This window comes from Candoia aspera, chromosome 12 (assembly GCF_035149785.1).
Source record: "Candoia aspera isolate rCanAsp1 chromosome 12, rCanAsp1.hap2, whole genome shotgun sequence".
Taxonomy (NCBI): domain Eukaryota; kingdom Metazoa; phylum Chordata; class Lepidosauria; order Squamata; family Boidae; genus Candoia; species Candoia aspera.
In genome coordinates this window covers 13973209-14030110 of record NC_086164.1, presented here as the reverse complement: position 1 = coordinate 14030110, position 56902 = coordinate 13973209, and the positions used below count along the sequence as shown (strand labels likewise).

Here is a 56902-nt window from a genome sequence, read left to right as displayed (position 1 = left end):
CATACCTCTCCAGACTACTTATACTTACTTGGTAGACCACAGGCTGGGGACCATCAGCATAATTTACAAAAGCTGAAAAACACTATCTGAGTAGCCACTATTACATCTCAAGACAATGAATTCCAGAAGAGGAATACAGAAACTCTGATCGATGGGCTGAATAAGGCAGAAGCTCCACGTCCTGTTTCCAGGCTCTAGCTGTTTTTGAATGGAAAAATTTGACTCCAATCAATAGCCAGTGATTTTTTTAACTGCTGATCATTTTAAAACCTAATTGCTATCTGGGTAGTGTTTTCAGAAGGTTGCTGCTGCTGGGAGGAACCATATCAACTGTTTTTTTTTTTTAAATACATATAACTTTAGTGAGAATTGCAATTAAATGAAATGCAAGATTTTTCCTTCTTTCATCTTTTTTTCATGATGCAGCCCTGCTAAGAGCACTCAAAGGTTAAGGATGTATAATGGAATGTGAAAATGACCTTGGAAGATGGGGGTGGGCAGGGGGAGAGAAGAGAGATGCTGCCTAGGAAGATGGGTGGTGGTGGGGAGAGATGCTGCCTCAGGAACAATTTGATAAAAGAGGGAGAATCCCGCAACAGAGTAAAGGCCAGAGAAAGAAACTTGGAAAGGACCCCTCTAACTTGGCAGGCAGTAAATAGGGATGGTGGGAGATTTGTTCTTTCAGGCTTGCAAGATTCTGTTAATGTAGCCTTACAATAAAACAGAAGTAGCTCATCTGGTCATGTTTCCTGTCTGTTTTACCTGGGAGGGCTGAGAGGAAGATAGGGATGGATGGATGGATGGATGGATGGATGGGATAGATAGATAGATAGATAGATAGATAGATAGATAGATAGATAGATAGATAGATAGATAGATAGATAGATATGGTAGCAAAAATGGTCATCCACTAATCCAGATTTCTGGAATATCATGTTGTCTACTGATTGTCCAGGATCTGCCATCTTTGGACAGCTGTCAGAATTCCAACACTGACCCCGTTTCTGGTGGGGACTTGATTTTCTTGCAACACATGAGTAAGAGGTAGAGCTTCTACTTACATTCCAGTTTCCACCAGTGCTCCAAATGATCACTAAGGCCATACAACATGAAAAATTGAAGTATGTTCCACCAGAGTCCTTTAATAGGATCTGGAGTGTTGGAGGGTGTGATCAAAAAAGTCAAGATGGTGGCCTTGATGGTGTAGTTGAAGCTCTGCCTGTTTTTTAATCTGTGTTTTTATAGTTAGCAGTTTGATCTGTGGGTTGGTATTTTGCATTGTATGGCTAAGCTTGAAAATAGAGTTGGATCAATAAAAGCATGCCCATGCCCACCCCCACCTCCATGAATTTTGGGTCAAGTAATAAGCTCAATTCATCTTTCCAATATTATTTTAAATACCAATTGGGCCTTATTAGAACCTTTTTCAGAGGGGCTTAACCTACCTCACAAAAACATGGTGGGGAGGAGGACAGATTTAATCTCAACATAATCATCAGAGTTTTTTACTTTGAGTAAGAGAGATTTAGAGCCCTGAAGGTATTTGCCTACAGAAGGGCAGGGAAGGTTTAAAAAAGTCAAGATGGTGGTTGTAGTTGCACAATCAAACTGTGCTCCTTGTGACATAAGGAAAAAGGGAGAGTGGCTTCAATCATACCCTCACAACTGGCACCTTGACTATTTTCACTCCCCACGGATGCCCCTGTCATGAGATGACCTTGCTCATGACTCAATATTCATTGAGGATCAGCGTACACAAGATTCAGTACGTGTCCAGTCTCAATGGTTCATTGAGTGACTTCCAAAGGAATAATTGGAAAGCTGGCCATTTTTAGCTGAAAAGTAGCACTGGAATGTTAATCTATTTTATGCCATTTGTTTTACTGAAATTCTCTTGGTCCCCTGTAAATATTAACTGTGTAGCAGTGTAAAACACACACACACACACACACACACACCTGGTTATCTCATCTGATGGCCTTGCAGAACTCCTTTAGGTAAAATAGGGAAACACTTTGATGATCTCATGATGGCCTTCCTGGAGCCTGAGGTTCTTTGACCCTCCAGCTACATCAGATATTGTAAAAATGTTCACCGTGTGTGTGTGTGTGTTTGCCAAGACTTAGATTAACCCATGGAATCTCAAAATTAAACTTTTGACTGATCCACAGAATATCAAAATCAAATTGGAAAAAAGGCAAAGAACTGGCAGAACTGGCACACAACTGCCAGCTGTCACAAGATTTCTGCATTTTCAAACAACTTGGCAGGGAAGGAAGGAAACTGAAATATTGTGAGATCCGATGGTTTCATGAGATTTGGGATTGAGTGCTTGTTTGTTTGTGCTCAGATTGGGGAAAAGACTGTTTGCATCATGGTCCCTGGTGACTTCAGCAAAAGCTTCCGATCCCTGAAATACAAACTTGTGTTGAAGTAAATATTCCCCAGTTAAGCATTTGGATGAAAATAGGCTTGGTTTTTTGCTATATTCAATAAACTTCATTTCTGCACCCCTATCCTCAGAGCACAGGGTGGGACTGGCATGGCTGGGGAGTGCCCAGTTTGAGAATATGGTCTACTTTACAGCTTGTGGCTTCTGACTTAATTGCCAGTCTCTGAACTGGAACCGTCTACCTGAAGAACATATGCTCTCCTCTTAAGAAACAAACTCAGAAGAAAGTGTTTCCTGAATCACTCCATCGTTTTAAGTCCTTGAGGACTAGAAGTTTGCCTGTTTTCAAGACATAGTGTCTGTCTCCCCCTCTTTTTTCTGTACCTGTACAGCACAAGTGTATCAAAATAAAAACACAATAATAGCATAGTTGTACAAATAGAAAGATCACACCAGAGCATGATCGCCCACTCTATTCCCTCCTCCAAACAGCAGAATCACCTCCGATTTACCTGCAGAATTCACCCATCGCAATTTCTTAGAAAGGTACCACGTAATAAATATTCTAACTTTGCCCAGAATAAGTCAATCTTAAGAGGGTTTTTTTTAAACCTCCCCCCACCCTGTCTGTCTTGGAATGTCTGCTTACATTTATAGAACTGGGTGAATGGATTTGACAGTATTTAAAGTACTGTGATTTTACGACCCCTTTGAAATGCATTACGTTTTGATCCTCCATGAGTCCAAATTAAATCATGCGCTGGTATCCAAGTTCAGTTTCCCAGCTGGTTTCACCAGAATGCTGTCGTGTTTACGGTAAAAATTTAAAAGAAACTGAATGCATGCTTGTAATTGTGGTGGTTTTACTTTGATATGTATTCCTCCGTAGATTCTCTTCCAGTTAGGCCTGCAATTAGATGATAATTTGGATTGGAATTATATAAACAAACCTGGATTGGATGACAATATGAAACAGGCAAAAAGGTACATATGTTCCTTGAAACCTGTCCAGTATTAAAGCTATTTACATATGTGGTTCAGCCACCATGGACATACTGTTCCAATAAAAGGAGAAAGCTGGTATTATTTTCTCCCCAAGTTTCAAATGTACATGTTTACAAATTTGTCCTGCACACTAATACATAAACAGATATCATTGGAAACAGATGCCTATACATACAATATTGATCTGTTCCTTTTGTTATCGCAGAGGTATAGACTTAAACTCTTATATATACACACGCTGCATCGCTTGCTTGCCTATTGCAATCGGTGAGGTAGATATTCGTATGGAGCACATTATGCTAATTTTGTGACAGCTCTACCAGCTACCAATCAGTTTCAAGAATACAGTAAGTGTTGTGCTTGGTTTTACAATAGGGCTGATTTTATACCACAAGACCATGTGTGTTTATTTGAAGTCATTCCCACCGCAGTCAATAGGTTTACTCCCTAGCAAATGTGTTTTGGAGTGCAGTCTACCAAATCCTAAATGGCTTGGGACCAGGGCAGCTAAACAGTGTCTGCTGTCACTGGAGTTAGAGGAGCTGTTGAGATGGAAAGTGAATAGACTAGCTGTTGGATGAGAGCTGGGTGGAGAAATTCTTCTGCCTTCTACCAGTTGAGAGAAATCCATCTGAATTCGTTGTCCACAAAGCTGGTGGTGAATTTTGAAAAGCCATGGGTGTCCAGCTATGAGCTAAACCTTAGTGTAAATTTGATATGCTATTTATTATTCACATTTCTATCACCGCCCATCTCCCCCTAAAAGGGGGACTCTGGGCGGTTTGCAATAAAATTCACCTTAAAACCTAACATCATAAAATCACCAATATTAAAATAATAAAAATATAAATATAAAATCCAAGTGGGAGATTTCCATTCCATCAGGAGAACTCTACATCACCAGCCACCCCCAGGAAGAGCTATTGCCCTTCCCATCCCAGGCAAGGTGGCAAAACCAGGTCTTCAAGCCCCTCCGGAAGGTCGGGAGCGAAGGGGCCTGCCTCACCTCGGGGGGTAGAATGTTCCACAGGGCGGGCGCCACTGCAGAGAAGGCCCGACTCCTGGACCCCACCAGATGAAATTCTCTCACAGACGGGGTCCGCAACATGCCCTCTCTGCATGATCGGGTGGGACGGGTTGATGTTATAGGGATGAGACAGTCCCTCAGGTAGCCTGGCCCCATGCCATGTAGGGCTTTACAGGTGATAACCAACACCTTGAATTGGACCTGGAAGCAAACTGGAACCCAGTGCAGCTCACACAGTAGAGGTGTTACATGTGCTGATCTTGGAGCACTCATCACTGTTTGTGCAGCTGCATTTTGGATCAACTGAAGCTTCCGGGTACTCTTCAAGGGTAGCCCCATGTAGAGCGCATTGCAGTAGTCTATATGGGAGATGACCAGGGCATGAGTGACTGTCCGGAGGGCATCTCGATCCAGGAAAGGGCATAACTGGCACATAACCTGAAGTTGTGCGAAGGCCCTCCTAGCCACGACTGCCACCTGCTCTTCAAGCAGGAGTCGTGAGTCCAGGAGGACCCCCAAGTTACGCACGGGTTCTGTCTGGGGCAGTGCAACCCCATCCAGAACTAAAAATGACAACTTCCCGGATACCAAGGAGCCATCAATCCACAGCCACTCCATCTTACCAGGGTTCAGCTGAAGCCTGTTGTTCCCCATCCAGGTCCCCACAGCCCCCAGGCACTGGGTGGGGGCACTGACCGCATCACTTACTTCACCCAGGATGGAGATATATATCTGAGTATCATCAGCATACTGATGGTACCTCATCCCGTGGTGATGGATGACCTCACCCAGCGGATTCATGTAGATGTTAAATAGGAGAGGGGAGAGAACCGAACCCTGCAGCACCCCGCAAAGGAGGGGTCGAGGGCTGGATCTCTCCTCTCCTATCACCACCGACTGGGACCGGCCCTGGAGGAAGGAGGTGAACCAGCGCAGAACCACGCCGCCCACCCCCAACTCCCTGAGTTGTCCCAGAAGGATACCATGGTCGATGGTATCGAAAGCCACTGAGAGATCAAGGAGAGCGAGGATGGATGCACTCCCTCCATCCCGCTCCCGCCAGAGATCATCCATAAGCGCGACCAATGCAGTTTTTGTCCCATATCCCGGCCTGAAACCTGACTGAAAGGGGTCTAGATAATCCATTTCATCCAGAATCCTCTGAAGTTGTAACGCCACCACTTTCTCAACCACCTTCCCCAAAAAGGGGAGGTGGGAGACTGGACGAAAGTTGTCCAGGACAGTAGGGTCCAGCGATGGCTTTTTGAGGAGGGGGTGTATGTCAAGTTCACTGATTCAATGCAGCTTATACATCGTAACGTTTCACATGCCATGGCGCTGATGCGTGTTTCTGTTTGGGAGGGAGCTGCTGTGAGACCTTGTACCAAGCTCTGTATGTGAAATCAGTACAATGGAATGTGTTTGGGTTATGTTCTCTGTTCAAGGCCTTTTCCCGCAGACCATCAGAAACCGTTAGGAGCACCTGGGATTGTGAACTTGAGAAGATTCCACGGGGGGAGGGATTTCATTTGCACCGAGGGTTTTTAGTTTGAATTTGGTGCGCTTTCATCATTCTCAGCTTTCTCTGTGATCCTGCATACTATTCTTTAATAAATCAGATATCTTTGAATTCCTGCTCATGAGTCTGATGGTGTTTTAGAATAGGCAACCATTACAGTATACCAGTGCCTCTTTAAAGGCAACCAGAACCACTCCCTCCCTCAAAGATGCATTAACCATCGCCTGGACCCAACCACATGTCACCTCCCGGGCTGCTTTCACAAGCCAGGAAGGGCATGGGTCTAGATGCCACGTGGTGGCATTTACAATCCGGAGGATCCTGTCCACTTCCTCAGGCCCAACAGGATCAAACTGTTCCCAGATAACCGGGTAAGTACGTTCCCTCAGCATCTCCGCAGACTCTGCCCCACACTTAGAGTCCAAGTTGGACCAAATCTGAGCGATTTTACCCTGCAGATGCTCAGTAAATTCCTCCGCATGGCCCTGTAGGTGGGAGACAGAGCCCCCCCTACCCTAGAACAAGGCAATGCCTGTGCCATTCTTGCAAAAGGCTATAACTCATGGATATAGTATTTCCTTTGCACACAAGGAATGCTGGATTCAAACTTCCGCCTCTTCAGGTAGAACTGAGAAGGACACAACCTTCTGGCTACCACATCTGGGCTACAAAATCCAGAAACCACCAGATGGCAGCAAAGAGATATTTTTTGTATAGTCTCTTCACTGCCTTCTAATGGTCATCTTTATTTTTGCAGCTAAAATCTGGTAGATGTACTCATCCTGAAACCTTGGAGAGCTATTGCATTGTCCATTAGTGTGGACAATGCTGTACTAAGTAGATTAAAGGTATAAAAGATGTTTCCTGGATTTCTAGGAAAGTACAGAAGAGACCAGGAAAATTAGATGCCATCACTGGAAGATGGAAGAGACATCCATTCTTTCTTGATGATGATGAATTGGAATAACAAAAAAACAAGCCCATTTGAAACTTTTGAAAGACACATTTGCGACAAATAACAGTTGAGCCAAATGGAGCCCATTCAGTTCAGTTTTTCACCCAATATGAAATGAGTGCACAACCCTGCTGATGGCAACATTGGAGATCCTAGGGAACATTGCTCAAAGTTTACTCTGAAAAGGTGTACGTCTGGAAAGGATAGCACACATACAACCCAAAGTATGGATCCGGTATGTAGATGACACTTTTGTCATAATACAAAAGAAACAACTGGAAGAAACCCAGAAAACCATCAATAACATCTTTAATGGAATAAAATTTACAAGGGAAGAAGAAAACAACAACTCACTACCATTCCTGGACATCCTCATCAGTAGAGGAAATGATGGTAAGTTAGAAACACAAGTCTACAGGAAAGCTACCCACACCAACCAAAGTAACTTCACTACCAAAGTAACAATCCAACCTCCCACAAGAGAAGCTGTGTAAGAACATTATTCAGACAAGCACTTACACACTGCAACAACCCAGAACACCAGAAAAAAGAAAAAGAACATCTGCACAGCATCTTCCAACAAAATGGATACCCACTCAACTTTATCAAGAAGTGCCTCACTACACAACCCACTACAACCCAACCAATGGTAACTATGAAAAGGATAACACTGCCATACATCAGAAACATCTCAGAAACCACCAACAGACTGTTACAACCACACGGCATCACCGTAGCACATAAACCAACTAAAACTCTTCAAAACACCTTAAGCAAACCAAAAGACCCAATAGCCCAAGAAGAAGAAACAGGAGTCATCTACAACATACAATGCAAGGTCTGTAACAGCCGCTATGCAGGAGACACAGGCAGAAGACTAGCAGAGCGCATCCATGAACACCAACTAGCAGTCAGAAGACACGATGAGAACTCCTTAATCTCACAACACATGGACAGACTCAACCGCAGTTTCAACTGGGAAACTGTGAGCATTCTAGACCAAGCCAAATCCAAAAATGCCAGAGAATTCCTGGAAGCCTGGCACTCAGACCAAGCAGCTATCAACAGACACATAGAGGTAAACAACATTTACATACCATTCAAAAGAGACAATAGAAAAGCCAAAAGACCAGTAAACTCCCTTGCCAGCAATCAACACCCAGATAGGCAAAAATCAACACTAGGATTAACACCAGATGAACCATCAAACAGCACAATGCACCCTAATCAAGGAACTATTAACTCAGGCAATCCACCAAGCAGCAAACTACAGCCCAATCAAAGGACTCCTAAGGAGAGAACAACACACCTACCAACACAAGCAGGGCAAGCCATGGTATATAAACAGAGAGCAAGGCCCACTCCCTCTTCGCACTGAAGATGTTGCCTAGTCTGGCAATGAAACATCTGCAAGAAAACAACCAGGCTCAGAGAGCACCAAGGACTCCAAAGTTTACTCTGTCAACTCCGTCCTACAGCCATCCCTTCTTCTATTTCCAGGGTTCAGGAAGACAAGATATCACCAAGCCAAAAAACAAAACAAAACAGAGAAAGAGATGGTGAGAGGTCTTGGAAGAATGTCAAGATTTTCAGAAGTGCAAATTCACTCTGCTTCTTTGTACTAAGAAAACCTTTCCATCCATCCTTTTGTAGATGGACTAAATATAACCATTAAGAAGACAGCCACAAATGTCATCTGTTGTCCATTCAGTATATTTTCCATAGGTCTTTTGACTGAATTGCTTCCCCAGTAAGTTTCTGTTTCTCTTCCTCGTGTTTTGTTTCCAATCTCATCTTTAAGTGAGCTGTGATCTCTGCAACAATTTCCTTGTCTGTTTAACCCAACGGCTGTTAACATTTAGCAACTAGTCAGTTCAATTTGATTCACCTGTATGAGTGATCTTTGACAGGTCCATCTGCTTTAAGTCATGTTTGTGCATGAGACAGATCTAAGATCCAAAATATTTCTCCATGTTAAACGCAATGAATAAAGGAAGTTTCTCTCCATTCTTCCACTCCTGCAGGATGTAGATCTTTTGTAGGACTTCAAGCTAATTTCTGCCATTCTTACTGTAAACATGAAAATTATGAAATCAAGAATTTTAATCCTCCATACCTCCCTCCCTCCCTCCCTTCCTTCCGGAAAGAGGACTAAGAGGTTCCTAATCTGTATTAGGATCCCAACCAGTAAGATCTATATAAACCTACTCAATAAAGAATATGCTGTCAGTATCAAGACAACAGAGAGGAAAATCCGGCCCTGCACGGTCATGGAGATTCATCGCCCAAATTAAATTACGTTGAGATATTCCACCCACCTCCCACCCTCCCAGACACAATGAATAGAAGACTTTGAACCATAATGATTCATTTTCTAATCACAGGAAACACTTTGGGGGCACCTGCTACTTTTTAGAACAGAGTTTGAAAGTGCAGATGCATTTGGCAGGTGAAGAGACGAAAGGATGATTTTGAGTAATAACATTGTAAGAGCAAGGCTTCTCTTCCAGCTTCACTCCCAGTAATTGTAGCTGGTCAGACAGCCCTAATGGTTTCTAATTTGACAGCCATATGCCAGCAATAGACACCTGTCCCCATAGCTGAGTTATCTGTTCCTGCCTGAACAACACGCACCTGTATGTACTTTTCTAAGACACTTTCCGAAAAGACAGTCAGTCTGGGCTTTATTAAGCTGCTTTGAATTCTCTTCAGTTTTCTTTCTTTCTTTCTTTCTTTCTTTCTTTCTTTCTTTCTTTCTTTCTTTCTTTCTTTCTTTCTTTCTTTCTTTCAACAATTTGTTGCAGTAATTAAACAAAGCCATGTTTTACTGTATTCAATGTGCAAGATACATACATCTCGTTTATAGTGATCAAAGACATGTTTAGGGCAAGCATGAAAACGACTTCAAGAACTCCATGCTAACACTCTATTTTGTCCTTGCACTAGCTGTTTGGAGTATATTTATTTTATGTGGTGACAGAATAAATCCTGTGTCCACTGAGTTTGCCATCCCCCACCTGATACTGTCTAGTATTGAACTGAATAACTTTATTGATTAGTCAATTGACCATATCATGATACTGTCTAGTAATGTTGGGCTGTAATTCCCATTCTCCTCAGCCAGCATAGCCATTCTAGTTAATTACAATAAAATATAATTGCTTTTAATTAATCTCCACTCATGAGCAAATTTGATTGGTGGAATTGAAATCTATCAGGAATCTTGATTCTGACTTGCATAACACTTCACCAGGTCCATTCAAGACAAAGCAGCTGCATTTGCACATGGTAACATGGTTAATTTTAACCTTGGTTAGGGTTTTTGTGGTTGTTTTTGTAGCTCAGCATGCCATGAAAACCCAGCCTGTGCAGTTAATTTATAATTCAGTGTATTGTGCAAATGCCGAAAAATGTTTACTCCAGTCATGAGCTATACTGGGCAGAAGGAAAAACCTTGAGGAAGAGGAGGAAGAGCCACAACCAAGACAATGGTCAGATAAAAGAAACCTGAGTCTGGTCCAGACCTGTAACCTGAGAAAGCATCTCAGACAGGACCCTCCCTTGTTCTCTGGAAGATAAAGGGAGGGAGGGGGGAAGCGCATTCAGGCTTGCAAGTTTCTGCTACTGTAACCTTATAATAAAAGTGGTCTTAGCATGCATGACTTTGGTTTCGTAGTCTGGTGTACCTTGAAGGGCTGACATGAGCATCCATAGGAGAGGCAGAGCATAGTGAGGTCACGTGGATCATGATGTCATTGTAGAAAATGACATTGTAGAAAATGACATTGTAGAAAATGACAGAAATACGTAATTTTGTGTCATTTGCATGATGGCATCACATGTCATGCAACATCATTTTGACAACTTCATGGCTTCTACTGGACTTTTGTGTACTGTGGGAACCCAACTGATGTGCACAAAACTTTAGGCGTGGACTAGTCTGAACATCAGCTAGTCTTAATACATATTAGCCTTCCCCCAGGACATTAATTTCAAAGTCCAACAATAATTTCAACATTCAGTGTCTCCGTTTGCACATTATCCTTAAACTCAGCCCAACAAAAGGCAAGTGCTGTGTTCACATAACATACTATGTCTCCCACCCCCAATGAATCATTGACTGGTTTAGTGTGATGGCCTAGTTTCCATAACGGGCTGAGGCTGTGCTCACCCAATATAGTTAATATGGTTACCTAATGTTCCAGGTTCACATAATAAATGGAACCATAGGCTGACCTTTGTGGTTTAATACAAAATGACATACCTCAAAACAAAATAAAACTTAGCAATGTGGTGTAGTGCTGAAGGTGTTCGACTAGAAGCAGGGAGACCATGTTCTAGGCTACCATCTGCCATGGAGGCTCACTAGGTGACTTTGGGCCAATCACTTTCTCTGAGGATAGATAGATAGATGATAGATGATAGATAGATAGATAGATAGATAGATAGATAGATAGATAGATAGATAGATAGAGAGAGAGAGAGAGAGAATAAAGTTTGGGATGTTGTGCAAAGATAGCTGCTAGGGTTTCACCAACCAAGTTAAACATGTTGTATGGTGGCAGCCAACGAGTATTGAACAGGTAGGTAAAGGTTTCCCTTGACATTAAGTCCAGTCGTGTCTGACTCTAGGGGGCGGTGCTCATCTCCATTTCAAAGCCGAAGAGCCGGCGTTTGTCCGTAGACACTTCCGTGGTCGTGTGGCCGGCATGACTAAATGGACCGCCGTTACCTGCCCGCCGAAGCGGTACCTATTAATCTACTCACATTGGCATGTTTTCAAACTGCTAGGTTGGCAGGAGCTGGGACTAGCAACGGGAGCTCACCCCGTCACACGGATTTGAACTGCCGACCTTCCGATCAGCAAGTTCAGCAGCACAGCGGTCTAACCCACAGCGCCACCGCATAAGACAGTCCTAATAGATTCTTTTCCAGACTTCGCGTTTTCCAAATACATTGGCACTGTGCCCCCAGAATTTTCAAATACCATAGCCGAAAGTATTTGATAATCAATATCAGTCTCCCTTTATATAACTAAGAAGCTATTCTTTACAGGTAGAACAGATTTAATTGCATATGAATCAAACTTTATATTCAACTTTTTGGCAAGATTAGAATGGAAAACAATATTCCCCGACTCCAGATGCTTAACAGCCTAATTCTGTAGGTTACATTAAACGCACAGGCCACAGCTGTAGCCAATAAGGACCTTGTCTTTATGATTCTTCTATGATATGGATTCAAAATGAACTGGAAATGTTTATGCTATAAAAGGCATGCAGCATATTAAACAGATAACCAAGCTTTCTTCTCAAAGCAGAGGGTGTCTTGTCCAACCAATATGACCTGCTATACCCAGTTCAAATTATTTCCCAGTTGCTGGAATCATTCTCTGTTAGTAAGAGCAACCCAGGTGTGTATGCTTTTGTGGTGGAGTGGGTTGGAGTGGGTTGATCTCTTTGGGCCAGGCTCTCTCTCTCAGGCCTAGACCAGGAACTTGAAAAAAATCTAGATACCAACCTATGCGGGGCCAATTAGTAGCCTGTGGTCCGTAAATTTCAATGAAGAGGACTTCATTCTACAATTAATTGGTTTGGACTGATAATATATGTGTGTGTGCAATTGTTGCTGAAGAAGAAATGTTTTTTTTTCCCATTTTGATCTTCCCAGCTGGCCTTGAAGATAAAAGTTGGACCTCTTGGTTCCTCTGTTTGTATAGGTCCTTCATAAGCTGGTTCTCTTCCCCCCACCCCCATTTTACGAGGGAGAAAGGAAATCCCAAGGGTGTGTTTATAAGCAGCATATGAATTCATTGGTCATGCCGCTGATATTTTTTTACTGCATCGAGAGAAGAAAAAACAGTCCCCACCTTAGTTAATTATCTCAACTCAACATTCCATTAGCTTGTTTGCACCAGTCAATCAATTGAGCTAAATCAAATTATTTAAGCTTGTTAATTCTTCCAGGGTTGGGGGCCCTCCTTTTCCCTCAGCCTGTGCACCTGACATGTGTTTTCCTTGAAACAAGATACATCTCCCTCAACAGACAGATGCCAATCAACGGAGCCTTGCGAGGGAAAAATCACAATAGCATGAAGAGGACTTGCTGACATGTGCTCACAGATTGCTCCTCAAGATGTTTGAAAGCCTCCAGGGGGAAACAGGGGGGAGAAGGGAGAGATTGAGAGAGAGGGAAAGAGAAAGAACAAGGAAGAATGGCAGGAGCTAATGTTTGCTCAGTTGATTTGAAGCAATGCCTGGAGAGATGGAGGACACAGGCGATGTGTTTGTTTTAGGTTGATCAGCAATATTCCTCTATAACACAGAGCATTTCTGGTGAAGATGGGCTGATATTTCTCAGAAGAGCTAGGAGGTGGGAGAGGAGGTAGGGCTGCACTCTCCGAAAATTGTTTTTTCCTCCCATGCCTTTTCAGCCCTGTAGTAAAAGAGTCATTTTGAAAGTAAGTGCCGAGCATTCACCATGTTTCATTTGTGGGAGCCAAGGTTCTCCCCACCTTGTCCTAAATTTGTTGCAGAATAGCAACTGGTCTTCAGGCACAAAAGCTCTTGTGCTTCTATCTGTAGTGGCAGCAAATACTGAGAGAATAAAACAGATTATACAGTATACTGTATAATATCCTTTATATCAAGCCTTATACAAATATATCAGAGGAGCCATGCAGCTATTAATGCTTGGTTATACCTTGAGAAATGAAGTTCTGATGTTCTCAGAGAACATTCTATGAAGTGGGTTCCACTGTTTTTGCCACCTTCTTCATTGGTAGTAAAGTCTCCTTCAAATCAACCCCAAGTGAGATGACATAGCCTCAGGAGCATAGCCATGTTGTTTCCTTGATAACTATATGGAAGTAATTTACTACTATAACCTACAGCTTAGTAATTCTAGGTTGTCCATCCAAATATTAACCCAACCCAGCTCTGCTTAGCTTCCAGACAAGGTCAGTCAGATGTTAGTACCTATTAAGACAGCAACTGATAAGGAATAAAACTGATTTGGGAAGAGGACTGAGACCTAAACTTTGGGTTACTGGATTAAAATAATCTTTCAATAACTGCATGGAGGGGATGCAGTTATTGAAAGATTGTTGTTATGTCATGAACAAGTTTGATTGATAAAAACTAAATGAACATTTAGACATTAGAAACAGAGAAGGAAGGTCACCTTGAGCAATGCCTGGCTTGTCCCTTGTCCATGTAGGATCTGCAGGGCAAGGTTCATTTGATAGATGGTCATCCAGCTTCTGCTTAAACATCCAGCAAAGAGACACCACTGTCTGATGACTTCTTGAAATTTTGACCTTTTGTTTCAAAATAACTCTAGTTCTTAGTAAGCTAGATGGCTGCTGTTTGGTCACGGCTGATGCTTGATGATTGTACAGGTAAATACTCAATAACCAGACATGCCCTTTGTAATAATTAGTCATTGTTCAAAGGCTACTCACTAATCTCTTTCCATCCATCCACCTTATCCATTTTATTCCCTTTCTTCTATATTCCTCAACCATTGCCAGTTATAATCAAGACACAGGAATAAGAAGTCACGTATAAAGAAGGAACACCAAAGGCTATTGGCCGTGTTTGTGTGTGTGTGACATTTAAAAGCAAATATATACCATACATTAATGGAGCTAATATTAGAAACAGACTCACCATAGAAAATCAACTACATATTGCAATGTCCTAAATAATCAAGGAAAGGTAACCTATTCTTTTACAGACCTATTCATTTTCTGAATTTTTGTAGTCATGCATGATGTGTTAATTTAGGCATCATGGCACAATTGGTTAGTTTATTCTGTTTTTCTTAAATTGGTGTAATCTACTGAAATCTCCAGTATTTGGCATCCATGGGTGAGGGTATAGTATTTGCATTATGAGTAAAATAAAAAAGATCCTATATTTCTACATACACACTAACATTTGTATGAGTTATTAAGAATTTGAATTGCCCAAAATTTGAATTGCCAACTTCATGATGCCTCTGATTCATTTTCATTCAATATAAAAGGTGTTGACTAAAACATAACCAACTCTAAACGTCCATACCATCTGCTTCTGTTATTGCACCATCTGATGTTAAAATAAAACCCATCTTCAGTAATGGGAATTCCACCTGGACAGTTAAAAGTCAGATTTGAGGGCATAAAGAATTGCTTCAGAGTCAAGGAAGAAGTGGGGAAAAAGTTGCAGGAAGAGCTTTGGAAACAGCTGCATGCAAAGGATTTTTGAACATGTGGAGAGAAGAGGCAGAAAAATAGGTTACGTTTTCTGGCTGCTCTGTTTTTATGAAGAGTAATCCACACTAAAATACATTTCCTATTTCTGTCGGGGGAGCTGATTGTGGATTTCCACATTCTCTTTTGCAGAGAAACAGCACCATGAGTTTTATGTTCCTCGGGGGAAACTGGTCATCAGTGTGGGTGATTTTAAAGAAAATGGATTATCTACAAGGAATGCCCAAAACACTAGGATCAGATACAACTGAAAAGAAATCCAAGGAACATTCAGAGCTTTTTAAAGGGAAAAGTGGAGATGGTGAACAGCCCATCTGGGTTATGACTCAATGTATTTGCAAACTCAGAAAATGTATTACTGTAATTAAGTAACCATGCTAAATGCTTGATGAATGCAGTTATAATGACCTGCTCCTTGGAACTAGTTTAGTGGTATAGCTTTATCTGGTATTCTGCTTCAGACCACAAATGATTACATATGATTCCCCTGGTTTGCACATAGAAGACTGGTACACTGGTATACAATAAAGAGCAGTGTTTCTCAGCCTTGGCCACCTGAAGATGTGCGGACTTCAACTCCCAGAATTCCTCAGCCAGCATATGCTGGCTGGGGAATTCTGGGAGTTGCACATCTTCAGGTGGCCAAGGCTGAGAAACACTGAGAGAGGGAGGGAGGGAGGGAGGGAGAGAAAGAGAAAGAGAAAGAGAAAGAAAGAGAAATGGATGTAGATGCAGATGATGCAGATGGAGATTCAATATTTGGGGAGGTAGATGCACACAACTCTGAGGGAATTGAGGATTACCCTTCCCTTTGGGTGGTGAGTTGAGCATCACACTGCAAATTGTAGGCAGAGGAAGGTCAAAGAATACCATCATTTAACTGTAATTAAAGTTACCTTAAATATCATACTGTTAATATGATTCCCATATGTATTTAATTTCCCCCATTCAGTAAACATTAGGGTTCTACAAAGCTTCAAAGGCATATTTTGCTTTGAGTGAAGTACCTCTTTGGATGGGTGTTGTATTGCTTTGCATCACCCCAAGTCTCCTTTATTACTCCCAGTAGCTGGAAAAGGTACCCAAAGCTCAGCCATCTTAACAGCTGTTGACTTTCCCTTGGAATAGTAGTCATGGACAGAACCCACTTGGGATCAGTATCTCCTGCTTCATGCCATGCTGGATTTTTCTTGGTCAAAATTTCAAGGTGCTTTTAGAAGAGTGCTAGACCCATGTTCAGAAATAGTCTGGCAGGTCACAGGTGCAAAACATTTCTGTGCTTGTGACTTGTTATTTAACATCTTGACTGGGAGCTAAACCAGCCATTTTAAGCATCTATCTGCTCTCACCTTTCTTGCCTCACCACCCTTTCGAGAGCACAGAATCACGAGTGGAAAGAGACCCTGGAGGGCCTCTAGTCCAACATCCTGCCCCAGGCAGGAATCCTAAAGGGGAGAAGAGCATGACTATTATTTGTACCTTTTTTGCTGAGCTAGTGAAATCTAGTGATTTCCTGGATGTCTGCAGCCCAGAGCTGGTAATCCTACTTTATGTCTTCAGTGAGACATATGCCCACATATGCATGCATAAGCTGCAACTATGAAGTAAAGCAACTGGCAAACTAAGGCTCAGCTATTGGGGCAGCCCAGATTATTACAGCATATTTTTTCTGCCAGTTCAGAAATAGAGGACAGTCCTTTAGTGAGCAGTCTGGCTTAGCCTTCATTTGATGATGGGAATGTTGTTTTCTTCGATTTTACAGATGGCAGATGGGGGATTGGGCATCAGATATGAGAAAGCTGTGTGCATACAGATGCCTGGCCATGTTGGGTTTACTGGCTGTTCCTGATTTCAAGGCTTATTTACTGCTCCTAAATAGTGTTGATTTATTGAACTAAAGGACAAGGGGCTGATCTAGGATAAAACCCCAGGAGGAAGGAGGTAAGCAAGCTAACATCCAGCATCATGTGCAATTTTCCAATCTCATTTTTGCAAATTCTATCCTGTGGCTGAAATTTAGCAGCACACCACTGACTGAAGGTAGAACAATTTCCTGCTGGTTTATGGCAGGAAATGACAGGAAATACTGTAGGTGTGTTAAGTCTCTGACAAGCCTAACATACCTATTAGTATAACCAAAAAAGAAATTTAACAAATTAAAATGTCAAGCCCCGTCCAGAATGAATTCCAAACTCCCAAGTCCTTGAGTGAATCCTAGTATCACGTCAGCATCATGTTTTGTGAAGCCCTCAGCTAAATCACCACCACCACCACCTTTTTTTAAGAAAAAGATTCACGCTTACAAACAAAGAGAGCAAGAAAAAAGAAAAATGCCTTCCTATGGGCTGGGAGTAAAGATGCCCAACAGACCGATTGTGTTTGTTGTTCTTTAAGTTGGTATTGACATTTAAAGCAAGGGCTTTGTTTTCATGTGGGTTCCAATGGGCTTCCCACCTGCCTGCTTCATATTTAACTAAGTAATGAGTGTGAGTGTGTCTGTGCTTTTCTAGTGCTGCCCATTTGGAGGTCAGTGACCCACACTGAAAAAACTGCAATGCAGAAATGCCATTTGTCTGACTGTTGTTCCAGAAGCCAACAGATACACATAATATTTTTTTCCAAAAGGACATGTAAAGCAAGATGCCTGCTTTTCTAATTATTTTAGGACCAGGAAATTATTATTATTATTATTATTATTATTATCATTATTACTTTTTTTAAAAAAATTGAAAATAAGAGGCTATTTCACTCTGCGGGAAGTAAGTTTTTGTGTTGGCCTCTATGACTTAACTGGTGAGTAACAGGAGTGAAGACATCATCAAGAAAGAGAGCAAGGGGATGACCTTGCAGATGTAGCTTGGAAAAAGAAAAGAAAACAAAGGGAAATCCATTGTCTGCTGCCAGTGTTTTTACTAAGTTGTCTGGCCTGATCTGCAGTTTTGGGTGTACCACATGCTACTTTGGAGAGCTTAAAACTCAGCTCTGAGCCTGCAACCTGACTCTCTTTTTAACCACTCCTTCCTCTACTGCCTCATCTTCTCTGCTCCCTAGATTAGGTGTCAGGAGGGCAGCTTTCTGGCATGCACCATCCATTGCTTACACATGTTGGCCAACCCCATACTTAACCTCTTGGACCATTAATTTGCTAGTCAATTGTCAACAGACCTTACATGGACATCATTTGCTGTGATAAGCCGCAGCTTCAATGTGGATTCCATTTAAGACATGTGTTTGCTTCTACAGAGAGAGAGAGATGCACTCTGCTCAACTGGAATTCTGCGGGATATTACCTTCTTAGCCAAACAATGCTTCAGACTTTCCTAACAGCCTTAAGAGCAAACCCACGTCAGCAAGCAGTGCCGTTCTCATCACTGAGACCCATCTCAAAGAAATCAGGGTAAAAAGAAACAAGGCTGTTACAAACCTCTCCATGTAGGACTTCACAGTAAGACTTAAGGGTGACTTTGGTCAATTTGCAGAAAAATGTGAAAACAAGATAACCTGAGAAATTAGTGGAAATCTGGAACATGAAAAGCTTAGAACAGGGCTCCAAACTTTTGGGCCACTGGGAATTTTGAATGCAGTCTATGGCCCCCCTACCAAAATGAGCAAGTGAGCACCATTCCAAACAAAACTCCAATGAAAGTGTCTTATATCATTATTATTTTTAAGTATGTTTACTGAGATACAGACAAAGACTCAAAGCATTATTTAAAACAAAGATTGTGTTGAAGACTGGAATTTGGCTTTGCAGCATACTCTCTTTCTGATTATTGTTTTCTTTTTTAAAATTTCTCAGATAAATCAAGATATGAATAAATCAAGTGAAGCACCAGGAGAAGTATCCATACTGACATCCCCCATGGGTTCATGCTGTATTCCTACATGGTAGCCTTCAGATGTGTTGTGATGTAATATATGAGTAAACTCTAAAAAAGTGGTGGTGATGACCATTCTTGATGACCATTGTCATGATCATGATCATCAGCAGCAGCAGCAGCTAGAACCTTCATTCGCTGAGATTACATTAGCACCAACACGGTACCAACAGGCACCATTTTACTCCTTGGGGTAACCCAGAAATTGTTCCTTAGCTTCCCAAGATCAGTGATGCACCAGGAAGCCAAATGTAGGTTTATATGCTTCCTGGGAGACAAGGCTTATATGAGGCGTACCTAGAAGGCCTTCCTTTGATAATTTTGAGGTCTATTTTCCTCAATGATGTGTCTTCCCTTGTCCTTCCTCTCTCTGCCATTGATTCAATCCCCAGGGCCAACCCAAAAGTAAAATTGGGAGCATGAAGAAGCTGAAGTCTGACAAAGGCTTACCCGCCAAAAAGAACAATTTAAAAAGAAGTGGTAGATTCCAGACGGGTTGAAGGGTTTGCCTTGCAATTTTGGATGAGTCGTTTGCAAAGCCAAGTTTAATTAAACCTCCAAAACAGCAGCATAAATCTCAACTGTGTGCAAAGGAAGTGAACTGTAGAATAAGCTGTCAGCAGCTCCCTACGATTTGACAGCATCCTATAAATGCATTCCACATTCTGACCTCAGCCCGTCAATCAGGTCTTCTGGAGTAGCTGTATATCCCTGTGCAGCAATCATCTGTTTTGCAGACCTCGGCAATTGAAGATCTCATATATATATATATATATATATATATATATATATATATATATATATATATATATATTTATATTCATTCACACACACACTCATAAATGAGACACTGGAGCCTCCTTCAGAAGATTCAACATGGCCCTGCATTCTCAGTTTTGGCTTGAAGAGATTTATCAGAATGTTGAACAATTAGAAGGCAAGCTTTTTAAGGAAGGCGGGGGAGGGAACCTTATGTCTACAATGGCATTCTGGCATTCAGCCTCATGTCTCATCTCAGCTGCTGAGAAGTGGAGGAACAGTGTGACCGACATGGGACTTCCCACCAAGAAGATGCAGCAGTAACAGTGGAATAAGAAGTTATTGTCATGTAACGTTCAAATGCATCTCTGCGGGCCATGAGGATGAACAACATGGAGATTGTGGGTCTATTAACATAAAGTCCTAAGCCATGCTTCATTATTGGCTGGATTCACAGGATTAAAGACAAAAACTATGGCTTGCAACCAAAAGTTCAGCATTGGACTAGATCACAGACCATTATAGCTTAGCAGGAAGTACAAAGGTAACCCTTGAGTCTCTACTCTAGCCTGAGCATTTCCATTCATATGCTCAGCTCTGATTTATGGAATCAAAGATATCCAGAATTTTCATATGGCACAATACTCTGGGTTCACTGGACATGCTCACCTTAGTTAACTGAGCCATAGTTTGTTCAAGTACCCCTGTTTCCTAGGTTTGTAGTGCATATGGGTTGGGAGTACACCATCCATGTAATGTTTGGTCTACTCCTTAGGTGAGGCAGGAGATTACACCCCTGAAAAACATATGGCAGGAGATGGGGGGACGAGAATATCCACATACCCAGGATTGGCAATGCTTTAAAGAAATTGTTCCTTTGCTTTTCATTTTGCTACCATTTATTATCTCATTATTTCTTTGAAACAGTAGATCACTCTGTGGGCAGAAAAGCAATTTGCAAATATTTTGGAACTTTCAGTTGTGAACCTGTGTGTGGTTATAGTGTTAAACTGGGAAGATTCAGATTAAAGTCCCTCCTCAACCATGAACATTTCAAGGTAGTTTGGGGTCAGCCCATCTGTCTCAGCCCATCTTAGCTCACCAAGTTGGTAAAGAAACAGTCTTGTTTCACCAGGAGCTCCTGAAGGAAAGACAATAAATACATGATGCATTGGATTATTAATTTGATTAATTTGATTTTATATCAAAATGGTATCATAACTGGGTAAAATTTCTCTCTCTCTCTCTCTCTTCTCTCCCACAAGTTTTTTCTTTTTTACCCCATTCCCCTTTCCCTTCCTTCTTTCTTGCACATTTCCTTCCTTCTTCCCTTTCTCTTGCCCAAGTACACTGTTTATTTTATGGATTCCTGTAACCATTCAGACCAGCCAATTACACACCCACTTACAGCCTTCCCATCCCAAATGTGTGGCTGTAAGTAATTTTCTGTAAGTGGCTTTGGCATCGGATCTGGTCAGCTGGATTCATTCCTCTGCCATGAGAACAGGCAGTCCTTAAGTGCTGAAGGAATGCCCTCATTTGAAATGGGCCAGGGCCATGAAGAATTGATCAGGGAATATTATTCCACCTGTGGTACACCACATTATTTAATAAGCCCACCGCACCAGGAGACATATTCCCACTGAATTCTGGGGAAGCACCTTGATTCCATCTCCCACAAGAAGCCAAAGTAGCTTTGTGTCTCTTAAACAGCTTTTTACTGCTTTAAAAAAACAAACTGACATTTGCCACCAGTCAGACCTTAAATAAATGATCTGTAATTTTAAATCTTTAAGTCTTAAAATTTCTTCAGTAGAGATACCTGGTTTTTAAAACTGCTTTTAATCCCAGTATCGATTCACTGTTTCAGTTCAAAGTTGATTCATTTGAATCACTTCTTCGAAATGAATCTTCAGGAAGGGAGGAAGGGTCTACTTCTACTTTAATTAATTTAGCTCAAAGCAAAGCATTGGAAAAAATCAAAAGAAACTAAGAGAATGAAGTAGAACACCAGAAGGCTCTTTTTCAAAGAAAGGAAACCTTTGAGAACAACCTTCAGCTTAAAATTCAGCTGGCATTGCCCACCATTGGTTTATGGTTCAAGCAATCTCATTACCCGGTAGTACAGTGAAGATATGCAATTCATCGTCCTTGTTACCTAGGGTATCTAAAACTTCCTCAAGGCACCAGACCTTCATCTGTCCCTCAGAAGTCCTGCCTACCTGTCCTTTAAATAAAAAGGAGCAGATGTTACAGTTTATACTTGGACACGGAGCTTCTGACTTTGCTGTCTCTTCTTTTAATATACGGCCCAGCCTTAATCAGACTCTGTGAGTATCTCGCATGAACGGAGCCAAAACGGATCTCAAGTGACTTTCCATTCTAGCGTTTCGGCTCTTCTTGGGTTCCTGTTTTCCTTTCACGCTTGTAGAGCAGAGGTCAGTGTTGGCAGGAGATGCCTCCTTTCCTCTGGTCTCCCATTTGCTGCTGTCATTCCAGTTGGAGCCCCTACCAAGCAACAGGATGTATCCGTGCCCCCCTTCCAGAATCTTATATGCTAATTGATTTGGGGGAACCCATTCATCAGTTTTAGAGATCACCCACTAGGTTTGCTGTTCACTGTCAAAGGTAATTCAATTAAAACTCCAGAAGTGTGACTAACTGCCCCATGGTTAAATACGTTTAGCAGCTGCACCCAAGCATCCCACCCACCCCCCTCTCCTTGTCCCAATGTGTCAGTCAGGCAGCCTTACCATAATATGTGAGGGCATTGTGTAACATACCTGACTGATATCTACAACAGCTTTTGCAACAAGGAGGTAAAAGGCAAACACTGAACTCATGACATCAGAACTTTGATCCTTCTCAGACATCAGAGGGTCTGAAAACCTTGGGATATGATTTCGTGCAGTGACCGAATGGGCCGATGATCATGGAAACCTAAATGTCAGAAGGATGCTGTCTTTTTTAAAGAAATGTTTTGGAAATACACCTCTGTAGCAATGCTGCAAGGGATTGTCCTGAAAGCCTTGGGAAAAGTAAAGAAAGGCATGTTTGTACGTGGCCCTATTTCTTCATCAGTAAATACTGGAAATGCAGGGGTTTTATTCCTGAATAAAGTATCCTAATGAAAAATGATCATGGATCAATACAGTCCAACAGGTTTCTACTTAAAGGAAAGTCGCACTGTTCGTTTACTTCCAGTATAATTTATTTAGGCACTCTGTATGTCTGTAAAGAATGATTTTAAACCTAGAAAGACAACTTTACTCTTGGCGTAGTGGTTAAGGAGTTGTAGAAGAACTGAGCAGACCCAGTTTCAAATCTACCTTCTCCATGGAAGCTCCTTTTAAGTAGCAGGATGTACTTCTAAATCAGAGAAAATATACCTGGATAATCAGAGACTGATATATGGAGACTTAGCTTAGAAGGGTCCTCCTTTTTAAAACTTGCTCTGTCCCCTTTTTACCTCCTCCTCCTCCTCCTCACTGCCGCTTCATCCTCTGATGTAACATACATATTCCAGCTTGCTTGTGTGTGTGTGTGTGTGTGGACATGAACCCTTTCCATCTACTGCTGTACAAATCAGTTGAACTCTCCAACAATCGTTCCCCCTTCAGTGACAATCACCTGGGGAAGAAACAAGAGTTCTCCTCTATTTACACCCTTAAAAAAAATCCTACATGTCAGATTCACTGAACTGTTTTGGGGTCTCCCCCAGGCCCAACCTTCTGCTTTTTTCCCCCCCCAGATCACATTCATTTGTTACAGTATCCCCTGTAGACTGGAACTAATTTATAACACTCCCTGCATAAAAACCTGCACTTGCTAAGAGCTTCAAATCACACGACAGGGACTTTATTATTGTTATAAAGACTGAAACTGTTTGCTGCGGGGAAGTGGGGATATACTGGATCCAGGGTTTCAGGTTTAGAACTGGGTGGCGCTCAGCCAATTGTAGCTTATTGAATAGGTCATGGTTAAAGTACAGCAAGGGTGGGTGCAACCCCCAATCCACATCACCCTAAGCGATAGCTTGCTTAACTAGAGTTGGCTGGATCAGCAGCAAGTGTCTGACCACACTAAAAAAAAAACCATATTGGGACTGAGTGTGATGGCTTGGCAAGTCTCAACTTGACCGTCTGTATGGAGTTGTTTGTGATGCTAAAGTGAAGGAAGCTTGCCAGGAATGGTAACTGGGTTTGGCACCCAAAGTTCTCATCTGGGGTTTGAAATGAAACCCAACATTTCTAAAGAAGAAAGTCAAAGGGCTAAAGTAAAGGTATCATTGCTGGATGGCAGAATTTTTTCAGAAACACGTTTGTAGCTGTAGATCAGTGTTTTTCAGACTTGACAACTTTAAGATGGGTAGACTTCAACGCCCAGGATTCCCCAGCCAGCATGCTGGAGAGTCTGAGGGCGCACATGTTATGCTTTCCTTCCTGAATAAATGGCACACAGCCCACTCCTCTCTAAAATGTTGAGGCATCATAGGATGACCATATCCAGGCTGCAAAAATCCAGACAACCACTAGATGGCATCAGCAAAAAGATACCAACATCTCTGTCTCCTTGTTGGCATTTAGTGCCACAGCCTCCATGGGGAATATGGGGGAAGGCATCCAATATCTAGGATTTACTGCCCCTGGTGGCTGAGTTAGGTAGGGCAACCTAAATAGCAAATAATATATAAAAATAGACAAATAATAATTCACAATGACAATAACACTCTAATTAACCATTTTGTGAAAACAAGGTTAATAGTTTATTCTCATTTCTACAATTACTACATTATATTTGGGCATAAAATGTTTTTTTATTATACATTATTTATGAGGAGGAAGGAGTATTTGGTATGTTAGCCGCCTTGATAAAGGTGGGATAGAAAATAAATAAATAAATAAATAAATAAATAAATAAATAAATAACAAATGCCACTAGTGGCTGAGTTGGGTACTGCAAGCCCATAAAATAAGGGAAGGTAATCAAGATATAGCACATTACTACCCCCTCTCTTGCCAACTTGGGTACAGCAACCTCAGCAGGGATAAATATACTACAGGATCAGTGTTAACTCCTGGTAACTGCCTGAACTAGTCTCTGCAGTTTTCTAGGCCAAATTTTTTGAAGTGCATTTTTTTTTATTCCAATTTTTACAGCTGGTTTACCATTGCCTTCTTCCTAAGGCAGAGAGAAAGTAACTAACCCTAATCCTACTTTCCCCATAGAAACTCCAATGTCCACATAAGTCACTATGGGGCAGTATGCTTACCTGTACCATCTTATTTCCCCATTTGAGCCTGCAATACCCCAGTCAGTCACCAGGATGCAATATATTCTATATGTTCAATACATTGCCCTATATTCCTTTTGAGCCTGCAGTACTTGGGGTAGTACATGCTATAGATTTAATATTTTGCCCTGTTTTAGATATGGAGCCTGCAATACCCAAGTGAGTCACCAGGGGGCAGTGTGTTCTATATCTTTAATTACAGTGGCCTTTCTTTAATTTTTAAAAAGTTGATTATGTTCCATCAAGTCACTGTCAACTTTCAGCAACCACATAATTTTTTTCCATGATGATCTGTTCTATTCCTTTAGCTCTTCCAATAGTGCACTCATTGATAGAATGACTAACCCTAACCCTAACCCTATTTTCCCCACTGAGGTTACCAGAGTGAGCCATCTGGGTAATATGCCTATACATCCCATTACTGTAGATTTCTCTATTTTCTTATTTCAGCCTGCAGTACCACATTCAGCCACCAGGGGCAATATGTCCTGTAAGATAAATACTTCATTTATCTGCAAGAAAACAACAAGGCTCAGAGAGCACCAAGGACTCCACAGATAAATACTTTGCCATATAATCTGCTTTGTGCCTGTAATACCCATGTCAGCCACCAGAGGGCAATATGTCCCATGGATTCCATACATTGCCTATTTTAAATGTAGAGCCTGCAATTCCCAAGTGATCCACCAGTGGCAGTTATGTGCTGCCTTCCATTACATTGCCCTATTTGTCCTCTTGATCCTGCAATACCCCAGTCAGTTACCGGGGGGCAGTATATCCTATGGGTACAATACATTGCCCCCAGTGGCTGACTAAGGTGCCACAGCCTCAGTGGGAAAAATGGAAGGTGTTCAACATACTGTACTATATAGGATATACTGCCCCTGGTGGCTGGGTTTGGTAGTTCATCCTCAATGGCAAAGTAGTAATATACAATGATGACATTCTAATTAAGACTTTTATTATTTTTATGCTTCCTTCCCACATCACATCAATTAAAGATTATCAAGTATCATACCAGCTCTCTGCAATCCAAAAAGAATTTCAGAATAGTAATGGAGCAGTTTATATTCCAACCATAGGGTTCACTCTTAATCAGAGACTTAAAATGAATATAGAAATAGATTCAAATGGGTTTCCATGAGATTTTGAGATGGTTCTGGATATTCTTTAGGATTCCTTCAAGGGGTACTATGGAGAAAAAACAAACAACTGAACCTTCAAATCTAGAGGTTTTCTTTCTAAATTCCAGATCCTGGGAATTACACAAAAAGTATCACCATTCCTGTGCTGCTTACGAGATTCCCTTGTTCCTGAAGATCAGAATCAAGACAAGGGTTGTACAAGCAATATGCTGATGTTTGATAGACATTTTGCTAGGTATTTTATCTTAGTGGGTTATTAAAATAATTTTACTTTTAAAATAATGACAAAGTGGAAGAAAAAGTCAAGCCGAATGTAAAATGTAAACATTTAAGTAGCGTGGATTTTGATTTGTAGAATGATTTTCTTAAGAAATGGAATCTGATAAGAGAATCCCCAACATTGTTTGAGTGAATTTTACTGGTGCGAAGAGCAAGGTGTTCTACTCCCCTCTACTGGCTTCATCGAAAAAAATCACATTTTCAAGAGGAAAGTGATTCTGAATCTCTTTTTAAGATTACACTCAAACGCAGTAACAAGCAGTTCCCACAAAAAGAAAATATGAAAACCTGTTATCATCAGTGAAAGTATTCCTATTTTTACAATAGGATAAGAAAAAGTTAGAGTTAGATTTCTACCCAACACTAAACCTCTCTGGATAAATGTGGGCCAATTGTTATGAAAATAAGTGAGGATTACTGCTCTGTAAACCCGAGAAAACTGGAAGGATAAAAATATAACTTAAAAAAAACTACTTTTCCTAGTGATGTTTTCCTCTTGAAAACTGGCAGAAAGCGTGATTGTTCTGTTTTTTTTCCTTAAATCTAATTTGTAGTCATCTCTCTGTACATCATCTTATTTAGTAGATGATGTAACTTAACTGCATTGCCAAGCCAAATTTTTGTTTTAAAATATATTTAAAAACGTAACGTCTAATCAAGTAACACTAAATAATAAGTACCTCAATTCCTTCATATAAACTTGGAGATCAGCAACTGAGCTCCAGTAGCCATTTCTGACTCTCAAAGAAAATCTCACAAAATGGTCAAGTTTTAAAGAGCATTGCATGGATCATGTTTAGGTGAAGGTAAAGGTTTCCCTTGACATTAACTCCAGTCTCTAGTGTCCGACTCTAGGGGGCGGTGCTCATCTCCGTTTCAAAGCCGAAGAGCCGGCGTTTGTCCAAAGACACTTCCATGGTCATGTGGCCAGCATGACTAAATGGAACGCCGTTACCTTCCTGCCAAAGCGGTGCCTATTAATCAACTCACATTGGCATGTTTTCGAACTGCTAGGTTGGCAGGAGCCGGGACTAGCAACAGGAGCTCACCCCGTCACGCGGATTCGAACCGCCGACCTTCCGATCAGCAAGCTCAGCAGCACAGCGGTTTAACCCACAGTGCCACCACGTCCCTTTTTGGATCATGTTTAATTCCTTGTAAAAAATTAGAACAGAATTGTACCTCCAGACCTATGAAATTGCTCATTACTAGCTAGGAAAGCAGGAGTTCTGCTATAATCCGTGCAGGTCCATGCAGACAGAGAACAAACTGAAGAACACATTCAAAGGGACACTCATTAATTCTCTAAAAAGAGGAGTGACACTGTGTCTTCTAATTTCTAACTACTGTGTAAGCGAACGGGAGACCGTAAGTTTGTAAAAATTAGTTATTTTCCTTCTATCAGTCACTTTTCTCCCCCCGCCCCAAGATTTCAGCTCTTATCGTATTTGTAGGCCACCCATTCAGAATGACTCTTTTGAACGGTTCAGGCTTCAGAACATTTTGCTGCATGAAAGAAATCAAGTTAAGCAGTTTTTACTTGCCCAGCTTTTTCCCTTGTCCCACGTGGTATCACTATCCACCCTTCAATTGCATAAAGTTTATCTCAGAATTTGCACCTGAGCCCATGCTGAAATTAAAGCCTTGGTTCTAAAAGCTAACTGCAGCTTCAGCTGAGAAACACAGAGTGAAGGTCGTATGGTGAAGTAAACGCTTTTGCAACCAGAGAAAGATACCTAACCTCTGAGGAATGAACACTGAAACCCTCTGAACACCAGTGTGCAGGTTATTTACATTTTAGAAGAGGAACTGACTCTCTCTTTCAGGAAGTGTGATTCTGTTTAGTTTCGGCAGGTGGCAACTGGCCAACCCGGTCTGGTCTTGCCAGCTAAGTAGTGTTAAAACTTGGTTAAACTTGGAGAGGAGATCACCAGGAAAGTCCATGGCTGTAGGCTAGACTGGGAAATTGGAAAAACATCCCAGAAGGAAGTGATGATAAACTTCTCCCGTTGCCAGGAAAATAGCATAGATTCAAAAAAACCCACCAGCAGCAGAGCTTGAGTTGAAGGTATCTTTATCTTACCATTTGCTTTAAGCATAGATACAAAGACAGCATTCAAGCATACCGCAGAGACGACTTCAGAAATATGCTCACGTATGTTCAGGCTCATTTTCTTTTATGATACAATTCAGTAAATTGCCCCACTTTCTGATTCCACTCCTTCACAACAGAAAGCTATCAGATCCAACTTTTTTTTTTTAAACCATTTGTGTCTGATTCCCAGACACTGCCTGTACAAAACCCTGCAGTTTTCTTGGCAAAGTTCTTCAGAAGTGGTTTGCCATTGCCACCTTCCTAGGGCTGAGGGAAAGTGACTGGCCCAAGGTCACCCAGCTGGCTTTGTGCCTAAGGCAGGACTAGAACTCATGGTCTCCCGGTTTCTAGCCTGATGCCTTAACCACTACACCAAAATGGTTCTCAGATCCAACTATACCACAGTCCTAAATGACATTTCAAACTTGGTGTTTTGCTTAGTTCTTTAAAATATCAAGCATTCCTCTCTATTGCAGTGTAATGTATATTTTTAAGGAAATCTAGGCAAAAATGTTGAAAAATATATTTTATTCCTTTAGTACTGAAGTGATGATATCAATATAAGCTTTAAGTCAGGAGGACAGCATAACTATTGCTTGATTTTAAGTCTCACTACAAGTATGCTTCTTTTGGAAAGGCTCTCCAGTGATTTAATACTGGTGGATACACGTATAAATACATTCCATCCAATTGATAATTAATAAAATGTGACACCACGTGAATCACGTACACCATCTCAGGAGTTTAATTGCAAACATTATCCATAATTTAAAAACTTGCTATATAACTTAAAAATTATACAAGCTGTTCTTTCTGTTTGATTACTTGCTGTGACATCCAATAAAACTGACATTTTAATCACTGAAAAAGAGGTCTGCAAAAATATAACCTTCAGCTTCAAAATGTACTATACAGGAATAGAAAATGCACTTATGGCACACTACTACTGAGTTAAATGCATTTTAGAAAGCACAGTGGAGGGGAAAAAAGGTAAGTGTTCATTAGCATGTTATCTTGACAGAAATCCCAGTCAGGCCACAAAATATGTACAGAGAATGCTTTGGAAGCATATGTACAAAACTGCAGTTCTGACTCTTCCTTACACTTGATCACGAAGGCGTGCCAGTCTCTGGGAGAGCTCATCCTGCAGAATTCAGAGCAGAGACAGTTATGGATATATGATTGAGATATAAAACACATTAAAAGAGTAGCAACTGGAGGGGGAAAAAATCACGTTCAAACAAAATCTGTCAGGGCAAGGCAAGTCTGGATCTGACCAGTGGATTTGCTACTTTTTTAAAAAGCTTCTGAAGTTTTCTAAGAATTCTACAGAAGCTGCTCAAAGTGAGTGGCCAGTAGGCCTCGAAAATAAAAAAAAAGTAAATAAATAAGCCTTGCGTAACAAAGGCAACGTGAAAGAAATGAGGCAAGAACAGGAAAACAAGCAAATGTTTAAGACAACATGAAAAGCAACAGATTACTTCGTCTTAGTAAGCCGGCCCCAAATGATAAGGAACAAGCCATACTGTGTGCTAGCAAGATGTATTTAAAAGTTTCAGTATTAACAATACCCCAACCAGTCTTCTATGGCAGTGTTTCAAAACCTCAGCAACTTTTAAGATGTGTGGCCTTCAACTCCCAGAAACCCCCAGCCAGCCATACTGGGCTGGGGAATTCTGGGAGTGGAAGTCCACACATCTTAAATTGGCCAAGGTTAAGAAACACTGCTCTATGGTATTGGGGGAGAAGAGAACAAGCCAGGACAGGAAATATTTACCTGTTCTGTTGAAGCAACACTTGTGCCAACAGAGCCTGTTTGTCCCTGAGGTAGCTCCATATTCAGGTCAAGCCTAAAATTCAAAAAGAAAGGAAGACAGCCAATTAAACTAAACATTGGCATGCAGATATGGTATGCCATATCCCAGGAACACTTACTGCCATATGCTAGCAGCTGAAAATACCTGGTTTGCATCCTTAATTTTCAAAATGTTTAACTTAACATAGGCTCTCTAATGCAGGTCTGAGTGTATTTTTATTATTAGAATTCCAAGCTCTGCTCTTTGGAGCCAGGAACAAACCACCACCGTCTCACTTAAAATCAGAAATATAGCTCAGAGTCCAAAGTGACACATCGCACCCCACGAGCCACCCTAGAATGGCTGGCATACAGAAACCTACACCTGAGTCACAACAGATCAGGGTTTGAGAGAAGCAGAGTTTAGGGGGCCAGAAGTCCTCCTTGGTGCTCCTATTGTCAAATGTGGACTTTGGGAACTGGGATTTCTAATTACTCAGGTGATCCCAGTCTTGATGTTAGCTTATGAACAGAAAGATGCCGATGTTAGCTCTAAGAGCATGCCATCTTCTGCTTCAAGGGTATTGTCTAGCTCAGTTTTCCTCAAGTGGCTACTTTCCAGATGTGTTGAACATCAGCATCTTTAATTCTCCAGCCAGCAAGGCTTGGCCCATGGAAGGTATCTGATTAGAGGCAACGAAGTTAGAGGAAGCTATCCCAATCCTGCGGGAATCCATTGTGCTGGAGAAAGCCAGGAATTTCTTGGTACCACCAACACATTTTTAAAAAGTCTTTTCACACACTGCATCATTTCAGCTTTCGGACGTTCACACTTACCCAGCTTCATCAGCCATTTCTTGAAGAAGCATATCTACTTGGTTCTGAAAAAGCAGATGTTATAAAAGATCAAACCATTAAGGAAAGTAACACTTAAGTGGGCAGCAATACAACAGAGATAATTACCAGTTTTTGTGTTTATGGGCTCTTGGCCACCAGAGGGCCTCCTTAATTATGTGGGACTGAACTTTCACAGCACTGCAGTCATTACACTCAACTCGTTTTTTTAACGGATGGTTTCAGGATTATAGCATTTTTATTGCTTTTTTTGGGTTGCTCCTGCAGCGCCTGGAACTATGTTCTCAATCCTTCATAGCAGACAATGAAATGTGAAAACCTGCCCACTCCTGCTCCCGTTTTTCCGTCCTAATTAACACTAATAAGATTCCTATTCTGGATACACAAATGGTTTCCAACGCTTTTCTGTGGACCACAAAAAAAAAAAAAAAAAAAAAAGCTCTCAACATATCACCCAGACAGATTGTACGGGGCCCACCAGTACCTGTAAGAAACCAGACTTTCAGGTATTTTTAATTAAAAATAGCACAGTCTCTCAACCAAAAACATTCTAAAACTTCCTCAGTTTTCAAAGAGGAGGCCCAACATTAGGGAGCAAGCTTTCCTTTGAACATTTATCTCACCAGGGCCAAGAGAGTGACCGGAACATGTAGACCAGTGTTTCTCAACCTCAGCAACTTTATGTGGGCTGGAGAATTCTGGGAGTTGAAGTCCACACATTTTAAAGTTGCAGAGGCTGAGAAACACTGATATAGCCCACTGCCTTGAGGCAAGCAGAGGGGGCTGTTATTGGACACCTTTAACGGATACCTACTTGTGGTGTTGTTAAAGTAGTAGTGTTACTCATGGTGTCTTCCATTTGTGCTGTCTGAACATCTAAGGTTTCAAACTGCTGTTCGAATTTATCCATCAGGGCAGAAATCTGCAGGTAAACAAATGGCGTAAGTAAAAGACATCAAAAGAGTAGCAGAAAACGTTTAAAAACAAACAATCCATTTACCTTTTCTAAGTTCATACTTTTCAATGTCACATCCATTGATTTCACTACCCCAGCCATTGATTTCGTTACCTAGAAGAGAAAGTGCATGGTAATCACATCAAGGCAGCCCATTTTCCCCCCTCAATCTCCTTAGCTCTTGTTTTGTGACCCTGCATCTGATCAAAGAAGCTAGAGATCTTGCATTATCCTGATACAGATTTTGGAACGTTATTCTTACGAATGTGGAACTGCTGGAATGGTACTTTAAGGTAAAAAAACCAAATCAATGCCAGTCATGTTTACCATGAAAACTGCTTTTTAAGGAGTACTGGAAATAGTCATTTTTTTAGACTGCATTTTGGTAAGTGACTAAGTGAAATTTTGCAAGTGTTTCTTCCTGCCTCCATGCTACTTACACAGTCTGACAGAGAGAAGGGTTTTTTTTAATACCACACCAAACCATAGTATTATTTATTTAGATGAGTATTAGTGTGCTGTATGAATCCAGACATAGTTACTGTTACATCATAGCTTATTGTTCATTTAAATAAGCGAAGCCAGCCAAAGTGCCTTCTCTAACCACAAGCAGGACATTCAGTCCTACTATTGTCCATTTGATTTTTATTTCATGTGCTGCATGAACCTAGAGACTGGAGTTCATAAACCAGGCTGCTGCCTGACTTTCAATAAACTATGATTAAGCAAACGATGGCTCAGCACAGGGTATGAACACAGTCCCAGACTCTTCAGCATTTCATGTGGGGATCTTTCTCATCACTATCTGGAAACGCCATGGATTAAATTTATGGCATGCAAAGCTTAGGCGTGCTCAGTGGTGCTCCCAACGTAACGTATGACCAAGGTTTTTTGCCACCTACGTTTCTTGCTAAAAGGGGAGACTGCTGCTTACTTTGCCCATTGTGACAGCCGTCTGCACTCTTGCCGCTACAGCATCGACCCGGGCGCTCATGCGCAGGAAGTTGATTGCTTGGTTCTTCTGCCGGATGGCATTTTCTGCATGGATTCTTGCCACTTCGGTGTTACCCTTCTGAATGGCCTTTAAAAACAACAAAAGAACGCCCTACCATTTTTCAGCTCTGTTATGGAAAGAACAAAACAAATCCTAGTGTTCAATAATCCCTTCCTAGATACACAGACACTTTAAGCTGAATGACAGTTTATGATGGTTATCCCTGAGTTCCAACTGTTTCGGTGCATTTGTTCCCTAAAATGCACACACAGCATATCAGCATTTTGCATTAACGGACCCAAGTGTTGTCCTCAAAAAGCAGCTTCTAAAAATCTTTGCAAATGATGGCCGATAAACAGCAGGAAGCCAATCATGGCAACTCCGAAGATGGAATGAAATCAGGATCCAGGTTATCAGAAATATACTTTTAGAGTCGTTCTAAAGAGCTGGTATTGAGATGAATTAGCTGGTATTATCATGTTTAGGTCTGAGAAATGTTCGAAGACCACTGGCTAGATTATTGTCAAAAAAACTGTTATTATCCTACCCAAAGCTTTAATCAGAAACCTAATGCTGTGAAGTCCAAGTCAGAACTAATGTTAAAGTAACCATGTGTACATACTTGGGAGACAGGGAATTCTGTAAATTACTCCGTGCAAATAAATTATTTTTACTGTTTGATGTGAGCGTATATAGACAGAAACAATAACCAAAGATGCTCCATTGCAACTTTTACGTGTATTTCTAATGTTATTGCAATAGTTCCTGGTTTTGTACCTTCAAACAGATTACAGAAGAAATGTCCACATTAATTACTTACCTTCTTAATTTTGGCCTTTTCAAGCTTTTCTTCTTTATCACACTTTTTAGCATTTCTGTTAAGCTCTTTGGCAGCAAATTTCAAATTGAAAAGATGCTCTAGATTTCAAGTTAAGAATAACGTACTGAAACAACAAGAACATGTCATGCCAATAGCAACCTGAAAAGGGGCTCTCCAAAATTTAAATATTTTTCAATTTAATTTTTTTCTCTCTCATATTTTAGCAGTGATATTACTCTTTCCATCCTGGATTGGATAGTTCACTGCAAGCACAAATCCAAGTGACGCTGCTGTAACCTGAAGAAGGGAATATAGCTTCTCTTTCTATTTATCTTAAGACATGCTTCAAAAGTTTGGGATAACTAGCAAAAAGGAATACAAAAAACAGATTTTAAGCAGTTTTTTTGAAAACTAAATTGACAGGCCCAGTTCGAAGAATCTCTTATCTTTTTCTCATTGTTCCTGTTAGCCACACTCTCATCTCCCCCACCCCGCTTCCCTCCAATATTGTACTAACTTGTATATTTTGCAGGGAAGTCAAAGCTATTCTTTCTCACCATCTTCAAAACAGGATTGTCAATTAAAAAATAGTTGTATATCGGCTTTCTGCACTGAGAATGTTTACACATTTCCTCCTGAAAACTGTTCCCAGTCTAGCTTACAGCCCTCTCTCATACAAGTACTAGTAAAGCTTCCACTTGTACAGCTTCCCAGCTGGGTCCTAAATTTGTGGATGCCTTTAAAAACTAGGTCCAGCATCCTGAATGGGATCTAGATGCTAAGTCACAGTAAGAGCAATTACTGCTAGACTGATCAAATGTTTTATTCTGAGCACCCATTCTCAAGCGTTTTTTTTTTGGGGGGGGGGAGAGGAGGGGGAACCAAGTTGTCTTTTTGTTGTAAAATAAAAATTATAGTTAAAAGTAATTTAGTTAAACTGTAAAAAGAAATGCAATTAATTTAGATGCTTCAGAAAGCATGAACAGCCTTGGTCATCTGTTCTTTTCCTCACTACTGAAATCTAGGAGAGACAAGCTGGCCTTTACAATCCCAATGCCTTTTAGTTTTGTCCTTTAACAGCTAATGAGAGCCAATTTGGTGTCGTGGTTGAGGCGCCGGGCTAGAAACCCGGAGACTGGGAGTTCTAGTCCTGCCTTGGGCACGAAGCCAGCTGGGTGACCTTGGGCCAGTCACTTTCTCTCAGCCCTGGGAAGGAGGCAATGGCCAACCACTTCTGAAAAACCTTGCCAAGGAAACTGCAGGGACTTGTCCAGGCAGTCTCTGAGAATCAGACACGATTGAATGGATATATAGATATAGATATACAGAGAGAGAGCTGAACATTATAATTTATCTTACAAACCTGAGAGGCAAAGCCTGTGAGATACTCTGATCTAAAGTAAACATGTTTTACACTCTGGGATAAACATGTTTAAATAACTACAGACGTATATGCTGGTCTCTGACTGCAATAAACTATTCTCTCTCTCAATACAGACATAGGCATATCTATTACATGTCATCTGCAGCAATGCTGTGATGTATTGCTTTTATGCTATTGTCTTGATTTTAATTTTGCTCAGTTTTTATAAACCACCAAGAATCCATGCAGCAAATAAATAATCCTTTTGCTAGCTTAAACATGGTAGTAAAAGGTAAAGGTTTCCCTTGACGTAAAGTCCAGTCGAATCCGACTCTAGGGGGCGGTGCTCATCTCCGTTTCTAAGCCTTGGAGCCGGCGTTGTCATAGACACTTCTGGGTCATGTGGCCAGCATGACGACACAGAACGCCGTTACCTTCCCGCCGAAGCGGTACCTATTGATCTACTCACATTTGCATGTTTTCGAACTGCTAGGTGAGCAGGAGCTGGGATTAACAACGGGAGCTCACCCCGCCGCGCGGTTTCGAACCGCCGACCTTTCGATCGACAGCTCAGCGGTTTAACCCGCAGCGCCACCGCGTCCCTAAACATGGTACCAACCAAAAAAACAATTCTAGTTATTATAAGACTGGCAATGAAATGAAAATGCTCCCTAGCTTTCTTTAAATACAGGTCAATTAAAGCCGCTAATACATACCTAGCAAGTCTCCATAAGGAGGCTACTTTCATTCCAACTCTTTATTAGATATTACTGGCAGACAGAGAAAGAGAAATGTAATATTTTTAACATGTATAACAATAATTGAAAATTCCTTTACTGAAGCCATATAATCAAGTAAGCACACCCTCAGCAGATATTTAAAGCTTCATTTATCAAGAACAGAATTCTATCTTTTTCACTGTTAGAATCATTAAGCTGAAATGACTCTCTGTTGATTGGAAATATTGCTCACATACAGAAAGCTTGTGTTCTTTTCAGCCACCAAACCAAGGATTGAATGAACCAGCTTGGACTCTTTAAAGCATCACAAAACTCAAGACATTCACAACAGTAGGGCTATCAGATTTGGGCTGCAAAGATTCATACAACCACTAGGTGATAGCAATTAGATACCAACATGCTAACTTTTTTGTTTATTTATTTGTTTATCATCTAATACTCATCTGGATTTCTGCAGCACATATCTGATAGCTCTAATTAAGAATGGCAGGCAAAAGAAAAAAAAATGGTTAGGTCTACTTATCCTTGTGTTCTGACCTAAAGCAAGTATTAGAAAAAGAGACTTAATGACTAGGATTCGCAGTTCCTACAGCTATCATCAACTGACTTGAGACTTAGCAAGAGGTATAAACTCAAGCTCTCAAGATGTGGAAACCAGGGCTTATGCCTCATGCACTTTACAGCCAACCAGATGCACAGAAGTAAGATTTAGAATGGAGACAGCAGAGAGAACAAAATTTACATTCTTTTCTCAGCTTTCCTAAATATACTACCAAAACAAAAACAAAACAAAAACTGAATCAGCTGGCAGAAACCAGAAATATCCAGGCATGACACTGTGGTGTGTCATGTCACACAGGAACAAAGAAAGTCTAGAAGCCTACAAGCCCAGCCGGAAGCTGCAAAAAACATATTTAGCGCTTCACCAGAGAAACTTTAGAGCAGGCTTATGTTCTCGTCAATCATAGCCATGACAAATTGGTAAACAGCTATGAAACTGCAAAATGGAGATAAGGGGAAAAAAGGGACAGCATGTCAACATCCTATCTGGTGGGATATACCTGTTCATGGACTACAGCCCATTTTGTCAGGTACATAGAAATGGAAAGTGAGCAGATGACCAAAAGCACAAAAGCACACGAAGCCAGGAAAGGTCTCAAGTTATATAGATCTTAGTTATTCATACTTAGTTATTCCTATTACATATCTCCCCTTGGGCTTGCCTGACAAAACAGAACTCTCTATAGAAAAGCCCCATTTTGTGGTTTGAGGGCTGTCCTAGCCAGGCTCTGTTGTTGTGTGTTTTTTAACTGCTTCCATCATTTTTGGATTTTGTGAGAGTCTATCAGAGAGGGCGGCTATACCCAATTTAAATAAATAATGCACTCATGTGCATTTTCTAAATATGCTACTATCAGAATAGCCCCAGAAAAGCTTTCAGGGGGATCATAACAGTCTTTGCTCTGCCCAATGAGAGCCTAAGGAGGCTGAAGCGGCCTCTGGCCCTCCGGTTTCTCCAACAACACCCCTATGCTGCCTGGGCATTATGGTAATTGTAGTCTAACCCAGCCTTTCTGAAACTTGGCTACTTTAAGACATGTGGACTTCAACCCCCAGAATCCCCCAGCCAGATTCTAGCTGGGAATTCTGGGTGTTGAAGTCCACACTGGTCTAATCCTTCAAGGGACAAAGCAAGGAGATAAAATGGGGATACCCCAACACTTTTGGGGATCCTTAGAACGTTCTCGCCTGCTCAGGGTTGTTGCAAGGAGGGAAAGAGGCGCAGATTTCTCCCTGGGGGGAAAAGGGGGAGATAAACATTCTCCATAAAGTTCCCACAAGGGAACATTCCGCCACGAAGAGAGGAAGACGCCCTCACCCCACCCCACGGGCCGCCCCCGCTGTCACTCCAGGCCAGAAGCACCAATAGGGAAAGCAATCGGTCTCTGAGGCTCCTCCCACGCGAATACCCCCCCTCAGTGGCGCCTCCTGCTGTCGGGGTCCGCCACTAGCCACGCCCCCGCCCCATCAATCACGCCAAGAGGCGGGATTTGCTTGTCCCCACCACCAATCTAGGCGCGCCGCATTTTCCCGACGGGCGTCACCCAGGATACTCTCCATATTAGACATGACGGCGCTTCAGGTCCGGGCCTCGTCAAGCGACAGCGCAAAACAGGTCGAGGCGGGTCAGTCCCGGCGACCTGCTGGGTCTTCGTTTGTCTCTCAGGAGCGGGCTTCCTGCTTCCGCCTCCGCCCGGCGAGCCTCACTCCCCGCCTCTTCCGTCAACATCACGTCACGCGGAGCTTGAGGAGGAGAGAGAGGAGGGAGGCTACGGTTGAAGGGATCCACGGAGGCGCATGCGCTCAATGGGAGCCAATGGGGGCGCCGTCTCTCGAAGCCACTGAGAGGGCAGCAACGGTGCGAGGCTCCTCCTCCCAGCCAATGGAGCTTCGCCTTCTTGGGTAGCGTCACCGGGCGAGGCGGAGGCTGCGCCCTGCCGGGAAGGAGAGGTAACTGCAGGGCTTGAAAGCTTTTCACCCGGGAAACCTAGATGGGCGAGAGCTCCCATCATCCCCTGCGAAGTAGGGTCACGATGGGATATGTAGTACCTCGCACCCGGGAAGTCGCCTTGGACGCGGAAGGCAGGAAATTGGTCTATCCAGACCTATGGAGATTCACTCCCCCATCATTCCTGATTAATGGTCAACCTGATGGGTGAGGAGGGAAATCGGAGTCAGCAAGATTTATCAATTGCGCTCTCTCTCTGTTTTTAATATTTTTACTACCTTTCACACGAGGATACACGACTCATTTTAAATCGCTAGCTGCTCAGAAGGACCTTCATTGCTAGCCTCGCTCCCATTAGCGGAACCCAGCACGTTAATGCCCTGCAGAGGTTTGGACTGCAGCTCTGTCGTGGCCCCGAATCACTGGCCAGGCTGGCTGGGACTGATGGAAAGTGTAGTCCGACACACCCGAGGTGCCTTATACCGCCTGCTCCCCGAGAGCGCAGCCCGATGCGATTGTCCTTGGAAGATGTCCCGGGGCTGTATTCATTCGTACTTTCTCAAGCGGTCAGAAAACGGGGATTTAATACCATGAGGATGCGCTTGAAATAAAACGGAGCTAAAATTAGCGTGATTATGGGTTTACCGCTAGAAGAAAGGCGCAAGTGTTTCTCGTTTTTACCCCCAGCCTGCCCTCCCAGTGGCGATTTGGAGTGTTAAAATCTGCGTCTAACCCATTTGGAGGAAAACGAGCCCACCTAATCACTCAGGAACAGATGGTAGACCAGTGTTTCTCAACCTTGGCCACTCTTAAGATGTGTGGACTTCAACTCCCAGTATTCCCCATGGCTGGCTGGGGAAGTCGGGTTCGGAAGGGCCTGAATGGCTAGTCCTCCTCTATCTCATTTGCATGCCGCTCAGCGATAGGTCGGAAAGGCCGGCGCCTTGGAGCGCAAGTTTGAATTTTAACTGAGCAAGCCGGAGCGCCTTTTTTCCGCGTTCTTGCAAAATTATGGCGGAACCGCTGGGCTTGCACCCTGAGCAAGCGCAAGAGTACCGCAGGTATTTCGGGAGGGGTGCATTTATGGGGAAGGGGCGTATCCTGGTTTGCTTCTGGCAAGCCCTTTCTTTGTGGATGGGCTTGGCAGGATTGAGGGGAGGGGGTGTTCCGTATCATTGTATTCCTCTTTTTGTTTCTTTCTTTCCTCTTTCTGTTAAGGGGGTCCTTTATCAATGGGAGGTGGGTAAGAGTTAGGCAAAACCGGGGGCCAGCAGGATGCTTATTTTGGAAGAAGAATGAGAGTATACTAAGGCCATCCAGGAAGGCTTAGGGCTCAATTAACCAGCCCAAACTCTTGTCTCCTGGTTTCTAGGCCAGTGCCTTAACCACTACACCAAATTGCCTTAGCGTATGGTGAGCCAAGCCAGCTGTGACTTATTCTGTAAACTATGGTTAAACAAAGTACAACTTAGAACAATATGTGGACCCAGCCACTCTATGGCTAAAGTTTCAGAAGGTTAAAGTCCTGTTTGCTAATAATGTCAGCAAAGAACCTTGGCTGCATCAGTTGCTTAAAAATAAAATCTGGAGTGAGAGGGAGATTAAGGTTGGAATTATATCTTAAATTATTTGGAAGTAAGCCTCGCTGAAAGCAGTGGGACTTAGAGGGTAAAAACATGTACAGTTGTATATTGGTCCTTCTCTAATCTGGCATCCTCCAGGAATGCTGGACTTCAACACCCATAAACAGCTGGGAATTATAGAAGTTGAGTACATGCCTGGAAGATCTTCATTTGGGGACAGCTGAGCTCTGATACACAAAACAGAATAGCTATTACTGGTCCACTAAGAAGAAAATCAGTACAGTAAGATTAGAACTGACCCAAATCAGTGTAAAACATACTCATAAAATAGTGTATCAGGCTCTGAATTCTATATGTCTCTTCTTTAAGCTGGATATCAAGCCACAAAGGAAGAATGGAGAGAAAAGGCCAGGCAGAAGATTAATAGCTACAAAATCTGTCTTGCCAGCAGCCTAAAATGTAATACAGGTGGTTCTGAGCAGACTTTCAGCAAGAATGTACAGTAGTGTGTAAGCACAAGGGGAGAGCTATGGTGCCCTTGTTAATAGTAGGGAGGCACAGAATCGTTTTTTATGAAGTCCTAAGTAGTCACTGTTATTAGTTATTGAGAGCCAGTTTGGTGTAGTGGTTAGGGTGCCAGGCTAGAAACTGGAAGACGGTGAGTTCTGGTCCTACCTTAGGCACCAAGTCAGCTGGGTGGCCTTGGGCCAGTCACTTCCTCTCAACCCTAGGAAGGAGGCAATGGCAAAACACTTCCAAAAAACCTTGCCAAGAAAACTGCAGGGACTAGTCCAGGCAGTCACCAGGAGTCGAAACTGACTTGAAGATACACACTCAGTATCATGACTATCAAACAGATTGTAACAATGACTGGAAGGCACAAAAAAAATAGTTATTATTAGTACAAAATATAATGAGCCTCTGACTGCTATTTGATAGACCCTCTAGGGCATCCTGAAGTTAGCTGGGATTTTGAGATGGTCACTTTTAAAGCAAGAGAGAACTTTTCCTGAAGGTGGAGAATAAGTTTGCCAAGCTGTCTTCTTGAGGCTGTGGAAGAGTTTGCAACCAACCGTTCTCTGATAGTGGAACTCGGCTGTTCAGGAGGAGGAAGGAGAAAGAGGGTGATAATGCCACCCAGGAGTATGTGTGGATTTTTCAGATTTGCAGACCTCCCATGATTTTAGTACTATCCCAGAAAGACATGCTACCACCAGCACTGCCCAATAAACATGAGAGTGGGTATCAGAGGCATTTATGTTACATAGGCTGAAAGCACTAAAATAATTCCCATGTTCATAGTCTCCCTGCCCTTGAGCTGTTTTTGTTTCTGACTACAGAACTGCCTTTTGATTTTACAGTTACGTGGCCCAAGCGAAACAGGAGGCCAGAAGCGGGAATTTGGAAGCCTCTGTCCAGTTGTTCCAACAGGCTCTTGAAATCCATTTCAGTGAAAAGCTGACGGCGAACATAAAAAAGTTAGAGAATGCCATCGCTGCTCTGGCTGTGGACCAGGAGGACGATGGGTTTGTGGATGTGTGTCAGAGCGGACTAATGCTGTACGGAGAAATGCATGACAAACTCTTTGAGCATCAGAGAGAAGGGGTTGCTTTCTTGTACAAATTACATCAAGACAGAAGGAAGGGTGGCATCCTGGCAGATGACATGGGACTCGGGAAGACTATTCAGGTCATTGCGTTCCTCTCTGGCATGTTTGATGCCGAACTCATCCGTTCCGTGTTGATTGCTGTCCCAACCACCCTTGTTAACAACTGGATGAAAGAGTTTGCAAAGTGGACTCCAGGCCTGCGAGTGAAAGTCTTTCACGGGGTCTGCAAAGCTGAACGCAACAGATCTCTGGAGCGGATCCAGAGGAGAAATGGCATCTTGCTCACAACCTACCAGATGATCCTCAACAACTGGCAGCAGATTTCTAGCTTTGGTGGGAAAGAGTTCGTTTGGGACTATATCATTCTTGATGAAGCACATAAAATTAAATGTCCATCTGCCAAAACGACGAAGTCTGTGCACGCCATTCCTTCCAAACACCACATCCTTCTCACAGGGACCCCGGTCCAAAACAACCTCAAAGAACTGTGGGCTCTCTTTGACTTTGCTTGTCAAGGTTCACTTTTAGGCACAGTCAAAACCTTCCGGATGGAATACGAGAATCCTATCACAAGAGCTAGGACAAAAGACGCCACTCCGGGAGAGAAAGCTCTGGGACTTAAAATCTCAGAAAACCTGAAGTCCATCATTAAGCCATATTTTCTGAGACGGACTAAAGATGTGCTACAGAAGGAAAATAAGCCTGAACTTCCAAGCCACCTTCCTGGAGACCAGAGTAAAGATGTTGCTCTTGCCATGCCTTCTCTTCCTCGAAAAAATGACTTCATTGTATGGGTGTTCTTAGCACCAGTACAAAAGGAAATATATAGGAATTTTCTGTCTTTGGATCATATCAAGGAGTTGTTGATGTCTACAAGGTCCCCACTGGCTGCACTTGAAATCCTGAAGAAGCTCTGTGATCACCCAAGGCTCTTGTCAGATCGATCATGTGGTCAACTTGGGCTGGAAGTATCCAGTTATAGTGAACAGGAAGTTGGTGAAAATGAACCTCGTGATCCTCGAGACACGAAGAGGAAAATTGGGCATATTTCTGATGAGGTGCTGCTTCAGGAGTCAGGAAAGCTGGGTTTCCTGGTGGCGCTGCTGGAAAGGCTACAAGAAGAGGGACATAGAACCTTGGTGTTTTCCCGGTCACGAAAAATGTTGGATATTATAGAGCGCATCTTAACTCACCGGTGCTTTAAGCTTGTGCGCATTGATGGGACAGTGAACCATCTGATGGAACGAGAGAAGAGGATTAGTATGTTTCAGAAAGATGGAGACTACTCTGTCTTTTTGCTTACTACTCAAGTTGGTGGGACCGGTTTAACCTTAACAGCTGCCAGCCGAGTTGTGATTTTTGATCCTAGCTGGAATCCAGCTACAGATGCTCAAGCTGTGGACCGAGCTTACAGGATCGGCCAAAAAGAGAATGTCATAATCTACCGGCTAATTACTTGTGGGACGGTGGAAGAGAAGATCTATAGAAGACAGGTCTTCAAAGATTCCTTAATACGTCAAAGCACAGGAGATAAGAAAAATCCCTATCGCTATTTCACTATGCAAGAGCTAAGAGAGCTGTTCACATTAGAAGACATACGAAGCTCAGCCACGCAGCTGCAGCTGCAGTCCTTACATGCCACCCAAAGGAAAACAGATACTCAGTTGGATGAGCACATTGCATATATCCATTCACTGGAGATATTTGGCATTTCTGACCATGATTTGATGTACACACATGAAATGGCACATAGTGATGAAGCTGAAAATGAGGAAGCCCACAGGTACATTGAACACAGGGTCCAAAAAGCCCAAGAATTGGTAGAACTAGAATCACAGCTGAGTGACCAGCTGATGGGAAATATCAGAAATATGACTGAAGGAGCATGGCTGAGAGATACGGAGTCATCCACTCAGCCAAAAAAGAAGCCACTGAAGTCTTCACCAAGTGACACTCCTGTACCATCCATATCTGAAGGAACAAGCCCAAGAGTCATGGAATCAACCACTCCATCAAAGAAAAAATCACTAAATTCTCCTCCAAGTCCTGTTGTTGCCTCACCTGTATTTCTTGGTCCTGTAATCAGTAATGAAATTATGGATCCTGTGAGTGACAGTGAAAATGATGATGTTAGTGATATGGCCAATCTGAGTTCTAAAATGACCAGTCTGATCATTGAAGATGTAGCTGTGGAACAAAAGCTTCAGAATATTTCTAATATGACTCTCTTGCCTTCTGAGGAGAAAGAGCACATTGAACGAAGGGTCCAAAAAGCCCAAGAATTGGTAGAACTAGAATCACAGCTGAATGACCAGCTGATGGGAAATATCAGAAATATGACTGAAGGAGCATGGCTGAGAGATACGGAGTCATCCACTCAGCCAAAAAAGAAGCCACTGAAGTCTTCACCAAGTGACACTCCTGTACCATCCATATCTGAAGGAACAAGCCCAAGAGTCATGGAATCAACCACTTCATCAAAGAAAAAATCACTAAATTTTCCTCCAAGTCCTGTTGTTGCCTCACCTGTATTTCTTGGTCCTGTAATCAGTAATGAAATTATGGATCCTGTGAGTGACAGTGAAAATGATGATGTTAGTGATATGGCCAATCTGAGTTCTAAAATGACCAGTCTGATCATTGAAGATGTAGCTGTGGAACAAAAGCTTCAGAATATTTCTAATATGACTCTCTTGCCTTCTGAGGAGAAAGAGCACATTGAACGAAGGGTCCAAAAAGCCCAAGAATTGGTAGAACTAGAATCACAGCTGAATGACCAGCTGATGGGAAATATCAGAAATATGACTGAAGGAGCATGGCTGAGAGATACGGAGTCATCCACTCAGCCAAAAAAGAAGCCACTGAAGTCTTCACCAAGTGACACTCCTGTACCATCCATATCTGAAGGAACAAGCCCAAGAGTCATGGAATCAACCACTTCATCAAAGAAAAAATCACTAAATTTTCCTCCAAGTCCTGTTGTTGCCTCACCTGTATTTATTCGCCCTGTAATCAGTAATGAAGTTATTGATCTTGTGAGTGACAGTGAAAATGATGATGTTAGTGATATGGCCAATCTGAGTTCTAAAATGACTGGTCTGATCAGTGAAGATGTAGCTGTGGAACAAAAGCTTCAGAATATTTCTAATATGACTCTCTTGCCTTCTGAGGAGAAAGAGCACAAATTTTCCAGATTCCAAGTGTGTGAGCTAAAGCATGGGATAGGTCCTACATCTCCTTTTCAGATTCACTCAGTTTCCAACAAGGAGAACTACAGTCCTGAATCCAATGCAATCTTTGATCTACCTGCCAAGGATACAGATGATGAGCAAATAGTTTTCCATATAACTAATACAGATGTTCAACATTCTGAGAACAAAGGATATAAGCCAACCAGATTACAAAAAGATGAGCAAAATGAGAGTCTACATGTTGTATCATCTTTTCCCCGAGCTCTCTCATTATCTGTTGAAGGCAACATCAACTCTGAGTCCAAAATGATCTCTTGCGATCCATCTCCAAAAGCAAGAAGTGAGCTTATAGATGTCCAGATGAAACCTTTGCAGCAGTCAGTTGTGTATCCTTCTGACGATAGCATGCACCAAATGGAGACTGAAATGTCACTTGATGTTCTTCCAAGCTCTCATGGAGATGCCTGCAAAATTAATGAACTAGATGCTGTAGCACCACATGAGACAATGGCTAGGAAAATGTCAGAAAGCAGTGCACTGCAGAAATCTGGAGCAAGAGAAACCATGCAGGACAATGAATCTCTTGCCATTTCCTCCTCCTATCCGGTCAGTTTCACTTTTGCCTTGGAGGATTCTGAGGATGGACCACAAACCATCTCAGGAAAAGACATGTCATTGGAGGAGACAGAAAATGAAGGATTCCAGCTGAGGTTAGATAGCCACTATAGCTCTGCAGCTGAATCTGTTGGGGGAGAATATGGGGACGATAGAAGCCTCCAGACCAGCAAAGATGTAAAGGGCTCTGTGGTCATAGATAATTCCAAAAGCCCATGTGATGCTTTGATGGATAGCAGAGAGAGTTTTGGGTGGCGGAAAAAGAAACCTATTAAAATTATTATTTGGGATGATGAAGAGGAAGAGGATAAATTAATAGATGACCTGGATGGGAGTTGTCCTAAAGAGGTATCTGCCTTGAACAAGCCAGATGGAATTTGTATGTCTACGCCAAAGGCCAACAGGCCAACAGCTGAGATTTGTTTTTCTCCAGGGGTCAAAGTGAGCGGAAGACGATCAACAGCTTCTCAACGATCCCTTTTTGATATAGTCCTGGAAGAAGTGGAGGCTGCAGCAGGAGTAGAGGGATCTGCTGGCAATGTATCGTATGATAAGTCTGATCAGCACGGGTTTGAAAGACAGCTAACCCAAAATTACATTGAGCAGATGTCAGAGGAATTGGAAGAGGAACCATCAGGAGAAACGCCAGACTCTGAGAGTGAACCTAGCCATTTTCATGATACAAACTCTTCTAGGGAGAAATCTTTTCTCTCTGAAGGGACAGCATGGTGGGAATCTGATCCGTCTGCAAAAAGTAAGACCTAGGTTAATGTGCTGGAGTGGAATGTTTGTTGAAATATTCCTATGATTGGATTTTTTTTTAGAGAGCTAGCTGCTGAAAATTAAATATATATTTGGGTTTATCTAGCAGACCATTTTAGTTCTTTATTATATTTTGCTGCCTTTCATTTCAGTTGCAGTTCCTGAGCAAGAGAATCTCTGTTTCCATCAATCGCTTCCTCTTGGGTAGGGCCAATACGCTGGATTTTGGAGACTCAGTTCTCCTTGAGGTAGCTAATCTTTGGCTAGGCTGTATCGCTTGAGACCATTATTGCAATGACGCACGGGCCTCATACTCAAAACAAAATCCTAATAATAGAAGGCTGACATACCAGAGAGGGCTTGAATAACCTCTAGCAATGACATTTGACTCATATGATCCAGTAGTAATCACATTTAGCACATGGAAAAGGCTTAGACCAGTGTTTTCCAATCTTGGCAACTTTAAGATGTGTGGGCCAATTCCCAGAATTCCCCAGCCAGCATCCTGACTGGGGAATTCTGGGACTTAAAGTCCACACATCTTAAAGTTGCCAGGATTGGAAAACACTGGCTTAGGCACTGCCAAAAAGCATGAAATGTGAATGCTTCTTCAATCAGGTAATAGTAAAAGCTTGAGCGATTAAAAGTTTTTTTTTCATATTTTTAAATATCCCAATAGTGCTTTTTTCACCCATTTCTTATACAAATACAACTTTTTCCCCTTGACTAGCCGACAGTTCATGCTACACTGGAAGTGAAAAGTCAGATATGTGGCTGGGTTCACATACCTTATCCTCTTATTTAATGTGGTTTGTTTGGTTTTGCCCAAGAGATGGTTTAGTTTTAGAAATTGTTGTGATTTCTAAATGATGATTTATGGTGGAGTATGCAGGAACCAGACAACTGTGGCTTGTTCAGCAAACAATACTTAAAACAAACCGTGATTTAGCATGATATGTGAATTCAGTTTGTGTGAATGACTAACAACAACCTCTAGCTCCATATGCATTCCTGCCATTTTGGTTGTGTGAACTCTACAGCTGAGTTTCTTTTTACCTAGAGGAGGACTTCCGCTCTTTAAGTGGGGAGCTTTCTACTAGGTTTCCCTATAGTGATGATAGCAGAATCAGGTTCAAATCTTTATCTACTTTATGCATGATTCTGGGCCAATCACTTTTGATGAGATCAGCATTATCCTAAGTCTTAGTTTGCTTAACTATGGCTTGCAGAATAAGCCTCTTCTGGCTGGTTCACGTAATACTAAAAACCATGCACTATAAAAAGGCAATAGCTGGCTTACACATTACTTTAACCTGCTTTGTGGGAGTGTTGCAAAATGAGTCTTGGGAACCATCTACTGTATAGTTGTCTGACCGTCTTGAAGAACAGAACAAAGGGAACTTTGCTTCCTTTATAGGCTGCTTCAGCTAAAGCTGGAAACAAAGTATGAACAGTGGAATTCTCTTAATAATGCTGTAAACTGCAAGAACATACATAAGTGGTCCAATCAAGGCTTATTTAATTTAAGCCTTCTTCAGAAAAAATTGCTACTGTTATAATCGCTAGTTGCTGAAAATTCTAAGGCTTTCCAAAGTGGACTTCCATTTCTCCTAAGCGTTGCTAGATAAATCAAATAGATATTGCAACTGTCAACATTAAGGCTGGTTCATTGTTTGGTTTGGATCGGTGTGTTTTGTGAGCCCAGTCATTGTGGTTTGCAAACCTAGCTTTGTGCTATAGTGTAATGCAGACTTTTCCAGTTGTGATTTATTCACGCCAGAGTTAAACAAGCTATGGCTTAATGTTAGCCCCTCAAAGTAGGCCAAGTCAAGAAACAGGGCAAGGAATCCAGGAATGCTCTTTATTGCTGTAAGGTAGAATAACAGCCTTGAAGGCTTGTCCAGCTTTCTCTCTGTTCCATTTTATACTAAGCAAAATCAAGGCAGGGTTATTTTGCATTTCTTTCTCATGCTTCCTTCTTTCTTGGGACTGTATAAACTTTTCTGCGTGTCCCCCCTTCATGGCTTGTTCATTCCTTCCTTATGCCAAAGGTCAACTCTGCATTTTTTCAGCAAACAGGTTGCACCAGTGCACAATGAGGTTAGTATTTTCTGGGGCCACAGTATGACCTCAACAAACATAAGTCCACCCTCCTGGCCCAATAAGACTATAATTTCTTGTGAGAGGTTTATCTATTTTGAGCTGTTTATGATGCCATGCTACAACTGTAGGGCATCAACAGTATGTAGAATGAAACCGTCAGAGCTTTTGGTCATAATTTATTCCATTTCCTCTTGGTAAAAGGCCCAGGGGGAGGGGGGCGGGCAGCATCCATGTCCCAACAACATACTCTTCTGTGTCAGAAAGGAAGCATGAATCCTGTCCAGGGTACATTTCTTTCTTTTTGAATGTTTAAATATAGAACCAACTGAGGTTCCTGCTTTCCCTCTATCAGGAATGACTCATCTCTTGTTGACGTCATGTCTCAGAAGAGGCAAGGTGCTTTGACGTCATTGGAGGTTGCAGCTGCAGCCTTGTCAGGTCCTATTGATCTCCCATTCCATGAGGGGGAGAGAAAGAGAGAGAGCTTACTGGTGCTCAGTGTCTTTCTGGTCTCTCCATTGATGTCATCAGCTTTCTCTTCATCCTGAAAGCTAAGCCAGAGTGCTGGTTTTCAAAACCAGGGTTGACCTTTCTTTCCAGCCAGAAGCAAAGGAGCAGCTCTTCAAATCCTTTTTGTCTTGCATGACTGGAATCATCCTGAAGCTGTCCTCAAGTTGGGGTGGAATCTTAGTCCTTCAGCTGCTGATTTTGACTGTGTTCACTCAACACACCCTTGGTGAATGGAACTGTAGTTTGCTCAACCCAGTTCTCTAGCTTAGCCCATGAGATACTGATCCATAAACTAACCTCTTAGGTTAGGTTCGCATATTATCTTTGCCCAGATGAGGTTGGTTAGTTGCTGGCTTAGTGTGTTATGTAGCTGCAGCCAACTGAAAACTGATTGGAATAAAGATGAATTTTGCAGACTTGCTCCAGCCCTTTCCTTCCCTGTCCCTTTGAACCTACTTTATGCCAAGCTGCACACAGCCAGGCATGATCAAGGAAGCAAGAACTATATAGACTTCAGTAAGGTGTCTTTAATACTGGTCTGGGGGTAAATACAGGATCTTGGAACATTCAAGAGGAATTATGAACCCTCATTTATCAATTCATTAAGCTCTTTGATTAATGCTTCTCTCCAAGTTTCTTGCCTCCTGGACTGAGTTGCCATTTATAAGATAGCTTGCCTTGTGTCTCTTAATTGTTTATGTCCACTCTTTCTTTTATGCCTTTCCCAGGCTCCCTGGTTTCTCCCACCCCTTGCCCAGTTCTTTACCCTGCCTTGTTTTATCCTTGGCCTGATTCTTGCAGAAGCATCTGTGAATTCCCTTTGGAGGTTGGCCAGACTTTGACACAGCGTATTCCTCTTGCAAACTGGACCAGCTCCAAGTTCAGGGGAACCACAACAAAGAGTTATGCAAGGAACCTCCTCTTTCGGTGATGACAGTTGCTGTGGCATAGATGCTCTCTGAATGATATATACAGTCTACCTTTCCTTAAGCTCTCAGAGTAGAGAGAGCTACATATGTTATATCATATCATGCCTCCTTGTACTGTATGGGGTTTTTTATGACTTTCACCACCCCCTTTGGGGTGGAGTTTTTCTATTTTTACTCAGTGTATATCTGCATGGCCAACATAACTCTGGTCACTACAGCACAGAAAGTAATTCTTCATATTCATCTCCGCATACTCATGTGCAAACCAGGTTCACGTATCATGCTAAGCCAGAGGAAGACAGCTTTCTGGAGCTGGAGGTAGGCCAGATGAAATTCTTAGTGTTTTTTGGTTTTAGCATACTTGGGTTGGAGCTATATCACTGTTCTGTTGCCGGTTTTCAGTGATGTGATTGTGTGTGAGAAATAAGAGGGAGGGAATATTCAGGCAGACAGTAAGCATGGGAAAAGGGGATCAGTGCAGTTTGGGAGCTGTAGTAGCCTGTCCTTAGCTATAGTTGCCTGAGAAAGCCATAGTGCCCTTGTTCATATTTAGTGCAGAGATGTAATGGACAGATCACTGGGTTTGCAGAGGCTAAACACTAACCAAACACATGGCTGTGTTCGGTGGTACTTGGTCCTGAAAGTGTGCAATGGATTTTCAACTCTATTCTGGGTTGTATTTGATTTTGCTGTTTCTCACCCAGGCCATCTAGTTTTGAAGCTAGTGGTTCTCATCATACCAAAGGTCTTGTTCTCAGAGGCCGACTGAGAGAATGTGAGGTTTCCTGACACATCTCTAGTCGGAAAGAGCCTTGGCTAACTGAATGTCTCCAGGCAGTTGGCTAATATGTGGGTTAATTTAAGTAACACAGATTAAGTGGTAGAGGCTCTCTAATTGATCAAAGGGCCCTCTGAGGCCGCTTCAGCACCTAATGTCTCTTCAACAAACTTGTTAGTCACTGATCCCCTTAAAATAAGTTTCCAGGAATATTTCTATCTATGGAGGGAGGGGCAGAATCCCATTAAAAAATGAGGCATAAAATATAGTTTAAAGGACGCAACTGGACACATCAGCTTTTATAATCTCAGTAGCAAGATGCTCAGTGTTGGGTTTATGCTTGTTATATTTATGGAAAAATCAAGCCTCCAAGAATTCGCAGGTTTCAGTGTGAAATGGCTGCTGATGATAAAACCCTAGACTGTCACAATGTCTAATGGTCTGGGTTCACCCATTGCACTAAGCCATAGTTTTGGACTATATTTAACAAGCTAGAACTGGCTGAATTCATTCTAAACCATAAGTAGTAGGAGCTACAACCCATGATGATCGCATTCACACTGCATGCCAATCCAAAGGCAAACAAACATATGATAGCGTAGCTGTGTGTGTGAACTCTCTGGTCCAATGTTTCTCAATCTTGGCAACTTCCAGCTGCAGCATCCCTGAGTGGTTGCCAATTCCCTCTTTTAAACAGTACTGGTAAAGGATGTCCATCTCTTTCCCAGTTAATCTGTACAACAGATTATATCATAAATTCTGAAGTTGGAATTGGAAGGGGGTGGGGTCAAACCCATTCCTGCCTTCTGGCGAAACAAAACAATGCTCTCCCATCACCTCTAGGAGGCAACTCTTCAAGTTCTGGTTCTCAGGCCTCTTAATCAACTTTTTCCCAGGTGAATGTTCAACCTTTTCTTTAAGTTTCATCTCTGTCCCCTTTCTTATCTTTGCTATTTTCCTCTGTGCAGATTCCATTCTGCTGATGTTGTCATAGGGTATAGTCCTAATTGCACTAAGTAAAAACCCAAAGCTAGGTGAGCAGAGGCAAATGTGTACCCCAGATTTTCTCTTTTCTCACTCCCACTGGAGTTTATGCTATTATGAAAAGCCTTTCTATAAAACCCAAACGTATCCCATTAAACTGTCTAGGCTGAGTCTCATAGTTGTGAGAGAGAAGTCTCCCAAAATGAAATGTAGGAGTCTTATGATGATTGATTGAAGTTTTCAGTTTCAACTGTTCCTTCCTCCCAGTGAACCCATGGATGACATCGTCTGCTGTGCTTGAGAAGCATGTGTGTGAGATTATATTCCTAGCCCAATACTTCCTCTGATTATAGTTCCTTTCAATTTAATTATACATGCATCAATTATATATAATTGATAGGACTGCTTTGCATGCATATAACTGTCTTCCTCTCATGTTGAATTAAAAGTTTAGGCAAGGATCCAGGTAAGCCCTTTTAGACACAGCTGAGGTTGGTTCTGTGTAAACCTACTTGAAGTCACACTGATTCCGCTTGTTCTATTACTTTAGGTCTTTCAGAAATATTAATTAAGTACCCTAGAGATCTCTGCACAAATCCAGACCTTTTCCCCTCCCCACACACATTGCATTCTCCAGAGTTCTTATCCAGAAAATTGTTAGAGTTTGCTGGAAAGCGTTTGGCCCGAGAGATCAGAAAAAACACACACCAGGCATTTCTATAAAAATAAATGTATTTACAGAAAGCACAAAAACAAACAGTTTCATATCCAGATATCCTAGATAGGCACAAAAGCTTTACAAGCTCATATTTACAAGCTCAGACACACGCACATGTCCTAACAGCCAGGAACCACGCTGAGACAAGGAACAGGTCTCTAGTGTTTTATTGCTGCTACATAACAGGAAAATCCTAACAAACTGAAGAAGCATGGGAAAAACCCAGACATATAAACCCCAAAGGTTAAGGCGGGCCCAATCTGTGTCTCTTGGAATGGCTACCTAATTCCTCAGTGCTACGCATGCGCTTTACAGCCTGGATGGGAGCCCCCTGCTCTCCATCCTTACTCATGACACACATGCGCTCTGAGTAGGACTGGAGCGGAAGGCTGTGTAAAAGGAAACTAAAGCAAGTCCAGGCAAGCTCCCCTCCAGGCAGTTTCTCCAAACAGTAGCTTTTCCTTATATGGTCATACTTTTCCACCCAAAACTGAGGGTACTTAAGTTTGACCTGTTCACCCTGCCAGAGTGTTTTGTTACCATAGTAACTTAATGGCTTGCTCCTTGCAAAAAGAAGGAAATACCAACAAAAATGAAGGATATTCATCAGTCCTGGCTTGTTGGTTTGGCTGCATTGTCCTTGCCAGGCTGGGAAACCAGGTCCCCTATCAAAACATTGTATCTGCCCATATGATTCAGCACTCTCCTCTTTTGACCATGGGCACGGCCCAGGTAACCTTGTATTTCTGCAGCTCTATTTTCATCGAGACTCCTGACACCGGACATGGTCCAGGCAATTATTAATGGTAGAGAATAACATATTCTGTCAGTCAAGATACAAAAGATGCCTTCAAGGTCTTCCTCCCCCTCCCCTCAGTGCTGTGTGTAATACAGAGATTATGGAAAAACCAATATAATACAATATAATATGTCCAGGTTTTAGTTCAAAGGTATGCAAGTTGTTTTTAGACCACAAAAAAAAAAATGATTGGCATGTTCACTCCCTCATTTCCAAAAGTGGGCAGTCAGGGCAAAAGCTGATTGGATTTAATTAAAGGTTTAGGTAATTTAGTTTAAATGGGATTAAATACAGTCATTATGGCTACTCCCAGTGCATCTGTTAGTTCTCTCAGTTCTATCAAATGGCACTATGGAAATAGTGCTTAAAGGGGCTCTGCTACTGCGCCCAAAATTTTTAGGGCCTCAGGTTGTGTTCCTTTATCCCTACCCGAGTACTAGTATTCAGCGCTTTCTGATATATTGTACTTTAACCCAACATTCTGGGTGTGTGAGTAGGAAACTGAAAGACTAATTGAATTATTCAGCCCAAGCAAGAAAAGGACATGACATTTGTTTTACAAAATGTGTTGTTGTAGAGCAGTTAGTCATCATGGGCCTAGGCGGTTGACTCATTACTAATATTTTGGATATGAAGCCAGCATCTGAAAGCAAAAAGTAAATTACTTTGCTGGGCAGCGAAGGGCAACTGGATAGAAACTTGATTACATCTCAAATAATTCTTTTTTCTTGAGTATCTTAGTTTGATAGATGGGAACCTAACATTTCAATTTCCATCCGAACTCTGCATTCACACATCAGAGTTTGTTGATCAAATCATAACTGGGTCCACACGATTACGCTGTAAATCATGGATTACAAAATGATTGTGACTGAGTTCACCCAGTAAACCGGAACCAAACTATTTGTGGTTTAGCGGCTTTAATATTACAATGCAATCTAGCAAATGGAAGAACAAAACAATACATTAAAGCCAGCAGACAAAACCAAGTCTCGGAGTTTTTGAAATACTTGAATGACCCAGGAGAGGTAGCCAAATGGGCTTGGCTGCTGAAAAAGTGAAGTAAAGTATTTTGGCTTTCTGATGGGTTTCTCTAATAGTTCATAATAGTTTGTAATCTTTTGTATATCCCATATTGCCTCATTTCAGATGGTGGGATCACAGAGAAGAGCTACTTGAGGAAAGGAAAAAAAAAATGATAATCCTTGCAATAATCCACAATTCCTGAGGATGTTTCAGTACATTTGAAATTTGATGACCTTTTGTAATATGGGCATACTCCAAGTCCTTGTTACTTAGCTTCTGAAACTGAAGATGGCTGGAGGGGATGCACTTTCAACTATTTATTTTTGACTCATTCATTCTGCTTGTATTACTGAGGTGGAAAAGCAAAAAGATGAAAGCTTCTTAACAAGAAAGATCAAAGTTAAAATGTACCTTGTTATGCCTTCTGGAATATTAGCAGTTAATGAACTATCAAGTATTTAATGCTGTGAGACATAGGAACAAGAACAAGCTCTCCCAGTTCCCATCCTACTTCAATGAATCAAGGAATACACATGATCCTATTCATACAGTTTTTAAAATATTGGAGTCACCATATTTTTAGGCAAAGTGGTTCTTTTTCTTCTGAGCCATCTGATACCTTAAACCAACTTCCTTTGTAACTTAAAAGTTTGCATCTTTCATTTCAAGTATTAGATCACAAACGAATAAGTTCAGAGAAGGGCAGGGATTAGCAAGGAAACCCTATGAAGAGACGGGAAGGAAGGAGGTGGATATGTCTACCTGTGAAAAGAGAAAACTTGAAAAAAAATATGGTAGTACTTGAGATTCCTAAGAGGCTGCCATGAAGGGGGAAAAAACAAAACTGGTGTTTGTTCTCTGTCATCCCAGGGATAGAGGATAATATCTCAAGATAATGGGACAGATTCCAGATGAATATTGGGAGAAAACATTTTGAATAGTAAGAATCATTTGACAGTGAAATGTAATTCCCAGAGAGATGGTGGGCTCCCCTTTCTTGGGTAAGTTTAAGTGAAACTGGACAACCACCTCCTTTAATTTGGATTCCTGCGCTGAACTGGCCTCAAGGGACGCTTCCAACTTTAGGATTTGATTATTTTATGATCACCCAGCTAAAAGTGTTCTCTTATTTGCTGTGTGCTTTGTGTCTCTTCAGGAGGCTGAACTCACCTAGAAGATTCATGGACATCCTGGAGATGTGTGGGGGCTACCACTGTAATAATATGTGTCACATGCTCTCTTTGTTATCTCAGAGCTGTGATGCCTTCCCAAGTAAACTTGTACTGTATGTTTTTAGGGCAACTTCAAAATGCATGCCCACTCATCCTACAGCTCAGGCTTCCTCTTTCCATTCTCTAGATGTGTTGAGAGTTGAAATACCATTATCACTTGCCACTTGGACAATATCTACTTACTACTGGATGGGCAAGATGGGAATTGCCAAACTGGGTGTGGCTGCCTTTCTGTTTGATAATCCAAACATCTGACTTGCTCATGTTATTTTGTTGTGCTTAGAAATACCTGAATTGGTTCCCATATCCCAGGCTTCCAAGCCTAGAGTTTCTGAGCAAAGAGCCACATTTGGTCTTTGAATGGTCCACCAGGGACAGCACTTTCAAAGATAGGTGTGGAAAACACTGGATTTCAAATTAAAGTCATTTTAAATGTAATTCAAGACAGTTCAAGCTATTACTCCCAATAAATTTTTTAAAAAATTTCTCTTATAATTGATGGCCACTTTTCAGGAGCAAGGAGACCAAGGCTTTGTGAGGTGCTCTTGTGTCCTTAGGGATAACTGAGGGAGTCAAGGACCAAACTGGGGCCCTTATGTGCCTTGTCATTGACCCATTCCCATGTTAGATTTGATCTGTCAGCCCATGTTCTCTCCTTAAACATGTCAGCAACATTGTACTCCATACATGTTATTCATTAGTCATCTGATGGTATCAAAAACATCTGGGATTTGAAATACCACTGATACACGTTCATTTGTTCTCATTCAGTTCCCTGAAGATACAAAACAACCGATGGGAGGGGTATTTCTCCTGAGTTTGAGGCTGTAGATTCACACACTGCGTTGAGCCAGAATATGGTTTGACTTTTCCTTACTAGGTGGTGGGGACCCAGCCACTGTGGTTTGCAAGCCATGTTTTCATGGCTTGATATGATGTGTAACTCTGGTGGACTAATCTAAACCATGGCTAAGCAAACTGCATTGGTTTTGTTTGTTTGTTTAATTTTTATCTCGCCTTTATTATTTTTATAAATAACTCACCAGTGTTTCTCAACCTCAGCAACTTTAAGCTGTATGGAAGTTCCCCATGGGCTGGCTGGGGAATTTAAGCAGTGTTGAGGTCCACACAGCTTAAAGTTGCCAAGATTAAGAAACACTGGTGTAATGTGTGAACCTAGTCTAAATCTCAGTGCACCACAGGTGAATTGGAATTGAGTGGTTCTCTGCTTAGGTCCGCATTTACAGACTTCATTCTCAAAACTGAATATTTAGAACAGAAAGGTCGCAAGCAGCCTCTGCTGGTGGGATATTAAATTACACTAAAAGAGCCTTGAACATGCAAAGCAGAAACGAGGAAGGGCTGACAGATTGAGCTGTCAGGCATGTTTACACCAGTGATCTTTCAGTTTCTGGAGCTGGCACCACGTCC

At 41.9% G+C, this 56902-nt stretch overlaps 2 protein-coding genes across 2 annotated transcripts; one reads left to right on the top strand and one right to left on the bottom strand.

Moving 5' to 3' along the window:
* Nucleotides 1-28563: 28563 nt before the first annotated feature.
* On the bottom strand, nt 28564-38376 carry CHMP1B (charged multivesicular body protein 1B). The gene is made up of 8 exons (XM_063313465.1): nt 38238-38376; nt 34021-34118; nt 33141-33287; nt 32252-32320; nt 32066-32173; nt 31234-31277; nt 30379-30451; nt 28564-29745 (listed from the first exon to the last, which is right to left on the bottom strand). Exons 1-8 carry the CDS (start codon nt 38251-38253, stop codon nt 29701-29703), a joined length of 600 nt encoding a protein of 199 aa, XP_063169535.1. The 5' UTR covers nt 38254-38376; the 3' UTR covers nt 28564-29700.
* A 3203-nt stretch (nt 38377-41579) lies between these two features.
* On the top strand, nt 41580-46395 carry LOC134504515 (DNA excision repair protein ERCC-6-like). The gene has a single exon (XM_063313764.1). It carries the CDS (start codon nt 41770-41772, stop codon nt 46393-46395), a length of 4626 nt encoding a protein of 1541 aa, XP_063169834.1. The 5' UTR covers nt 41580-41769.
* Nucleotides 46396-56902: the final 10507 nt, after the last annotated feature.

Excerpts from the sequence above, each read along its gene's own strand:
- CHMP1B (XM_063313465.1), bottom strand. Across the intron at positions 32,321-33,140 it reads CGGCTGTCACAATGGGCAAA|GTAACGAAATCAATGGCTGG; the intron begins GTAAGCAGCAGT and ends TTTCTCTTCTAG. Across the intron at positions 30,452-31,233 it reads GAAATGGCTGATGAAGCTGG|GCTTGACCTGAATATGGAGC; the intron begins GTAAGTGTGAAC and ends TTTGAATTTTAG.
- LOC134504515 (XM_063313764.1), top strand. The coding sequence starts at position 41,770 with ATGCTGTACGGAGAAATGCATGACAAACTCTTTGAGCATCAGAGAGAA.